This window comes from Pseudorasbora parva, chromosome 2 (assembly GCF_024679245.1).
Source record: "Pseudorasbora parva isolate DD20220531a chromosome 2, ASM2467924v1, whole genome shotgun sequence".
NCBI classification, from domain to species: domain Eukaryota; kingdom Metazoa; phylum Chordata; class Actinopteri; order Cypriniformes; family Gobionidae; genus Pseudorasbora; species Pseudorasbora parva.
Window position 1 is genome coordinate 42,859,141 of NC_090173.1, and position 72,089 is coordinate 42,931,229.

A 72,089-nucleotide genomic window follows, 5' to 3' on the forward strand; every position below is an offset into this window, starting at 1 on the left:
GTCTTTCCCAGGTGCATGCTTCATTAGTGTACGAATGGGCTAAAGTCTCATTTTTTGGCACTCTTGGAGTTATGCACTTTGGAAGGATAAAAAAACGAACGTGCAAACCTCGCTCTGAGACAGCTGCATGCAATCAGCAGCTCCGCAGAGCATGATATGAATAACAAATCATTTAATATCCAAGGACACATGGAGTCAGTGAAAAATCCGCATTCTTTTCCAGGAAGTTTATTCTTTAGTACCTGCATTGGAGAGACACGCCAGACATACCAGACACGCGCAATGTGTAAGACAAACACGCATCCTTGGTTTTGCGATACTGATCTCTCTTTCTCACCTATGTGGTGATGTTGGTCTCTCTCAGTCTCACACCTTCTTTTTACATGCGCATAAAACATATGACAGCTATTTGCAGCAAGTTCACAGACTTTCCTCCACTCCCGCTTTATATTTGTTTTGGAGACTCTCTACAATGCTGCCTTTTAGTTCTGTATTTTTACAACAAAGCCAGGCGTTTTAGACCTGCAGTCTGAGCATTGTGTTTAGTATTAAGTGTGTACACATATCAACCCACTTATGTGTACGTTTATGTATACATTAGGTAGATGCTTTTACTGTACAGTACATTCAGGCTGCACACAAGTGTAAAAACACACTCGCCTTGAATGCATTTAAATGGAGGCTCAAAGAGCTGATAATGTAAGTTTAGATCTTTCTTGTACTTTGAACTTGGATTTTAGATTGCATTAAGCCATTTGAGGCCTCTGTACGGCGTGTAATTGTATGACATTAATCAACTAAGCAAATGTTCAGTAGGAAGGATTTCAGCAGTGTCAGATGAAACAGTGTCAGATGGTTCACACACTGACCTTTTATTCAGGACATGGAGTTATGTCTCCCTGGCAACTCTCTTTCCGTTATATTCAATTCAGTTTGAAGACCTTTTATCTCAAAAGGAACAGGAAATTAAACAAATATAATGCGTTGAACATCCTTTCTCTTAAAGGTGACAAGTTTATTCTAGCAATTTTCGTTTGGTAGGTCAAAATGAATGATTATTTCCGCTTTCTGAAGCTTGTGCTTGCAGGGCTTGTATGCCATTCAGGTTCAAATTTAGAATGACTTTCAGATTCTGATGGGGATGGGGATGGGGATGGGGATGGGGATGGGGATTGAGATGGAGATGGAGATGGAGATGGAGATGGAGATGGAGATGGAGATGGAGATGGAGATGGAGATGGAGATGGAGATGGAGATTGGGATGGGATGGATGAATTAATGGAGATGAGTTAAATGGGATGGGATGGATGGATGAATGTGCAATCCTTATAATCCCTAATTATTATAATTATATACAATTATATATATATATATGTATTGAGTTCCATGTATATGTGTGTGTTTGTTTTTAATACAAAAAATGTCAACCTTCAAGTAATTATGTTCGGTTATACACGCAATACTTGGTCGGGAATCCTTTTGCAGAAATGACTGCTTCAATGCGGCGTGGCATGGAGGCGATCAGCCTGTGGCACTGCTGAGGTGTTACGGAGACCCAGGATGCTTCGATAGCGGCCTTAAGCTCATCCAGAGTGTTGGGTCTTGAGTCTCTCAACCTTCTTTTCATAATATCCCACAGATTCTCTATGGGATTCAGGTCAGGAGTGTTGGCAGGCCAATTGAGCACAGTAATACCATGGTCAATAAACCATTTACCAGTGGTTTTGGCACTGTGAGCAGGTGCCAGGTCGTGCTGAAAAACGAAATCTTCATCTCCATAAAGCTTTTCAGCAGATGGAAGCATGAAGTGCTCCAAAATCTCCTGATAGCTAGCTGCATTGACCCTGCCCTTGATAAAACACAGTGGATCAACCCCAGCAGCTGACATGGCACCCCAGACCATCACTGACTGTGGGTACTTGACACTGGACTTCAGGCATTTTGTCATTTCCTTCTCCTCAGTCTTCCTCCAGACTCTGGCACCTTGATTTCCGAATGACATGCAAAATTTGCTTTCATCCGAAAAAAGTACTTTGGACCACTGAGCAACAGTCCAGTGCTGCTTCTCTGTAGCCCAGGTCAGGCGCTTCTGCCGCTGTTTCTGGTTCAAAAGTGGCTTGACCTGAGGAATGCGGCACCTGTAGCTCTGGATGTTTCTACTCCAGACTCAGTCCACTGCTTCCGCAGGTCCCCCAAGGTCTGGAATCGGTCCTTCTCCACAATCTTCCTCAGGGTCCGGTCAGCTCTTCTCGTTGTGCAGGGTTTTTTGCCACACTTTTTCCTTCCCACAGACTTCCCACTGAGGTGCCTTGATACAGCACTCTGGGAACAGCCTATTTGTTCAGAAATTTCTTTCTGTGTCTTAACCTCTCGCTTGAGGGTGTCAATGATGGTCTTCTGGACAGCAGTCAGTTCGGCAGTCTTACCCATGATTGCGGTTTTGAGTAATGATCCAGGCTGGGAGTTTTTAAAAGCCTCAGGAATCTTTTGCAGATGTTTAGAGTTAATTAGTTGATTCAGATGATTAGGTTAAGAGCTTGTTTAGAGAACCTTTTCATGATATGCAATTTTTTTTTTTTAGATTTTTGGGTTTTCATGAGCAGTATGCTAAAATCATCAGTATTAAAACAATAAAAGACCTGAAAAATTTCATTTGGTGTGCAATGAATCTAATATATATGAAAGTTAAATTTGTATCATTACATTATGGAAAATAATGAACTTTTATCACAATATGCTAATTTTTTTAAAAGGACCTGTGTATATGTGTATATGTGTGTGTATATATATATATATATATATATATATATATATATATATATATATATATATATATATATATATATATATATATATATATATATATATATATATATATATATATATATATATATATATATATAATTATTTAATTATTAATAAATAATATAAAATAAATAATATAAATTATAATATATATTTTATATTATTAATTATTAATAATATAATAATTAATAATATAAAAATATATAATATAATTTATTATAATTAAATATAATTTATTAACCTGTAAATTAGTAAATATCTCTTTATGTGAATTTGATTTATATATCAACTTCTGATGGGGTATGGCCAGTTCAGTTCAAAATTACACCAATGTGCTTAGCTCAACTAAAGTCTTCTTTTTTCATATGTGCACAATGCATGTGTTTTAGGCCTTTTAGTAATTTCTTCATATTACACTGCGCTAGGATAAAATATATAAACATCAAAAAAACAAAAAAAAAACTTTAAAAAAAACAGTATTCACTATTATCATATCACAGTAAATAATACATGGTGATTTATAGTTAGTTGAAAGCAGCAAGTATAATGAACACAGCAGGAATCAGCAATACCAAAAGGGTTTTCCCTTATACAATAAAACAGCTTTAAACCCAATATTTTGTAAGTGGATTAGATGAGAGCGGATTATAGTGGTATGTGCTGGTCTAGCGGCTCTCACAAAAACTGCAAACGTTGACCAGCTGAAAGTGTTTTGAATGATTTATGTTAGATGATGATGATGATGATGGTGCAGGGAAAGGTTCACGCCGACCACTGCAGATCAGCAGACTGGGAGCGGACCAGGGAACAATGCGTTCCCGTCTGATGCTTTTATCAGACAGGAAGCGCTCTGACTGAGAGGTGGCCACAACAAAGGAGTGACAGGAATCCCTCGCACTTAAAAACAGGATGTTATTCTTAGACCACGGTGCTGGAACTCCACCTATTTTATGACGGAAGGGAATGTGCACTGGAAACCCTCATGGGGCAATATAGGAAAATATAATGTGGGCCATAAAAAACACAGTTAAAGAATGATGGCAGAAGGGGATGTTATTGAAATGGCTATATTACGGGGTTGATTTCAGGTCGGCCTTCTACACTCATACTCATAATACACGGCAGGCCTGAAAGGCTGTGACTCTGACAGGAAACAAGAACAGCAGATACACACAGCTGCCAAAATTTGTGTGAGGCTTAATTCTTCTGAGTCAAAGATACCGCAACCCCTGGATCTCAATTTGGTTACGCGTGCCAGGGTCAGTCAGGTTCACTAACATGAGGAATGTCTCTGAGCGTTGCAAGCCTCTACAGAACAAAGTAGTGTGACGCGCATGTGGAATTGTGCCATTTTTGCATATTTGTGTTTGTGTGTTTAAACAGTGTTGTATACGTGCTTCCACTCAAGTGTCTGTGTGAATACCCCTTGATGAATTACAAAATCCACATTTTGGCTAGGCTGCATGTTTTTTACACCAGAGTAATCCGGCAATTACAGCTTTTATCTTTGTGCTTGAGTTCCATCTGACAAACAGCGGCCGTTCTGTCCCTGCTAGTTTATTTAGATCTCAGAGCCAAGAAGACTGAATCAAGGATACACCCTCCAAGAGAGGAGATTATTAATTCAGCACGGGGAGGCACAGATGCTTATCAGGAGACTTCTGGCACGGATAAAAAAAATGTGTTGGTTTAACTTAAAAAAGCAAGTAATCTGGTTGCCTTAAAATGTTTAGTTTATTGAAATTAAACATTTGAGTTGATTTAATGAAGGAAATTGGTAATCTAAATATTATCGTATCTGAACCACATAAAAAATGGATAAATCATGAAAAAAAAGTTTCACTGCGTCATCTTAAATAAAACACACATAATTACTCAATATGCTTACAAAATATTTTAAAAATATTTGAATAAACGTTGTCGATTCTTAAAAAAAATGTTCAATGTATTAACTCAAATGTTTAATTTCAATGAACTCAAAACTTTGAGGTAACCAGCTAACTTATTTTTTAAATTATTTTTTACAGTGCATTTTACAGTGCATTTGAATTAAAATTTTGATTTCCACTCGCAAATAAACTAAAGAAATACCCATTTACTCACCCTTATAGCATTCCAAACGTGTATTACTTTTTTGCTTCCGTGGAACTCAAAAGGATACATTTTGAATAGTGGCTTCATGTTTCCATGCAATTTGAAATGTAGCTCACAAACTGTATTGAGTGTAGCTGAGAAACCATTGACCAGCACAGTCACTTAATAGTTTATTTTGTTCTTTTCTTTTGTTTTATTATAGTGCAGGCGGATCTCACGAAAATGCGTATTAATAGTACGAGTGTGCAATGTCGTGGAATGTAAACTCATTTTGGCGTGCATGCTACGCTGTTTTTCGCATGCATATGATACACACTTTATGGCATATTATACATACGAACCCCCCACCTCACCACCCTAATCCTACCCAAGAGCGTGTCATATACACGCCATAAAGTGTGTATCATATGCACGCGAAAAACAGCGTATCATATGCACGCCAAAATGAGTTTTGGCGTATACATTCCACGAGATTGCACACTCGTACTATTTATACGCATTGACATGTGATCGGGTTGTGATTACAGCAAGTAGAACATGTTCCTGGATTAACATCTTTGTTGTTCCTGGAACAACTTTCCAATCAACCAATCAGATTTGAGGGTTTACAGTTCATGTCAAGTTTAACTGTTATGCCAGGTTCACACTGCCCGATTTTTGACCCTACAGGTTTTGCGAAATCGCCAACAGATGCCCGAGATCATAGGCAAATCGGTGCTCATGCACGCAAGTGACAATCAGGCAGTGTGAATGATCAAAGACGCGATCAGAGAGAATCGCAGACGAGTCGCCGACACCTGCCAGATATTTCAAAATCCTGCTGTGTGAAATGAGTTCTGAACATAGACTGTAAAAAGTGACCGTTAAGAAGACATTTATAATGTTACAAATGATTGCTATTCGAAACAAATTCTATTCATTTAAACTTTCTATTCCCCAAATATATAAAATATTGGTTTCACAAATAAGCAGTCATATACAACCATTGTAATAAAGTTTGTAGATGGGAAGGAAGGAGGCGGGAACCGGCGAACATTCAACAAACTTTTATTAAATAAACAAAACGAAAGTAAACCGCGGGCAGCCCCTCACAGACGACTGCCTGCACACACATAACAAAACATAAACAAAACTTAACGTAACTTTATTCATTTTAATAAAGCCACAATAAAACAAAGTCTCATAAGTCTCATCCCATAACAGGAATTATTTCATAATATCAATTTTAAATAAGGTGTAAATGTGTTGCTCTAAATGAATTGTGAACAATTGTGTCTTTTAAATATGTGATATAGTATATTGTAGCCTTTTTACCCAAGACAAATGTCTGTGACTGGTTAATAGACAATACAGTTGTCTCAGGCACAGATAAAAATAGAAGCAGACACAGAGGATTAAGCCACACCTGCAGCCTGAGACAGGCAGACAGGACCTGCATCATGTGGGTCCCTCAGGCTGATGTTTCCCAGAATGATCTGACAGGATGATAGGCTTCGGCATGATGCCATTCTAAAATAACCACATAATGTCTCCACATGTGTCCTTTATTGTGCAACTCTCATTAGAGGTGTTTGCTACGGTAAGCGTCACTTTTACTGTCACTTATAATTAACGTTTGGGATCCGAACAAAAGCTTTCAGCACGTTTCAACCTATTCTGTTTGTGCTACAGACATAAATTATTCATAAAACATGCAGCTTGTTGCCATTATTTAAATGATAAGAGATCAAACTTTTTTCCCAATTAGAAAGAAACTCAAGTCATATTCGGGAAAGAGAAGTGTGGGCGGACTTTTGATTTGGGCATCAAACCTAAAATAGAAACGCGGGAAAAACACCTTGTGTATAGCAAATTCTGGGCAAGATCTTAGCCACTCATATTTCCTTCAGTAAATATGAAAATTGTACACAATAACTCTGTACGAAACCATTTAAGCATCCATATTTGTAGTATGCCATGACAGATACATCTCAGACTGACAGTGCACAGTATATCTGACTAAAGCTTAAAATCCAGAAGAGAGTGGGAAGGCGGTTCATCGTGTGTCAGGGGTGAAGTAGAGTCAAGCTGTCTGTGAACCTAATCTGCACCACAGCGTAATGGGTTTACAGAGGAATACACAGCCTAAGAGCTTAGAGGCATGTTAGGAGCGATCAGATGGTGTGTTGTTGCTGGGTGTTGACAGAAGTGTTTGTGGAGCAACAAGGGTAACTTCCATCCTAGATGAGGCATTGTAGAAGTTGAGTTTGATGCCTTTAACCTTCACTGTTTGTCACTTGCGTGCACAAATAAAGCTGAATACAAAGACCAGGGCAACTTCCCCCAAACAGGACGACAAGCAGACAGCATCAAAGGCCACATTATATTTGATCTCTCTCCTCAGGAAATACCAAGGAAACATCGGTTTTGCTTTGGGAGATGGCTGAACACTTTAGAGCTGCGTTCAGATCCACAGCGTCCTTACACAGTGTCCACTGCTCCATGTCAAGTTTGTCCGCCTTGCATGTCGTGAAGCATCATAATGAAAAAGGGGTTTGAATATGATGACAATGTAGTGTGAATAAATATAAATGTGATAAACACCACTGAAAAATTTTGGGCTCAGTAATATTTTTACTTTTAGCAAGGATGCCTTAAACTGATCAGATCAAAAGGACGGTACAATAATTGATAATGTTACAAAAGATGTATATTTCATATAAATTATGTTCTTTTTTTTTTTTTTACTTTTTGTTCAAATAATCCTGAAAAAAAGTTTCAGGAGAATGATTATATCTAGAGATAAAATCTTTGCAACTATATAAATTACATGCTCGAATACATTACATTTAGTACATTAAATATTACATAATTATATAGACCATTTGCCATACCTTGAAAACATGCATTTTATTATAAATGACTGTTGCAAAAAGGGAACATATTATGCAAAATGTAGTTTTATAAGGTGTTTGAACACAGATGTGTGTCCTTGATGTGTAAACCTGTAATGGTAAAAATCCACCCAATACTTTTTTTTTTATAATCCCCATCAATCATATCAATCTCTCATAAGACGCTGTTTCAGATTTCCCCTAATCCTGAGTAGGGAAACCCAGCCCATGATCTGCCCCTGTTCATGATCTGCCCTTTAGGCAGACACAAAAATGAACACATTTATTTATAGTCCAGCAAGTATGATAATTAGAGTTCTTTGGTATAGGCCCCATCCTTAGCTTCCATTTCGAGGGTAACGGACTCTAGATATCCTGCCTGAAGATGAAGGCAGGGGCGCAGCCGACCCCCAGGGACCATATATACAGCGGGGACCATCCTGGTGGTGGGGAGGTTGGAGGTAACTGTCAGCGTCAGCATCTGCAAACTCAGACATGTGTAAGTGACCATCTTTTATACTCCGTGGACTAGGATGTGATTGGTCAGGTCTGAAAGTGATGCGTGACATAACATTGAATATTCCAGGCAGAACTCTCATTTCTGTTTACTCGCTATATCAGCTAGCTAGAGTATTACAATGTCTGCGTCAAAAAAACATTACAAATGTTCTGTCGTTGGATGTATCAACGAACATACAAGTCTCCTTAAGCTCCCGGCATCCGAGCCAACGAGGAAATGTTCCAAAAATGTCTGTAAAATGTTATGTATTTGCGTAAATCATTTTACGCATTATGCAAGGGTCAGTACCATACGGAAAAAAATGTGAAAAAGTGGTTTCTAAAAGATGAGTTAATAAGAACGCTTTGTGCTCTAACTTCATATCCAGAATATTGTGTTTCATATTTTGTGAATGTTTGCAAATGTGCCTTCTGAATGAGCTTTCTAGAATGCTGTACAGCTAATATGGCTAAAGTTATAGTCGCTGACTGTCAAAGAGACTAGCGCCATGTTGTTATTTTTATCCCGAAAATGCTCACCGTCTGCGTAATTCATGAACACATTTATTATCCATTGTATAGTCAGTACAGGCTGTCGAGAGTTGAATCAACGTGACATCCACTTAACATTCAGAAGCGTCCAGGTGCAGTCTAAAAGTTGCAACCTCTTCCAGAGTCTCATGTAAGACTGCACTCCAATAAAAATAGGGTTATTTCTAACATTTTAGCTGAGTGAGATTTGTTTTGTTGTTGGCGTTGTATATGAAGCGTGTGTAAAGGAGCAGCTGGAAGGGGGGCGGGGAGCAGTAGCAGCTCATTTGCATTTAAAGGAACACACACAAAAACAGGGTGTTTTTGCTCACACCCAAATAGGGGCAAATTTGACAAGCTAAATATGTGTGTGTGTGTTTGTGTGTGTGTGTGTATGTGTGTGTGTGTGTGTGTGTGTGTGTGTGTGTGTGTGTGTGTGTGTGTGTGTGTGTGTGTGTGTGTGTGTGTGTGTGTGTGTGTGTGTGTGTGTGTGTGTGTGTGTGTGTGTGTGTGTGTGTGTGTGTGTGTGTGTCTTTTTTGTCTTAAGAGTCTTCCTTATCTCTAAAAAAGTCCCGTTCCCACCATTTGTTTAGCCAAACTTTCTGTAGCATTGAGGTTGTGTCCAATGAATGGTTAAATTGTACATAACACTTTATGTTAATGACTGTTAATCAATGTACATTTGATCTCTACACTACAAAATATCAAGCTTCACTGTCATGGATGGCAGTACCCTATAAGGAACAAAACTGAAAAAGGTATTAATATGTACCTTTAAGGTACTAACACGTGCACTTAAAGTACTGATATGTACCTTTTAAAGGGATAGTTCACTCAAAAATGGAAATGTTATGTTTATCCTGCATCCAATATGTAGGTGTGTTTGTTTATTCAATAGAACACAAATGAAGATTTTTAACCTCAACTGTTGTGCGTATCATGCATGTCAATGTCAATGTTTTTTTGTTTGTTTTTTCCACTATGAGAGTAAAAAACAGTCATACGAATCCATATTAAACCCTGTGGCACGTGGCGACACGTTGATGTCTTAAAACACGAAACAATCGGTTTACGAGAAACATAACAGTATTTATGTTTTGTTTTGTTTTTTACTCTGGGGGTATGCAAATAAACATAAAAACATTATTTTTGGGTGAACTATCCCTTTAAGGTACTAATATGTGCCATTTGGGGGTGAGTAAAGTTAAACTTTTGAACCTATAGTGACCCGCCCCAGTGACAGCGTTGTACTGGTACCTATACTCTAAAAACAAGATTTTACTTGAGAAGCAAAACTGTGTAAGATAGTATCTCTTTGCATGAGTATATCTTGAATTGTTTATTTTATCTTGCTTAACCCATATATATGCCACCAATAAGAAATGTAAGATATATTTTCTCTCTCTCTCTCTCTCTCTCTCTCTCTCTCTCTCTCTCTCTCACACACACACACACACACACACACACACACACACACACACACACACACACACACACACACACACACACACACACACACACACACACACACACACACACTGTTGCAGTGATAACAGGGACTTTCATTAATTAAACATATGTCCTGGTGAAGTCTAATTCCTTCAGAGGAAGGTGACAGCAGGTCAAAACTTCACTGCACTGTCCTGTGACTTCTAGGAAGAAGAGAGATTTGAGAGCTCGGGGATAAACAGTGTCTTGTCCCTGTTTTCCCTATATCCTTTTTCTCTCATTAGTGTCTCTCAAGTGGTATAAAAAAGATTTAGGTCTCAGGCAGCATTTAAGCCCTACCTACACAAAGAAGAACTCGACGATACAGCAGAGCATACGTGCACCGACTAACCTACATCTGACATCAGATGTGATTATCACTGATCTGTAATCAGTGAAAAACAAACACTGACCTCACCCTCTCAAACATACAGTCCACAGTAGGAAATATTTTAATGTTACTGAACTTTGGTATAATCCAATGAATCTACAGGACTTTTACAGGCCATAGTAAGAGCAAAATATTACGATAACTAAAGATAACTATATTATCGTCCACACCAGCGGAGGTTTATTCTAAGCTTTTTGTTGCTTTAAATACTCTCATTCTTAAAGCAGGATGAATTCATATTGGCAATGTTTTTATCGTTCATCCGCTAGACAAAATCCTTCTGAAACTGATTCCAACAATATTGTTTCTCTATATCGTTTTGCTGTGGTAGTCTTTAATATTGAGAATGATTTTTAGAACTATATTTTTATCATCCTAGGTGTAAACGGGTCTTAGGAACAGACATATCTGCAGCCTTATATGCTTCCTCAGTCATTTGCACCACATATACCTTACAAAACAGTTACTGTATTTTATTCTTGCTTATTATTATTATTATTATTATTATTATTATTATTATTATTATTATTATTATTATTATTATTATTATTATTATTATTGGTCATTCAAACTATAAAACTAATTATAATATGACAGGACATGTTTTTTGAGCATCAAATCAGCAATGATTTCTGGAGAATCATGTTACACCAGAGAACGGAGCAATGATGCTGAAAATTCAGCTTTGACATAAGGAATAAATTACATTTTAAAATATATTACAATAGAAAACTTTTTTTTTTAATTGCAATAATATTTCAGAATGTAATACAGCATTCACATTTGTTTAGTTTTTTCTGATCAGCCTTGATAAGCATAAAAGACCTATTTCATATATGAGTCGCTGACTCATGTAAAGATAAGGCTTTAGTCCATGCATTCAGTTATCCACACCCACCATTCCAGATCAGATCAGATCAAATCAAATCATGTCCTTTTAAGGTAAAGAAAAATGCAGTCAGTTTCCCATAAATGAACTGATGCTTGATGAAAAATTATTACTAGAAGAGTGAGCGTCAAGTGAAAACATGGTTTGGTTCATGGACATTAGAAAAACATATTTCTTTTCTGCAAGTCTCTTTATTTAAGTATTCAAAGGCACATTGTAAATAGAAGAGACTTGCAGTAAGGAATATGTTTTTCTAATGTCCATGAACTGAGCCACACTTGTCATGCTTTTCAATGCTACACAATGGCAGTTGAAATATTACTTAATAATTCAGCCATATACTCTATGTTTGAACCAGAAACGGATTCAAAAGAATACGTAATATGTATCGTTCTCTACAACTTGGGTACATAACACTAATTTATATAGCCTTTGGATTGACTATGTTATCAAACAGCTAATTAAAGTCAGTAAATTGATTGGTTACCGCTATGGTTACGTTTGTGGTGTAGGAAACATGGGTGGTTTCAAACAGTCTTTAGAAAAAAAGAAAAGAAAAAAAAAAAACCCTGAGGGGAAAATATTCAGCAATAGTCTGATGAATTTGCACACGGTTTGTCTCAAAGCATATTAAAAACTCCACATAGTAGAAAAAACATTAAAAACATGATTTTAACCACAGGGGGTCTTTAAAACAAGTTCTAAAGTTTAGGCATGTTTAGATATTTCTGATAAAAAAAAGTGATTTCTGCATTCAACAACATTGCTCATTTCAAAAACGTCCATTATAAGAAACGTGAATTGTGTTTATCATCATCCTCTCAACATAATGACCTACTGTAATGATGAATAATTCTCATCTCATCACACGTACTGCAGTCCCTGTCCTGCCGGTACGCATTCACTTATGATTAAACATAAAATACTAATTCTTTAATATCTCACAGGCAGCTTGAATGAAACTAAGGGTCGTGTCATCTATTACTTTGGATAAATGTGATTTCGGCACAGTTCAGCAAAGGCAGCCAGGATTACGACCCATGTGATTTGCAAATCACTATTATAAAAATCCACATCAAAATGTATTGAACCAAATTCAGGTCATTTTAAAAGAGATTAGGCCAATTGTTTGGAGAAAAGGGTGGCACTGACCTTTAATGTTTCTGCTGCACAAGGGTTTGAAGCAGAAGGTAAAGGCATGTAGGCATGTCTCTACACCTCTGCCTTTTTAAAACTGAATAAGATTAAACAGCCATGCTTCATTCTTTATCTGCATTCATTCATAGCGTTGCAGATACTACAATGATAGCAACAAGGGGAGGACCCAGAAGTCGGCGTGGTTTTGAGAAAAGGATAAAGTGGTCGCCATTAGTGGAAACAGACCTAGTTAACAGTGGTCATCGCATAACCACAAGACTCAGCCCGCAGGATAATCTCTTACCATAGGCTCCACAAGAGCTGCTGAGTCAAAGGATTGTCTGACTATAAAGAGGTTTCCTCCATACGACCCAAAGCAATAAAAATGCACTTATCCTGTAGATTTCTCCATACTGTGCCTTATCTTAGAACTGTAAAGAAAATTCTCACATTTAAAACTGGGCATTCCTAGGTGACGCTCAGTGTCGACAACATGCTAATGCATTAGCGGTGGACTGATCGATAAGTAAATATAAACATGGAAGTTTGTATTCTAAAAATAAAGTAGCTGTGTTTCAACTAGAACGAACATTAGGTAATTACAGGCTGTTATAAAACGTCTTTCTGGTTCTCTGTCGGTCAGGATTTCAAAATGTGGGTCATAAACAGGGATGTACTTAGAGTGGGTCTCACTCACTTCTCATAATCTTTAAGCTTCTTTGCAAACTAGACACAATATGAGAGAGAACCACGAAATGTTCAGGAAAGCAGAACAATAGACTTCCCTCCCATTCTTGAAAGTAAGGTGAAACAGGAAACAGATTTACTACATGATAATGAACACATAAATGAATAACTCTCAAATGTTGATTAGAGCGTGTATCGGTTGCCATTGTCAAAGGTTAAGACTTTAAATATTTTTTAAAGATAAGTTTTGTTTGTGTTCGTTCTCGATTTGTGTAATGAGAGCTGTGGGTCACCGTGTTTTATTCTAATAGTCTAATGCTTATTTGGACTGGTTGAACGGACACATGCTAATCCACTATCGCTCTGGATTATTGACTCGAGCTCTGTTGTTGTGTCTGAAAAAGTTAGACTGTGTTTATTTTTATATTGTGTGGTTGGTTGGTTTTCTTGTTTATAATATATAAAGTGGTTTGAGTACAATAAAGTAAACTTTGCCTTCAGATATAAATTTTGCAAAACACAAGTAAGCTATTTTCTTAGAATATGCAATATGCAAGACTTCCTAGAACTACAAAAAAGTGCAATAAACGGTTAAGCAATTTGCGCTACAAACCAGTTTGATTATGATAATTCATTAAAAGAGTATGATAGCAAATACCAGTTTTCAATATCGAGCAGCATAACAGTTACGTTAAAAATAAGGTTGATAACTGGCAAAAAAAAACTGTATGTGAAAAAAGTAGAATGCCGAACTCACATTCACAAAATGGTAGCCAAAAAATACAATAGATGACCTAAACTTCTGGTGGGATTCAGAAGTGTGCATACAATGGATTCTTTACTTTCCCATGATACCATGAGTGGCAGTGTCACATGACAAAGACAGTTCAGATTGAATTTATGCTATATTTGATGGAACATACTTTTTTAAACAATCATAAAGTTCCAACTCCAAGAGTATGCAATTTCAGACACAGCCATGGTATTATTATATCAGTAACTCAGTCAATTGCATGACACGACAAGGCAGACCCACATCAAATTAAATTCGCTGCCGCTAGAGTGTGTCTTTGGACCTGTCCCATATGGCACATTTCATGTGCCCTTGGCTTTTGGTCTTGTGGACTTACAATGGCCATTGCGTGCGCATGTCTGTTAAGTCCACAAGACCGTAGGGTGTCCAATTCGTCATTTAAGCTACGCAGAGGACTTCTACCCGGCAGTCAAAGCGGGATTACGTCGTGAAAGTGCGGACTCAGAGGAAGGTCGTGAGGGTTTGGGGTGCCATTTGGGACAGGGCCTTTATTTCTAGGCTAGGTCATGTGATCTCACCAGAGCAGAACTCCATGTAGAATAAAACCACTTCCTCTCATGAGTGTGTTTAAATTGACTTGACATTTTTTTTTTTTTTGCAAAACATTGCAGAGTGTACCTTTAAAACCCAGCTAATCTAAGCAATATTCTGAATATTAAGGTATTATAAAAACCTAACTTAAAGGATTAGTTCACTTCAAAATTAAAATGTTCCTGATAATTTACTAACCCCCATCTCATCCAAGATGTTCATGTCTTTATTTCTTCATTCAAGTTTTTTTCTGTGAAAATCATTACAGAATTTTTCTTCAAATAATGGACTTCAATGGCAACCAACGGTTGAAGGTCCAAATCAGTGCAATTTTTAAAGGGCTTGAGAGGCTACTTTTTAACCTCACATGCACGACTTTGGTGTTGTGCTTCTTCACGAAGTCAGAAAGGTCACACACATGGAGGGGGTGGAAGTACCAACCCCATCTTTAAAGGTGCACAAAAAATAAAATAAAATCCCCTTTAGAAAAATAAAGGATTAAACAACAATGTCAGGCAATTTTACAGTTGGAGAAGAACATGAGAGTTTCAGCACTGGGTCGGTAGTACTTCCACATACATCACATGCTTTTCCGATTTGATGACGTCATATGCAGTGAATAAGAAAAAAAAAATGCACATTTGAGGTTAAGAACTTGAAGAATATAATTGTTTTATTCTTTTTTTTTAATTACTGATTGTTTCACTGGATAAGACCCAGCTGGAATAGTTCAGTCTCTGAAGTAATGCGAAGCCCTTTGAAACTGCATTGATTTTGACCTTGGTAAATGGACTGCATTTATATAGCACTTTCAACAGACCCTATGGCCATCCAAAGCGCTTTACATATTGCCTCACATTCATACACGGACAGCGATGTCAGCCATGAAAGGCACCAGCTTGTCGGGAGCAGCTGGGGTTAGGTGTCTTGCTCATGGACACCTCGACACTTGGTCAGGTGGAACCGGGGATTGAACCGCCAACCTACATAAACCCCGACCCACTGCTGCCCAACCGTTGGTTGCCATTGAAAACCAGTAGGCCTATGTGAAGAAAAATCCTTGAATATTTTCCTCAAAAAACTTAATTTATTTTCGACTGAAGAAAGAAAGTTATGAACATCTTGGATGAGATAGGGGTGAGTAAATTATCAGGAAATTTTCATTTTGAAGTGAACTAATCCTTTAACTTAATACATTTAAAACCAAATGTTATACTTGTTTTCTTCAGGCATTTTTATCAAACTAAAAATACCTGAGTTTACTATCTATACACAACCACATCAAACGCAAGTAGGTTAGTTTCCTCATCCAGACTACCGGTGTAAAATGGTCTAATCCTCTGACCTGCATCAAAGCCTCTTCTGTGGCAGCCAGTTTTTGAACACCACAGTGAGTGACTGTGCTGTTGAAAGTTGCTGTGTGTCACCCCTCCCTCCACTACACTCGTCCAATGACTGCAAACCAAACGAAATTACAAATGCTACTATGGTACGGGCTATGCTAATGAATATTAAGAAGGTCGTGCTCACGTTGCCTGGTAACCATCCAATGGCAAAGGCAAGGTTCATGCATATGCATGATCTTACGCAGGCGTTGTTCTGTAACCTTCCAATTGCGAAACGCCTGTCTAATGAATATGAATTAGCTACGGGGGGCTTTGTTTTGTTACTGTCCAATAGCGGCTGTTTTGTGTTATGAATATTAACAACTAAAGTTTACCGTAGTAGGTTTCATAATTTTGCTTTCGGGCCTCTTGAAGAGGACTGTGGGGGAGGGTCACGTGACGTGTGTACACACTGTAGAGTTCAGCACCACTCGATTTTCGTAGTAAGATCATCAGCGTCCTCCCCTTTCCAGAACAAGCTTTGACGGACCAGAGACGAATATACCATTTGCAACTGTGTTTACGCCACATATTGGCGAATTGATCGATCGCATTTTTACTTGTTTCATTTTACACGAAGTCCTGGAAGTCTAGCTACCGATTTGGGAGCTTTTGTCAAAGTATCCGAGGAGAAATGTCAATGGAAATACAGCAGAACCCGATGCCTCCGTAGAGCTGTCTCAGTGCCAAGAACTGGTCCTCTGGTGAGTAGGTTAGCCAATACCTTCCCTATATTGAGTTAAAAGTTGTTTTTAAAGTAGCATACACCGGTGTATTTCGCCAGGAGTGATGGGAGAGCTCGCTAAATCAATCACAACCACGTGAGACACTTTATAACAGTTTACGAGTGGCATGTGTGACAGTTAAATTAAGTAAATCTGCAACATCAGACAGGTTCAAACCAAGCGTGTAATGCCCGGATGAAAAACAAACCAATGATAATCAATGTTCAGTCAAACATACGATTCTTTTTATTCAGTGTATGATTTTGTTCCCCGCTGTAACGTTATGTCTAGCCTACAGAATGAATATTACGGTTTGTTTTTGGGATTATGGCCAGGAGAAAAAATGTGTGTGTGTGTGTGTCTATAGGTATATATATATATATATATATATATATATATATATATATATATATATATATATATATATATATATATATATATATATATATATATTGTGTGTGTGTGTGTACATTTCGTAATGTTTCGTGATGCTTTGAACATCCTGAAAGCATCAGCACAGCCTGTAAGGAACACTCTGTACAAAGCTTCTCAATTTTAACTTTTATTTTGAATTAATATTATAAATATAAAACCAAACCAAGGGTATCAGCTAAATAACGCACTAACAAATTAAAAGTGGTAAATTGATTTTAAACTTGTGTAAGCTGATGTGAAAGTTGCTTTTTCTTATTGACTTATTAATGACCAGTGACCTTTGAGAAGAAACCTAAGAAACCTAAAACCTGTTTTGTTATTTAATTTACTTTTGTTTTAATATTTACTTTTAGTTTTGGTCTAGAAAGAGTAGCACATATTGTTTCAAACCACTAACCCCATTAATATTGTGTAAAAGAGAAAGAAAGAAAAAACAAGACCATGTTGTATTGTGTTTGCTGGAAATGTAGTCTCATATGACACATTTGTTTATTTAGCAATGTACGTTTGTAGAAATGATGTTGCTGGGAAGTGACATTGACTTCTCATTATTGCCTAAACAACCAAAAATGTAGAGGCTACGTTATGGTTGGATCAGGTCCATGTAGGACTTGTACTAGGATGGCAATGTGCCTTTGAGTTCTGTTGTAAATTGCAGACGCCATATGAGACAGCTGAGAGAAGCATGCCTCTTTGCCTACAGACATCGGCGAGCGCTTTACTCTCCAACATAGTCTGGACTGTCCAGCTGGACATGAGAGGATTACATAACCTGTTATCCAATTTTCTCACACAGTTGTCAACTTTGATCTCTCATATTATCTTCAGTTCATGTATTTCATATTTTCCTTCCACATATTTATCAGTCGGATGTAATATATGTGGAGATATTTGTATATAAAAAAGGGACACCGATGACCCACAATGCTAAGATATGATGTACGCACCAAAATATAATGTTCACCAGTAAAATGATGCAAACAAATTGTGCTATGCAAATCATACATGGATGACCGCTTTGTATAACCAGGAACGCTCCTGCAGTGAATTTGTTTTTCTCTGTTCGAGACTGCCTAGCGATTAGACCATGCATGAAGCAGCCAGAGTGATCTCTCCTGCTGATGACTTTACAAAGAAGTGCTGAGAGAAAATGTCGTCCCAGGGGTCAACACAGCTGAGGTGGTGTCAGGACGACTAACACTGAAGGTGCAGAAGGTTTAATTGAGACGTCATTTGTTGGTGTTTCGCAGCTTCATGAAAGTATTGCAGGCCTTAGACAAAAGTCCTGGTCATCAGTTGTCCTGCTGCTTGTATGTGATGAAAAGCATGGAAGAATGAATGGTGCTCTGGGAGGATGAGAGATTGAAATGGGTCAAGTCAGTGGTGAATAAAATTACTTGTAGATGCAAAACTCCAAAGATCCCTCTGCAACATACACACGTTCAAACCAGACACATTTTAACCATGAGCTCACACAGTTGTGTATCCACTTATTTATTTGACATTTTCAGCTTAATATTAAATATTTGTATTCGATATTTATGAGGCACACTTTGATCTCTATACCAAGATGACTACTACTACTATTTCTGCCTGTTGCAAGGGTAGGAAAATGGCTGTTGGCAACCCTCTATGGACACAATAAAGCTCCAGATTGCAATTGACTAGTCATTTTTTTATTTTACTCGGCTGACTTTTTTACATAAAATGCAAGAACAATGCAAATTTTTTAAATCTGCACAAATGTAATATTAAATCTAACTAACAAAATACAGACAATAGTACAAATAAACACAAAAAATAGATATAAAGGCCTGTTCACTCCAAGAATGATTGATAACTATATTGGCGCCCACAACAGCTTGTCTGCTGCTTTCTTGTTCCTAAAGCAGGATGAATTCTGATTGGCTGTCAATGTTTTTATCGTTCATCAGTTAGATAAAAATCGCTCTGAAAGTGATTCCAACGATATCGCTTCTCTGTGATGTTATCGTTATAGCTGTGGTAGTCTTTAATATTGAGAATGATTTTTAGAACTATATCCTTGGTGTGAATGGGCCTTTACAGTAGTTAGATATAGATTAAGTAGATTATGTACAGAAATTGAATATAGTAATCAAGTGTAAAATAACACTGCACAGTCTTCACTATATAAATTATATATAGAATTCTTATTAAAGTTTCAAAGGTTATTCAACCAAGAGCATTGAGTTACTTCTTTGCAGTGAGTCTGTTGTTTAACATTACAAACACAGACAGCAGCAGGAATAATAGGCTACTGTCACTTTAAGACATAATACACATTATGATACATTAAACATTATAATTATATTATATATTATATATATTATAATTATATATAATACATTATACTGATACTGTATGCATTTTATTTCTCGACTGTTTACGTTCACCTAACACATTGCTGACTATGTTTACTAGTATACCACCCAAGACAAGAATTTTAATATAATTTTGTGTGAAATTGTCTGTTCAAGCACAAGAAGACATGAAGCAGCGTAATTCAGTATTCACATGCTGTCAGATGGAGTTTTCTGGGCAATTGCTTTGGATGTGCAGTTTGCACACACAACGCACGCGAGTTTTCTTCTAATTTTTTTTTGTGCTTTAGTGTTTAAATTGGCAAGGCTTAAAAACTCATGCAAATTATAAACTTGCATGATGGCGCAGCACTGGTCCGATCAGGACAGTGCAGTTCTGTCAATGAGCCCAGCATGTGCTCTGTCTGTCTCTCATGGTGACTGTGTGTGTGTGGTAGTGATTTTAAAGTTGTAATTGTGTATAACGCATAACGATGACTGTAAAATATGTATTTTAGGTATGGAAGTTGTATTTTGGCTTGTTTTGGGCTATTTTTGCAAAATTTACTTGAAATATAAAACTAAACTTTACTGATAATGCACGCAGATACTTCTGAGAATGTTCTGACAATTGCACTTTCTTGAGTAGATATTTTGCAGTACTTTTTGCAAGTGCCAAAAAACGTATGCTCTATATATGATTGAATGAATGTAATCCGGTTTTAGACTAACACATTCGCCATGTTATCATTATTATGTGACATACCGGCGTCAGTTGCGTTACTTCACCGCCATTCTAAAATCCTCTCCCGTGGCCTCATGGGATAGTAAAGAGTTCAATTATACACATTTCAGAATCTCGCAGGAAGTAGTAGGTCATCAAAGTCACCATTCCCTGTTTGACTACTGTGAATCCGGACATACTTCTCTTTTCATATGCTGAATTATGCGATTTCGGATGCAGCTCAAGTGTGCTGCACGTCCTGAAAAGTGAAGTCGAAACATTTAGATCGCCCCCTGGTGGCTGGCTGCAGTATACGTCATAAATCCCACCCTCTCCATGTAATCTGGGGGAAAAAAGTACTTTCCAAAACTTTTTTTTTTTTTTACAAAGATGGTATATAAACTTAAATATATAAATATATATACGGTGGGTACTGAAAGTATTCAGACCCCATTACATTTTTCACTCTTTGTTATATTGAATTAAAGGGTTATTTCACCCAAAAATGAAATTGATGTAATTAATGACTCACCCTAATCCCTAGTCGTTCCACACCTGTAAGACATCCGTTCATCTTCAGAACACAGTTTAAGATATTTTATATTTAGTCCGACAGCGTATCTAAGTGTATGCACTCTATACTGTCCATGTCCAGAATGGAATAAAAACATCATCAAAGTGGTCCATATGTGACATCAGTTAGTTCATTAGAATCTCTTGAAGCATCGGAAATACATTTTGGTCCAAAAATAACAAAAACTACGACTTTATTCAGTATTGTCTTCTCTTCTGTGTTTGTTTCAATATCAATAAGATATTCAATATCAATGATTCATGAACGCATCTTTATTTGAGGTTTGAAAACAAACACAGAACTAACTGATGTCACATATGGACTACTTTGATGATGTTTTTATTCCCTTTCTGGACATGGACAGTATAGTGTGCATACACTTAGATACGCTCTCGGACTAAATTTAAAATATCTTAAACTGTGTTCCGAAGATGAACGGAGGTCTTACGGGTGTGTGGAACGATTATAGAGTCATTAATGACATAAATGTAATTTGTGGGTGAACTAACCCTTTAAGTTAATTGTTTTCTCATGAATGTACATACAGTACCCCATATTGACAGAAAAACACTGAATTGTTGACATTTTTGCAGATTTATTAAAAAAGAAAAACTGAAATATCACATGGTCCTAAGTATTTAGACCAGTATTAGAAGCACCCCTTTGATCTAATACAGCCATGAGTCTTTTTGTGAAAGATGCAACAAGTTTTTCACACCTTGATTTGGGGATCCTCTGCCATTCCTCCTTGCAGATCCTCTCCAGTTCTGTCAGGTTGGATGGTAAACTTTGGTGGACAGCCATTTTCAGATCTCTCCAGAGATGCTCAATTGGGTTTAAGTCAGGGCTCTGGTTGGGCCATTCAAGAATAATCACAGAGTTGTTTTGAAGCCACTCGTTCGTTATTTTAGCTGTGTGCTTAAGGTCATTGTCTTGTTGGAAGGAGAGCCTTCAACCCAGTCTGAGGTCTTGAGCACTCTGGAGAATGTTTTATATTAATGGATATCCCTGTACTTAGCCACATTCATCTTTCCCTCTATTGCAACCAGTTGTCCTGTCCCTGTAGCTGAAAAACACCCCACAGCATGATGCTGCCACCACCATGCTTCACTGTTGTGACTGTATTGGACAGGTGATGAGCAGTGCCTGGTTTTCTCCACACATACTGCTTAGAATTAAGGCTAAAAAGTTCTATATTGGTCTCATCAGACTAGAGAATCTTCAGATGTTTTTTTTTTAACAGACTTCATGCAGGTTTCTGTTGGAGAGAAGGAGAGGCTTCTGTTGGGCCACTCTGCCATAAAGCCCTGACTGGTGGAGGGCTGCAGTGATGGTTGACTTTCTACAACTTTCTCCCATCTCCTGACTGCATCTCTGGAGCTCAGCCACATTGATCTTTGTGTTCTTCTTTACTTCTCTCCCCAAGGCTCTTCTCCCCCGATAGCTCAGTTTGGTGAAGCTCTAGGAAGGGTTCTAATCATCCCAAATGTCTTTCATTTAAGGATTATGGAGGCAACTGTGCTCTTAGGAAACTTTAGTGCAATAGAATCGTTTTTGTAACCTTGGCCATATCTGTGCCTTGCCACAATTCTGTCTCTGAGCTCTGATTAAGGTGTAGAACCATCTCAAGGATGATCAGAAGAAATGGACAGCACCTGAGTGTCACAGCAAAGGGTCTGAATACTAAGGCCCATGTGATACTTCAGTTTTCCTTTTTTAATAAATCTGCAAAATTGTCAAAAAAGTATGTGTTTTTCTGTCAATATGGGTTGCTGTGTGAAAAGAAAATTAATTTAAATGATTTTATTAAATGGCTGCAATATAACAAGGCATGACATTTAAGGGGTCTGAATACTTTCTGTACCCACTATAAGACTTTATATATATATATATATATATATATATATATATATATATATATATATATATATATATATATATATATATATAGTGAAAGTGGAGACACGTCATCCATCTATTTTATAGTCAGTTATTCATTGTAAATTATATGGTAATTCATTTTTTTTTTATTTAAAAAATTATTTTGCAGTATTTTACTGTATTTTTAAAATTACATATAACATTTATTTTTTTAAATAAACTTTAAATAAATGCAGAACCTTGTATTTTTGACTGCAAATACCTCTTCTTCCTCTTAATCAGCTTTCTATTTCCTAAATCCTTGCAGGTGAAACACTGAAGGGAAAAATGCATTGTAGCATGGCAGGATTTGACTACAGAGTCCTCATCAGTCCTCATCTTCATTCACTATTAGTTACCTAAACCCTTGCAGCACACATGCACACACAAAGCTCAGAAAATGCAATCATGTGACATCACTCAGCTGATTCTGAGAATTTGCAGTACATTCCAGTGGGGATACTAGGGGTGTGGAGCAGCCCTCTTTTAATCAGCTGGGCGGTGGGTTAACTACTCTGAAAGTGTCAAGTGCGTTTAGTTTTACTCCCACAGTGCTCTTCATCCAGATGCATGGTCAGTCAAGATTTCTTGTTGTTTGTTTGAGGGAGGTACAGTTAATAACAGGGGTCATTGAGAGGTACACAGTGCGGCGGAGTGGATGGGCACTTAACCGGTGCAGGCGTGCTTGCTCATGTTAGAAGATCCATTTTCTAAATGACACGCTTTTATAGTAAGCTGTTAGCTATACCTTTTGAACCCGCTCAGGAATGCTTCTGTCTAACAGCCTAGACAGTGTTTTGTCATGGTCTCTTGTGGAAGACAAGATGCTGGTTGCAAGTTTAAAAAAACATGGATGTGGATGTGCAGGATGGTTAAATAGTCGTCTATCAACCAGCCAATGCTATACAATTATTATGGTTGACAAGTTGTATATAAAATGTACTTCTTTTTTTTTAATGCTTTTATTCAGCAAGAAATAAAAAAAGTTTTTATGGCATAAATGTATTAAATTCATCAAAAATGACAGTTAAGACATTTGTAATGTTGCTAAAGATTTCTGTTTTAAATAAATGGTGTTTCTTTTGAACTTTCTATTAATCAAAAAATGTATCCATGAAAAAATGTAACAAATGGGTCACGGTTTCCACAAAAATATTAAGCAGCATAACTGTTTTCAACATTGATAATAATAAGAAGCACAATCTTATTTCTTGAGCACAATCATCATATTAGAATGATTTCTGAAGGATCATGTGACACTGAAGGCTGCTGTCGGCCCTAAAAATACCGGACTGTTGTATTGTCCAGACAGCAATGAGTAGCTGATTTTGAAAAGATTTCTCAGATGTTACCGTGCCAGTGGATGTGTTAATACGGATGCTTTTAAGAGTTTTCTACTGGAACACAGCAGTATTGCCCTTATTTGCACTATTGGTTGCCATGGTCACAGGAAGAGGAAGAAGGGACAGGACAGGACGATGAGTGTTTTAAAGTGAGAGATAGGGAAACAGGTAGCGGCTTGGCTGCTCTATTGTGTTTTCTAGCAGCAAAGTTCTTTTGCAAGATATTTTGTTTCTTTGAAAGTAATTCATGTGGAAAAGTCGGCATGGCCTTGGAAACATTATGGAATCCGACTTTTACACCTGCCCTTTAGAAACCATGTCATCACGTATTGTTTTCCCACGGTAGTTCTTTTCTACTGTGGCCAACGGTGTTGCTTGCCAGTGAAGAAAACTATTTAGCCTTTAGTTTTACCTTTAGACGAGAGTTTAACCCCTTTTAAATGGATTGTTCACTCAAAAAATAATTTACTCTGCCTCATGTTGTTCCAAACCTGTATGACTTTCTTTCTTCTGTTGAACACAAAAGAAGATATTTTGAAGAATGTTTGTAACTAGACAGTTGACAGTAGCCATTGACTAGAGATGTTTAGATTGATGCTGAGGCTTTTAGGTCAGGTAGAATCTGCGATCTCTGACCCAGTTTGTTTGCTGGCTTTCATGGCAGCAATACGCTGTTTTCCACCAACTGGCAACCCTGTTGTTGAAATACTATTGGCTAAATTAGCAATGTGCATTATCACACAGACTAAAACAAAAAAAGACATTCTGCAGTGTTTAAAGTATCCCCCCCCCCCAAAAAAAAAAAAAAAAAAATGTGTTGATATCATGTTTGAGTTCATAAAGTTCACCTACCAAAGACAGTTTGAGAGGAACTTGCAGAGTCAGCTGGCATTGGGGTTGACGTCGCCAACGAGCACACACTTCCAACCAATCAGCGATCAGCAGGCAGACGCGCTCATTCATGACTGACAGGTTTTTATTGCGATAACTCATAGCTGTATATTCAAGTTATCGCTATGCAAAAGTGCTATAAATATACAGCGGGGACAGGAGTTACCAAATATGAGTTGGCAAGTATCTACAGTAAAGAGTTGGAAAGTGATCCAACATGGATTACACCTGTGGTGAGATATGTTGACAGGAAGACTCTTTATAAATATAAGCAACTCTAAGAGCACAGATTAATAGCTTGAATTGAAATCGAATGTGAACACTGAGCAGAACATCTGCAAGTTTTAAACGGTCTAGACTACACTCTTCTCGTCCCGGCAGCTGCTGAAAGAGGTTTGAATCAATGATTCATCCAATTTAACTGTGCTAAGTGCGTTATGTTCTAGGTACTTCACAACGTAACATTACTATAGTTCTGTCAAAGCGCAACACAAAGGTACGCATTCTGTGTTTTTTTTTTTGTTTGTTTTTTTGTCGCTGTATTATCGTACAGTATTTTGGCAGTGGTGTGTGTAAAATTTATTAAATGTACAAATGTGTGTAAAATGCCTGCTAATTATGTTGTTTTTTGCTGCTGCCTAGGCATTTTAGTCATATTTGCTAATGCTCTTTAAAGGGTAACTCAACCCCTGTTCAGAGCCTAACTCCACCCACTGGCAATATTTGAAAAATGCTCAAAGTTGGCAAAGCCCAGCGGAGACAGAGGGGCTGAAAGGGGGGACATGCACCTGAGACCCGCAGTGACGGATTTATTGACAGCTGTCTGACTCGCAAAGATGGAGAGTGACTGGAGCGGTCGTCTAAAGTAGAGGATTTTTCTTCCCCACCTTCACCTGAAGTAGAGGAGGTCTGTAGACACAGGGACAGAGCCTTATTAATCGAGCCGTTGGCTCAAACTGCGTTAACTCCCGATGCTGACGATGCTCATTCATTCATGCTAGCAAAGCAAGCAGCGCAAGAGAGAATGAGACTAACTAATATATGAACACTGAACAGTCAAATCCTTATATTGAATATATGGTGTAGAAAAATCTTAGTTTTGCCCTCTAAAGGTTGAGCGGCGGCTACTGCAGTCGAATTTTCCTATTGGACGTTGTAGGTCATCGTGACATATGATAGTACTTTCAACGGCTCACTACCACACCCTTGGCATGAGCTCACCCAGCCCACCCCCCCAAAAAAGGAAAGTTTTCCCATGATCACATGATGAGTACGGCTTCACTCCAGTATGAGCGCTCATGTTACATGAAATAGTAAACATTATGAATGAAACTTACTTGACAGTAGCCGCGTTTCCATTACCCTTCAAATTGCGCAAATTGAAATTGCGAATTGAAAATACGCCCAATGGAAACGCGGCAATTTCGCAAAAACTGCCATATATCGCAAAAAAGTTTTTACGCTCTCATGAGGTGATTTTTCAGGCAATTCGAAAAAGGACATTTTCGCAAAACTGCAATGGAAACGTTTTTTCGCATTTACATGTCACTTGCGTCTGTTGCGGTGACGCATTGCTGCAACATAGGGCCGATATATTATATTTTCCACTCAATTGTGTCGTAATAACAAGATAATGTAGTTAAAAGGACATATATGTTCTCCTAATAAGGACTACAGGCTATATATACTGTAATTAAGACATATATTCAAGAAATGTATTAAAACAGAAAGAGCCAGTCTGTATTTTCAGCCTTACTCAAAGGCCGAGGAAACAGGCCAGCTACGTCAATCCATTCCAGACGATCTAAGTCTGCTTCTTATCTAATAAACAGGCAATTAATTGATGAAACATCGATCAAAATAAAAATACAATTTATACAAAACTAAATATATTTTTTAAGAAAGACTTTCTAGAAAATAAAACTCGAAGTGATCAAAATCATGTGACTCCCCAGGTCTCAAACATATTACGATTCTTACTCATGCTGCTCACTTTTCATAACCAACATATAAATTAAAATAATAATATAACAGGCTAATGTTTAGGCCTAAACGTAGCCTATTTAGTTTCGTAGTTAGGCTGTTTCCTTTAACCCACGGCCGTTAAAAGCGCAGACGTTCTCAATTTTTCCTTCTTCCTTTAAGAAAGATGAAACAATTCACAATACTCTTGTCATTTTAAGCTATACAGATGAGTTCAAGACATAATTATAAACTATAAACTGTCTATTTTTATTTGTGGACTCAGGGAACTAATTATTTTTTCTTTTCCAAAGCATTTCTAAATTCAGTTCAAATGCCAATCAAACGAAATATCTAGCCAAAATAACGAAAGTGGTAAAAATAAAAAAAACATTTGAGTTAACAAGCAAATTCAAACATTTCGCTCTACTCTATATGCGTCAACCTGGCGCGCGTAAAAGTCGATCATTCTTTACAGATGACGGTTCGGTTTGGAGAGAAGACGAGACGGAGTTCTTTATTAAACTCATAAAAGACAATATAGGATTACAGTAATACTGGATTCTAAACACAGAAATGCTATATTATCATGAAGACCTTGAAGCAGATCTGACACACACACACACACACACACACACACACACACACACACACACACACACACACACACACACACACACACACACACACACACACCTCATATCCGTGCCGCTTAAGTAACCTAAGGGGCTTTCCTTGCCATTAATGCTTGGATAACACATATGTCTCCTTCCAATAAAAATAATGGCTAGTGTGATGGATGGGATATACAAACCTACCAAGTGCCATCATTTTGGAATGACATATCGTGAGAGGAAAGTGATATGTTTTAGTCGCATAACTGCAGCTATGGAAACGTGGAAACGCTGTCATTTCGCAACAGTTTTTTATCCACATTTAAGAAATATCGCAAAAGTTTTTCGCAAATCTGTAATGGAAACGCAGCTACTTTCTTTCAGCATTCTAAGATATTTTTGCTGCCTGTCATGTCTACAGATAATGTTCATACTTCAGACGATTTCAGGCAAACCCTGACAATTGTGGTTGCCGTGGTAAGAAACAACAATACCGTAATGTGCTGGCGTATACAGTCTTAACTTTTATTGGAGGAATTCTGTTTATAATATGCTGTTTGAACTTATTGGTCTTGCGCTGCTTATTGATTAAGTTCATTTGAATAAATACATTGCATGTATTTGATCTATTTTAGTGCTCTTTTATGTCCAGGTACAAGTCAATGCTTTTTCTCTTATCAATTTGCACAATAAACATGGGTTAAAGTTCTTCATTTTGAGCCCTCAAAGTGCACCAGATTGATGCATTTAACCTTAAACTGTAAAAAAAAAGATTCCCGGGTGCATCCCCCAAGAGAGACAGATGTCCACCCAACATGGCTTTACAAACTCCTGTGAGAAAAACTGATAATTGTATTACCTTTACTCCAGCCTAGTACAACAGTGTTCCTTTCAAGTCAGTAAAGCTGTTAAAGCTAAATTAAAATGTCATTGGACAAACTAGATTTGGGCTAACCTCCGAATATTTACAATGTCTGGCTCCGCACCTGGCAGATTGATTGGTTTAAAGGAAAATCTTTCATATACTGTTGTTTTTTTATTTAGTTTGTCTTCCCCTCAGTAAAAAAACTTCAGGTTGGAAGGTTGATTCTGACACGACACATTTCAAAGTGAAATAAATGGCTGTAGCATTGTTTTCCAGAGAAACTAATATGTGAAGCATGTTTCCTAAATATCTGCAAACATATGGTTGTATTATGCTTTAAGTGCTGCCATGAAGATATTTACTAGTAGTTATATACCGGTTAGACCACAACATAAAGTGCTGCACATACAGAACTGTTGAGGCAAAAACATGCGGGTTCACTATAGGTGTATGTCTACAAGGTGAAAAGGTTAAATGACTTTATCCACCCTCTAGTGAGAGCCACAGTGGAACAATTCGCGGCTGCCTGTCTCCAAGCCAAAACAGCCGATCTGTGACTGTTACGTAAGCAGACATAGGAACACTCACTCAACAGTCATTATATCTGCTCAGATGTGCTCAGCATTGTCTGGGAAGACTCCAGCTCTACTACCAAATACATGCTGACATGCACACAAAAGCCAGAAGCCTTGTATCAGAAAGCTTGATCTGCAAAATACGTCCTTAAGACACACACACACACACACACGCACGCACGCACGCACGCACACACACATATATAATATGACTATATATAATGACTTGGGCTGTCACAATTGTCATGCAGATAATTTCATTGATGTTGTTATTATGAATATATTGACTTAAAATATATTCTATATTCACTTCAAATTAATTTAGATTGGATGTGTGAATTGGAAGTACACACAATGATTTCGATTTATCTCAAATAAACAGTAGGGACAAATAGTTGTGGCTAGCACACATTTTCATCACATATAAAGAGCCAAGGTTCAAAATGTCATTTCAAAAGTGGCTTGTTTGCTCTCTTTCTTCCTCAACTTTCCTCTATTTACAAATTGTTTAAATACAAAAGACAAGGAAGCCAATGAAATGAAATAAAACAATAATGTAGCCTGTGTGTGTAATCATACAAAAGTGTTGTTCACATTGTGTTCAGGGAGAGCGTTGTGTTATTATCTTTTAATGAGTGAACTGCAGCGCAGCTCTCTGCTTGTGCCCGCGCTGTGACCTCACCCTGAACTCAAACCTCACACTGTGCATCCACTGCTCCCTTGACATGTCACATCTCATGCCATAAATCTGCACGCCTCACAGCATCAGAGCTGAATTATGCCATGCTTTGGTCACAGCACGTTCATAGTCACCGCCCAACGAGCCAAGGTGCTGAGCTGGAGAGGTGGATCGTATTGTCATGGAAATAAATGTTGGATGTCATAATGCTGCCCTTCCTCTTTTTCGTACAACATGAACCTCAATGGCACGTGGTGACTGGGATGAAATCCTTGTGTTTTGCTCTTCAGTGCAACATATTGTGCTGAGTTGTATTCAGTCTGTAAGATGCAGGGAAGTGGAAATAATGGTGTTTCTCCAAACCTATTGTTCGTGTCTTGTCTGTTCCGGTTGTGTATGATTGGTTTTCTTCTCTTTGTGATGGCATAAAACAGCAGCAAGAAGGTTTTTGCTAGCCATTGATCAGGAGACACATAGAACAATTCTAAAATGTAGCATTACATGTAATTAATACATAAGTAAATATAGTAAAGTTAAAACCTAAAGAAATGATCAGTGCGTCTGATCATGGGAGAGCATTCTTTGTCACCTGTCCATCATATTGTTCATTCCTGCTCTTGAAGTTTCAACTTCCTGCAGAGTTTAGCTTTATCCTGAATTAAACACTCCTGAACTAGATAACCAAAGTTTTCAGGATCACTGGAATCTCCCAGGCAGGTGTATTGGAGCTGAACTCTGCTGGAAAGTAGCCTTCAAATAGCTCCCCAGATCTTTTCGGTAATAAATGCATTTTGATTTATTTTTTAAACAAACCAATGCTTTAACATACTGCTCCTGTTTTTTTTCTTACAGCTGATTTAGAAAGACGGAGCAGACATCTTTGGAAGTCTAGCAATGTGGAGCTGCATGGTTTACAATGAGACGGACGACAGCGTGGACCTCCGGCTCTGCCAGGACTTCGGACTCATTCTGTCTGTCTTCTCTCTGGTGTACCTCATAGTCTGCTTTCCGGTGGGGCTTTGCTACAATACCCTGCTGGTGGTGGTCAACCTTTCCAACAAGGTTACCATGACCATGCCTGATGTCTACTTTGTGAACATAGCCATTGCTGGTCTGGTGCTCAACTTGGTGGCCCCAGTAGAGTTGCTAGGCCCCAGTTTTACACGCTGGCCCATGTGGGAATACAACAATGAGATCTACATCACCCTCCTCATTCTCTTCAACATCTCCTCTCTCGTCATCATGTACTCCACTACCTTGCTCAGTCTAGACTATTATATTGAGCGGGCTCTCCCGCGCACCTACATGTCCAGTGTCTACAACACCAAGCACGTTTGCGGCTTCATCTGGGGCGGTGCCGTACTCACTAGCTTCTCTTCGCTGCTCTTCTATGTGTGCAATCACGTCTCCACTAAGATCATCGAGTGCTCCAAGATGCAGAACAAAGAGGCGGCTGACGCCATCATGATGTTCATTGGGTACGTGGTGCCGGCAGTGGCCGTGCTTTACGCGTTCGTGTTGATCCTCCGCATCAGGAAAGAGTCCACGCCTTTGGACCAGGACTCTGGGAGGCTCGATCCCTCCATCCACAGGTTGCTGTTGGCCTCTGTGTGCATGCAGTTTCTTCTATGGACTCCATACTACATGACCTTACTGGTGCACACTGTGGCTGGAGCTCCTGGGAGCCATTCCAACAGGCAGCACCTCACCACATACTTCTTCCTGAGATGTTTATCCGAGCTGCTCGCCTTCTGCAGTAGCTTTGCCATTCCCCTCATGTACAGGCAAATGAACAAGAACTTTTCGTATAAACTCCAGCGCCTCCTAAAGAGGCTGCACTGCGGGGACCAATCGTGTCCTCACGAACACTCGACAGTACAGCAGGTTGTCACATGAGGGCTTGTGTCCAATCGGACCTCTGCTTCTCCATCACTAGCACTTACTCCGAATCCACAGAAGTAGAGCCAGCACATGAACCTGGATATATGTTGTGTGCGGAAAGGAAGTATTTTTCTCACCACAAGGAGTGGCATGCGTCTCTGTGAAATTGTGGAACCTCTGTAAAACTTAACTTTATTTGTCCATCTCTGTGGTGAATGGGCGACCAAGAAGAAACCACTAAGTGCTGTTTTCGTGTAAGCTATGTCTATTCTTTGGGTTCTTGGGCCTGGGGAAATCTCAACCCATCTGATGGCCCTTTCGGTGGAGGGGGAAAATGTTGAACGTGTGTAATCTGTTACAGAATATGTGGCATAGCCTTCTAATGTGATGCTTTTAGACCATTCCATTTTAGCTCAGGCCACACTTTGCCCCAGACTCTCTGTGTTGTGATGCACAACACCATAAGCTCTTCAGTCTATATTGAGTTTTCTGGTCACACTTTCTATAAAAGCTCTCTGGTAGACACAAGGAAACGCAATATAATTACCTCAATTTCACACACCAATGGGCATTACATTGGAACGGTCTAACCAACTTTTACAGCACCCAGAAATAACTCTGTGATATCAGGGAGCGGGAAAGATGTGTTTGTGTGTGTGTGCGTGTGTGTGTGGTTGTGCGTTCTCGAGTGCTTGCTGCTAAGGTGATGTGCATCATAACTGCACAGCTGCTCAGCCATATTAAATCCAGTCAACTGTGTATACCTTATTCAGTCGAAGCTATAGAAATTATCTACTATACAATGGATCACAGTTTTAAGGTCACTAGTTACTCAAAATTTAATCTTCTTTATTAAATACCTTTTCAGTCATTAGTCTGTTACTACTGTAATTATTTTCCATGCACCATGAGGAAGTGCTTAATTCACGTTTGAAATGTGAATACAAGCTCTATCGATACGATCAATTTGATTTCATTTAACAGATTTACGCTCAAGAAGAAACCTGCTCGGATTTGTTCTGGAACATGCAGTTAATGATTTTCAGACGTATTGATCTGACTAGCGCTTCTAAACGATGAATCACATCTGGATAGCTTTTCCTTTCTGATGTGTATATCCAAAAGAAATAGCTTTTATTGAGATTAGTTGCATGCATAACTGAATTGTACGCATATATAGAGAAATATGCGTCAGTGCTCTCAAACTGGGAGAAAATCGTAGACATTTTCAGAAAATAATACTGGCAGGATGAGAAATAGTACAGTTTAAGCTAGTAAATGGTATGTTATTATCGAAAATGTCTTTACTCTTTTTTTTTCTTGAGTCAGTGGATGCAAAATTAGTATATTTTGGAGAGAAAGCACTGTATGTGAATGGAAGAGTGGAGACATGTCATTTAAAATCCACTTGTGTATGCAAGGGAAAGAATGTATTTAAAGTCATGAAGGGGATTCAAATCAGTTAACCCTCAATCATTAACGATTAAACGGCATCAAAACGCAATGTTATGGCTGTTAGTTTGCTAATGCCAGTATGTATCATATTAGAGATGTGTATATATTGTACTTCAGAGATTTACTGAAAAAAAAAAAAAAAAAAAAGAAAACAGACATGCCATTTTAGAGTACAGTATTATTTTCTCAGAGATTTATTTAGATACTAAAGTGTCAGTCATCCTCTGTCCCATACTGAGTCAAAGACTTGTTCAATAAACTAACATGAATATAATCCTGCTTGGCTCTTCATTGACTCACAACATTTAAGAACATCACAGCTTTCCAAATGACGAATGATGAAGCGTGTTTTGGTTTGCATCAACAAAATGAGTATGGATGACACTCACACATACCAAATAAAATAAATATGGTTTATGTAAAAGATGCCAAAACATATTTTTCTTGCTTGGTGCGAGCCTCAGAAAAATACCAGGCCCCGGGAGCACAAACCACACTAAAATGTTTTTCTTTTTTCTTTTTTCGTTTAGTTGCCCATCTGCAGAGCAGCAACCATCGCAGCCAGTATGTTAAAAGACAGGTTCAGTTGGCAAATGAACTAAAAACATGTTTTGTGGCATATATTGAACACTTAGCAATTTCAGTTTAAAAGGTTAGTTCACCAAAAAAGGAAAAAATGAACACAAATAAAGATTTTTTTTTGAAAGCGGATGGCTGAGAAAGGCTTCATATAGGCCTCCATTAGCATTCAGTACATTCCCACTCACAAGACACATAAAGGCACTAAAAACATCGATACAAAGTCCATCTCACTACAGTGGCTGTACAATAATGTTACAATGCGACAAAAATAGTTATTGTGCGCACAAAAATCAAAATAACGACTTTATCCACCAAGTTATTGACGTGAACTCGACGCATGCGTGAGAATGACGCAGATCCTCCGTTCAGATACATGACCCAGAAGAGGAGGAGCGCCACTATCGCTCGAGTTCACGTCCGAGACCTACACGGAAGACAATAACTTGGCGGATAAAGTCATTATTTTGATTTTTTTTTTGTGCACAAAAACTATTCTCGTCGCTTCGTAAAATTATTGTACAGCCACTGTACTTTGTAACGACATCTTTAATGCCTTTTATGATGCCTTCATATGGGTCTTGTGAGTGGGAATGTATTAATGGCCAATGGAGGCATATCTGAAGCCTTTCTCAGCCATCAGCTTTCAACAAAAATATCTTCATTTGTGTTCCGAAAATGAATGAAGGTCTTACGGGTGTCCAACAACATGAGGGTGAGTAATTAACAAAATAATTTTCATTTTTGGGTGAACTAACCCTTTAAAATGAATGATTACCACAGAATAGCTTGTTAAAGTGGAAACTACAATGAATAAACAATAATTGTTTCCCAAACAATCTCCAACTGCCATTGATCGATAACCAGATAGCCCCTCCCCAAACTCATTTTTTTTTTTTTTTTTTTTAAATCAACGTTGCTGTTGTCAGGTTGCTTAGGAAGCACCAATAAACAGCACACTGTTTTGAAAGTGGGAATATACATTTGGGGAAATCTTTTAGTTTACTGAGATGGAAGCATTTTAACATCAAGAAAATGAGAGGTCATTGTTGCAATTTTGTATGAAAGTCGAATATCTTTTGTTTGCACTTTGAACAGGAATGCACACTTCCAAACCACATAAATGTTCAAGGGGTAAATTGAAGAGAGACTTAGTCTAGTGTCGACTATTTTCAATAAGCATTACTGAATGATTTTCGTAGCTGACCTAAGCTGTAGTGTTGACGCTCACAGAAAATGAATTCACCTGGGTTTCGTTATATACTGTTATATACTCTGTACTCGCAGTGGGGGAACCTCCAGTCAACAGAGTCAGCGGTATGTGTGTGTGAGTACGTCTGGAATCAAGCAAGCTCGGTCAGAGTGGGAGTAGACCGAGGGGCCCTGTTCAGGCCACAGCACTGTGTGCAGTCTCTCCGAAGTGCCTGTGGCGTCCCCAAACCAAGCCACAAAACCCCTGTGAAAGAGGAACATTCTAGACATTCTGAGAATTGTTTTGGCTTCTGAACACCCCCAGCGCAACATATCCGTCTGTCACAACACAAGAACAACATTGTCTGATATGGAACAATGGGTCCAGGCTGAGTTAGATTTTAGATAAGGAACCAATGAAGAAACAAGAGAAATTCCATGCTGTTTGGTGTAATATTTCCAAAATGTATTCTAATGGGCTTTTCGCATTGCGCTTAATCCCAGGTTATCATATGCGTTAGTGCAGTCAGTGGCACTGACCCCACAAACATTAACTGATAACCCCGGCTAAAGTATGAGCTGTGTGAAACGTGAAGCAAGATAACTCAGGAATCCGTTTACTAGGTTTAGAAGGACCCAGGGTTAACTATTTCAAGTATGAAAAGCCCTGAAAGGGTTATTTCACCCAATAATGAAAATTGTGTGATTAATGACTCACCCTAATGTCGTTCCACACCCGTAAGACCCTTCGGAACACAGTTTAAGATATTTTATATTTAGTCCAAGAGTGTATGGTAGTGTATGCACACTATACTGTCCATGTCCAGAAAGGGAATAAAAACATCATCAAAGTAGTCCATATGTGACATCAGTTAGTTCATTAGAATCTCTTGAAGCATCGAAAATACATTTTGGTCCAAAAATCACAAAAATTACGACTATTCAGCAATTTCCTTTCTTCCCTGTTTGTTTTTAATCCTCAAATACAAATTCAAATGGTTATGAATCAGCGGATTGATTCATGATTCGGATCGCGTGTCAAACTGCCAAACTGCTGAAATCACTTGACATTGGTGATCCGAATCATGAATCGATTCACTGATTCATAACCGTTTGAATCTTTATTTGAGGATTGAAAACAAACAAGGAAGAGAATATAATACTGAAGAAAGTCGTAGTTTTTGTGATTTTTTTTAGCTAATATACCTAAATTACTTAATACCTAAACTGGCATTGGCTTTAGCCAGATGAACAAATTGATCATTTTATTTCAAATCAAATTTCAAATAAGGTAATTTCCACCACATTATTAGTTATTTAAAATGACAACTAAAAGTATTGGTGAATTTTCCTGTGATGACCCAATGCTGTACATTAACTATGTCTGAAAAGTCATGCAGTTTTAAGAAATACATAAATGTGTAATAGCATAAAGCTTTCCAGACATATTTTGCAGTAGGGCTGTAACGATACACCAAACCCACGATTCGGTTCGTATCACGATTTTTGACCCACGGTACGATACAAACCTCGATCTGGGGGGGACAAAACAGTTTTATTCTGTACAGTATTCTGTAGCCTATTTTGCCCTCAATACCATATATCTGTATGGTCAATAGGCTACTGCCGACGTTTTCTTTGCGGTACCAATAGGCAATATATATTTAACATGAAGTATAGGGCCTCCTGTACATCAATACCAACAGAAGCGCCGCGTCAGACACGCTTCTGGTGTGCAAAGAAAGAGAAAACGCCACGCAGCCGCCCCGCGAATGACACGCAACAGAAACGCCACGCTCACACCACGTTGCCAGCCGGTTGGGGAAGCTTCTTGAAACATTTACGGCAAATTGTGTGGGTCAACTACACGATTGCCATCCTTGTTCTCCACCGGGTAGCTGAAATGTTGCCATACTGCTGACTTAAAAGTTGGACCTGGACAGGAAGGATAATTCTGGGAGTTGGAAGGGGTGTGTCGCGATTCTGCCTTCTCAGATCGCGATACAGGTTCGTGGACCTGCGTATTGCGATTTCGATTTCATATCGCATATCGTTACAGCCCTATTTTGCAGACATTTTATTTTCATTAGACCCGTCAATCTGTTTTTAACTGGCCATGTTTTTCATTACAGCTTAACTAAATGGAGGCAACACTGCATTAAGGACAGCCCTTTAATTGACCTGGAAGAGAACCATTTATATTTATTTCATGCCTCTGCATGCCTTTGGTTCACACATGCATGTTCAAACTCTATTTGCATTTTATTTTGCCAGAGCATGCAGAAATTGTTTTGTGTTATGTACACGCAACCTAAACAGAACACAGATATGTTGGGTCTGCCAAATACAGAACTGTCAAAGCACAAATCCGCTCAGATGTTTTTCTTTTTTACATCTGTATAGAATAAAGTACATATGGACTGAATAATATAATAGATGCCATACCCTGTTCTCCTTTAATATTTCATGAACGGCAGAACTTAAAGGGACAGTTCTCCCAAAAATGAAAATTAGCCCATGATTTACTCACCCTCAAGCCATCCTAGGTGAACATCACATTCTTCTTTCAGACAAATACAATCAGAGTTATATTAAAAATATCCTGGCTCTTCCAAGCTTTATAATATCAGTGATAGTTGCTCTGTTTTTGAAGCATCTGACCATCAAATAACATGCTCCACGTGACTCCGGGGGGGTTAATAAATGCCATCTGAAGTGAATAGATGTGTTTTTGTAAGAAATATATTCATAATTAAACTTTATAAAGTAACGTTTCGGCTGATCGCCTTCTGTGGAAAAAGTGTTGAAAGTGCCTCTCGCTGTTCAAAATGCTTACGCTACATCTGATGAGCGTAACTGGTGGCATAAGCATTTTGAACTGCAGAGGCACTTTCAACACTTTTTTCCATAAACTGAACACGGAAGGGGATCGGCCGTGACTTTACTTTGAAGAAAGTAAAAAAGTCTTGGGCCGACACTATTTTGCTTGTCTGGGAAATGACTGACGGTGGACAAAGTCAAGTTCAGCACTGCAGTTTTTCTTTTTTTGAGAAGCCATTTTCATTTCAGCTTTAATGCCTGGCTGACTGTATTATCAGAGTTAAACATTTTGAAGCATGCTTTTTAGAGACAGGTGTATGAGCATTTAAGCCACCACCCCCACTAAATGACTGGAGTATCACCCCACTCTCAGAAATCCACACCTGATAGTTTTACATCATGTTGGTATGTCCCACCTAAAGAAAAGGCAAGCAACAACGGCAGCTTATTTTTTATTTGTGATATTATAACACCCCATGTTTAATCTCCTAATGGCACCTCTGACCATTCCAACGGCCTCAAGAAATAATTTCACAGTCTCCTTAATCTGAGAGACTCCAAATAATTCCCTCGGAATCCAATGGAAAACAAGCAAGAGGTTTGCACGACAGGTTTTAAATCCCACATATTGGGTAACACATCCCGAATAATGCTCTAACTCCGGACATGAGCTCAATTTGACCCCCAAGAAGCCGGGGTCTCTAATGTTCTCTGGTCTTGTTTCAAAGTAAACTTGGGTTGAGCTTAAAAAGTAATTGTTTCGCAGAGACCCTCTTAAAACGGCCACACTAGACCACCAAGGTTGCACATTTGGTTTGTCTCTTTAAATTTTTGCTGTTTGACTTGGCGCACACCCAGGTCTCTCACAAAGCGCGACAATTCCTTTTAGAGATTCAGGGTCACAGCAGGCAATGCAACTGATTCAGTTAATCCACAATAAAAACAACAGTGTAAAATAATATATTTATACAAAGAAATACAATCACAGCCAGACTAAAAGTGAGCATTTTCCTATTCATTGGCTTGACCTGGTTTAAAACTGTCAAATATCTTAAGTTTGACCCCTTTTTCTATCTGTATATGTCATTATAAAAATGGGTCAGGAGCTTTGTATTTACATGTCTGGTTTACCCAACCCACCTCTATTCTAACCCCGATAAGCGCAGGGAAATGGGATGGGGCAATTCAGTCATGGGACCCAGATTTACCACTCTTTCGATAATGTTATCATTTTCCCCCCAGAAATATCTATGATTGGCACACTGAATGCCTTAGGCGATTACAGGCACCCTTCCTCTTTTTGCACCACCGGAATGATCTGCCATGAACTGAATGCTTTGATAAATCAGACCCGATGTGGAAAGACAGTCCAGCCTTGCTGGAGAGGCCCAGACTACAGCAGATGGCTGAAACCCAATCCTCTAAGATCCCACCAGACTGGCTCTGTGTTTTTCCTCTTTGCAAATGTACCAGAGATTTGCACAACAACAGCGAAAGCCTGATGTCAGCAGAACATCTGAGAATTGAACCAGGGATCCACACAAGAGTGAGTGACTAGGTTGGCCGTGTTTGAAGCTGTGGTTGTGTGGGTTGGAAGTCATGGGAGAGCGTGTCTATTAAAGCGAGAATAGCCCTCGTGTCTTTCTACTCACCGAGACAAGTGTGCCTCCATCAGACCACAGGCATGGAGCTCTATAAAACATCATCTTCACGTGTCGTTTCCAAAACTTTTTAGTGGTCTTCATTTAATCCCAAATCGCTGGTCAGGAAATTAGCAAGGAGTGCACCAGAAAACTTGCAGACAGCTTTTTACAGGAAGAAGAGTCTGTGTTGTTCCACTCAATGTTAACTGCCTCTAACAGTTCATGGGTAGATGAAAAATGTCTCCAAGTTGGGTTGATTTTAATGTGAGACCAAATTTTCACTATAGGGTTCAAATGTGGACTCTGACCAGGACAAAACATTAGCCTGATGGACTTGTTCTCAAGCTGCTTCTTGTTGGTTGTCTTTGCAGTTTGGGCAGGAACATTGTCTTTCCTCTTTGGTTAACAAAGAGCAATATCTGATCATTCCTCTTTAGTTAACAACTTTTAATTTTCGGAAAGCAACCCATTCTGCAATATTCTCCTGTGCTCTAAAGCATTAGATGCCTTTTCACTCATCTAACCAGCAGCTAAAAAGGCTTCCCACTCAACAACACTCTCCCTTCATGCTTTACTGTGGTAGAGATGCCTTTATTATATTTCTCCGAAAAATTAATGAAGACACCGCTCTGGAGCGTCATCACGCAATTTGTGTTTCATTGTGATTCATCACTCTACAACACAACTTCCCATTTTCTGCCCAAAACTTGAAAAAATATGTTTGTTTGTTTGTTTGTTTGTTTTTCTGAGAAAGCATTGACTTGCTAAGTATAGTGCATTCTTGACAAATAATTTGCGGTTAAATCAATTTAAAGCTTAGTGTTTAGCCATTTTGGCCTCTCTTTTTGGGGGGCATCCAGGAGTGTATTAAAGACAGAAGATATATTTATTTTATGGTTCCTGTTTTATTTATTATTCTGTTTTTTAATTAAAACTCAATCAATAAACAATGACCTGAATGTGTACATGTTTCATAATGGTTTTCCATTCATCCAACCCTGAAAATGGCCATATGACAGGCATACACATTGACAAACAGATATTTGTCAAAAGTTACATGGATGTAATAATGCATTAACACTCTCTGATTAGATTAACCACTTTCTCCTTTGTAAGAAACAATGTGACATACGGTGGGGACCAAAATCTAATTTCACAGTCAAAATCAGATTTTAACATGGCAGTTTTAGAAACATGTTATGAAGTAAAATGAATATGAAATATCTATGTTTCTGTATTAAGATTGATCATGTGACTCTTGTATAGACAGTCAGACGTTTGTCTTCCATTGAAGCACAAGAACATCATAATTTGGAGAATTAATAGCTTCAGGACAAACTAATATTAAGAAATTCTGAAATTAATATTATTCTTTCAGCTTTTCAAGTTGTACTTGATACAATGTTAAATGTTATTTGTTTGAAAAATTATTATTTTATTTAATAAAACCTTTTCTGTATTTTCTCTGGCGGTCTCAGAATTTTGGCACATTATCACACATTCCGTTTGGAACACATTAGACATTTTGTTGGACAGTGAGTCATTGATTTCTCTAAACCAAAGCATTCAAAGTGGATGCTGAGGGTAATGTGTTTCTCTATGCATACGCCTCTTGTGTTCTCTTTCTTCAGTCACGGGAGAAGCAGTGGATTCTCAAGCTACGTGGACAGCAGTGAACAGTGAGCTTTAGAAATGCCCAAAGTAAAATAAAACATAAAGCAATGTATCATCATAAACTGCAGCTTTCTCTTGAAAAGAGAAAAGCAAAAGAGGTCACAAAAAGGTGTTTACTTGTCACCCATATCCCAGGGGTGTTGCGGTCGGGTGAGGCTGCAGGGTGTCAGGCGTTGTGTTTTGCTGCTTGTTATTGAGGAGACAGCTGGAGCATAATGCTGTGCTCACCCCTCGGCTCTGTTCCCACAGGTGCAGGAATCTGTCACAACAATCTCTGCACTCACTCTCTCAAGGCCACTGACCTCTAACATGCCTGCCTTTGAGAAAGCTGCTGCTCGCTTGCCTTGACCACTGAAAATAACGGAAAGCGTTTGAACATGTGACGGTATAATGTTACATGGCTCACGCCTTTCCAGAGACTTGCTCTTTTAATTCCTTTAACCAACATAAAAAGCAAAACTAAAAAAAACATTTAGAAAACAGTAATCTTTTGTTAGAAAGAAACAAAATCCTTAACTTACACTTTGACTCCACCCTGTGTTCAAAAAGAATAGTGCAACAGGATGAACTCTTTTAAATGGACATTTAGGTGTAAAACGTTTATTTTCTAAATATAGAAGGGTCACAATGAACATTAAATCGCTGTGCACTTCCCATGCTGACTCGCATTTCCTGACTTAAATCGGACAGACTAAAATACATTAGCAGAGGCATTCACTGAAACCAAAACAAAATGCTTACAGTAAAATGCTTGTTCTGGACCAAGTCAATACAATTTTTTCATAACCTGTGATGATTTTTGTATAATACTCTGATGAATAAAATGTAAAAGAAAAAGAAGAAGAAGAAAAAAATATATTTTAAAAATAGAAATCTTTTGTAACAATATACACTACTGGTCAGTAATTTGGGGTCAGTCTTTTTATGTTTCTTTCTTTTTTTGAAATAAATCAATAATTTTATTCAGCAAGGATGTGTTAAATTGATTTAAAAAATTGATAGTAAAGGAGATTTATATTATTTGAACATATAATCTTATTTTGAATAAATGCAGTTCTTTTAAACCTTTTATTCATCAAATATATTAAGCAGCAGAACTGTTTCCAACACTCAGAATATAATAATAAATCAGAATATGAGAATGATTTCTGAAGGATCATGTGATAGACTGGATGTCACATGACACTGAAGAGTACCGATCCTGAAAATTCAGCTTTGCATCACAGAAATAAATAATCATTTAAAGTATAATAAATTGAAAACCAAACACTTTAAATTGTAATAATATATCGCAATATTTAAAAAAACAAAAACAAAAAAAAACTGTATTTTTGATCAAATAAATGCAGGCTTGATGAGAAGAGAAACTTCTTTCAAAAACATTACAAATAGTAATGTGTCCAAACTTTTGGCCTGTACTGTATATAAAACTTCCTGCACGCGCCCCTACATATAATGGCAGTAAATGCGACTAGGCTAACCTTTACAAAAATTATACAAAAGTATCACGCAATTAACACCCAACTGGATCCCATTACAATCCTGTAGAAATGATCCTTCAGTATATTTATGTATTGTCTTATAAGACAATTCCCACATAATCTTATGAATCAGAATCTTAGGACAGGACATAAATATCCTATAAGACTATTTCTAATGGAATCCTATTAGAACGGTTCCAAAATATGATAGAAATTTTAAATGTAACCCTGTATAGCCTGGACCCTAATCCTTAGCGGCAGCAAATCTAATCGTGAGTCAGGCTTGTCAGGCTTATCCTGTACAGGTTTCTTACTGGAATCCTTTAGGATTTTTTGACAAGGGCCTATATAGCTGAATCTGCCTTATAGCCAAACCAGCTATACAGACCTTTGTAGGCATGTTGATACATTTCTTCAATCTTTGTGTTAGCCATGTTTCCTGCGTTATGAAATCATTTCGTCCAGGGACTGGATACCATCACACAAGTGTATATGTTGCATTCATTGCATTATCCTGTTTGATCTGTTGAATCTGTTGATTACTGAATTTAATTATAGTTAATTGTAGGCTATATATCACTATTTGAGATAATGCTATACATTAATTTACAGGGACTCCTTGTGCATGTTACATTTTTGAGGAGTAAGTCATCAAATTATTTACTCAACCAAATGAGATGGTAAATCATTCAGGAACGAAACACCACAAATTGTTTGTTAATCAGAAATGCAGTGGTTGATTCTGCTTTAACTTTGTTTGGTTCTATTGCTATTCACTGGTGGGTCAAAAACAGACAAAGTAACTGGCAATACTGTGTATAAAATGCAAGTTAGCCTATATAGTGACTTCTTGTTTAGTGAACTGCTGTACAAGCAACAACACAGTGGTAACAGGGCTGTTGGTATTCATCTGTACATCTGTGCTCAGTTTAGTCTAAACCTATGGTGAATCTGACAACAATGTATAGCCTAATGTAGTGCAGGTATGACCAATTTGTAGGCCAAAACACAGAAATTAGTTAGCATTTTAACACTTCTGGTTCCATTGTCCTGAAGTTTATGTTTTGTTTTTTGTTTTTTTTTGTGGTTAAATAGCTGAAATAAAGCCTGTGGTGAACACAAGCTCAAGACACTTTTACGTTTCATTCTATGATATAAAATACATCAGTATTACCCGACTCTTGATTTTTTCATGTTTAGAAAAAGGCATTTGCTAACAAGTGGCTAAATGGGACTACTGAGGCTGTCGAGGAGACTAAACAAACCCACACCGAAAAGGTAAGGTCACCTGTATTTAAGTACAATGTCCCACAATTAACAGTGCATGTCAGAGCACAAACCAAGCCATGAAGTCCATGGAATTATTTCGAGGCACAGATCTGGGGAAGGGTGCAGACACATTTTCTGCAGTATTGAAGGTCCTAATGAGCACATTGGCCTCCATCATTAGTAAATGGAAGAAGTTTGAACCACCAGGACTCTTCCTAGAGCTAGCTGCCCGGCAAAATTCAGTGATCAGGGAGAAGGGTCTTAGTCATGCAGGTGAACAAGAACCCGATGGTCACTCTGACAGAGCTCCAGCATTTCTCTGTGGAGAGAGGAGAACCTTCCAGGAGAACAACCATCTCTGCAGCACTCCACTGATCAGGGCTGTAGGATAGAGTGGCCATGGAGCACTCTTGCCAAAAGACACCTGAAGCACTCTTAGACCATAAAATGATCTTGTCTGATGAAACAAATATTGAACTCTTTGGCCTAAATGGCAAGCATCATGTTTAAATGAAACAAGGCACAGCTCATCACCTGGCCAATATACCATCCCTACAGTGAAGCATGGTGGTGGCAGCATCATGATGTGGGGATGTTTTTTAGTGGCAGGAACTAGGAGACCAGGATAGAGAGAAAAATTAATGCAGCAATGTACATCATTGAGGAAGGTTTTTTTTTTCTTTTTTTTTAGGTAAAAAGTTAAAATGTGTAGGTAAAGATACTTTTCCAACGAGCATATATCTTGGTTTCAGATCTCCACTAAAAATGTAAAAAATGTCATACACAGTAGAGTAACTGTTACGTTTTACAGTCATGAATCCATCATCTTTTTAAATTACCGTTTCTGTGTTGCTATGGTGATTCTTATAAGACAGACCTGTTTAGCCCAAGAATTATGCAGTGCTCTTCTGGATTGTCTGTCACTAACTCACTCTTGTGAGAAACCAACCCCTGTAGACAGATTTTCGGTTCCTTTCAGTTAAAAAGTTAATTTTGTCATCAAACAATCCTTTCAGCCAATTGTGAGCATATAGAACTAATGGTCATGGACCAAATGACATTATCAATTTATTTAGAGCTCGGTCTCTGAAATAATGAGTGTATCACCTCATTTATTTATGTATCTTCAGAACTCACACTAGGACAGTGTTTTCAGAAAGAAAACAGTTCCTAGAACGTCACACCATGCCATTAAGACATAACCGTGACACTCGGTTTGCATTTAATGTTATACACAGGTTTTAGAGCATCAGGCTTCCACCACATGTTGTTACCCACCAAATATGATTACCTCCCTGCAGAGAGACACGGTCAGGCATGTCAAGTGAGAAAAGCAGTTTCATGCTGTCTGTAACTCATCAGTTGTTCCCGGCATCATAATTAATCGGTTCCCTCCAGATTATTCTTGGAGTCTGTGAAAACTGTATTGATAGAGTTTAATAGAGGGAGGCAAACAACAGCCTCCCTATGTAAGAGTAATACCTCTGGGAAAATGATACTTGGGAGTAGGTGGAGACTTTGGGACTATAATTAAAAGCACAAGCATAACTTTTTCATTCTGCAATATTGACAGGTGACACTTCCCACAAAAAAGCGTACAAATTGGTGTCATGCTTCTTTTTTAATTGGTAACACAAAACACAAATCCCATCTTCTATGTGTCAAGGGAGTTTGCAGGCAGACAGACAGGTAAATACAGTTCCCAAACGCAGTTTAATTCAAAGTACTCACAACGTAGGCAGAAAGTCAATAACACATATAACGATGACCAGACAAGGAGTGCAGGAGAAGGAACTTAACTTAAATGAGATGTTTAAACACACATCTGAACTAAATTAACTCATAATGATGGTAACCAGGGAGACGGCGAGTGGCGGGAAACTGAACAAAGAAACATGTGAGATGAAAACAAACTGAAAGTCATTGAACAAAACAGAATGGTGACACTATGAGGTCTATCAGATCTGTTAACATTTTATTGTACAGCCACTGTAGTGATGGACGTTGTATCGATGTTTTTAGTGCCTTTATGGGTCTTGTGAGTGGGAATGTATTAATGACCAATGGAGGCCTATCTGAAGCCTTTCTCAGCCATCAGCTTTCAACAAAAATATCTTCATTTGTGTTCCGAAGATGAACGAAGGTCTTGCAGGTGTCCAACCACATGGGGGTGAGTATTTAATGAAATAATTTTTAACTAACCCTATAAGAAATTAGAAGCAAGCAATGGCAGGCATGAAGAGAACAGAAACACAAGTAAAACAAACTCAGAAACTCAAACAGGATCAGAACATCAGAAGAACTGAACAAAAACAAACTAACTTAACTCATTAAGTAAACTAACACATTACAGTCACTGTAACACATACAGTTTTTCTCATTTTCTGTCAACTGAAATTCTCAAAACTACTTGTTCAACCTCCATATCAAGTCATTGTGCACATCATAAAAGCAATTTCTCATTGTTTTGAACAAATTGCAAATGCTTTGGTACAGTCATGCAGTTGATTATGTGCAACTGTCTGCCTACATGTCATGCTTATCAAATGTATTATACTGGTTCTCATTGAATAGTCTTACCCCTCTAAACATATAGACATTGCTTCCGTATGACTAAGTCATGCTCTATAAATTTCTGTGTGTGTGTGTGTCCTGAATTTATGAATTGCGGAGGAGGATATTTTGAATTTCAGTAATGAAGGTAATGTAAAGGGCTGGATCAACCTTACAATTTTTTATAATGGAAGAACAAAAAACAAAACAAAAAACAGCAGGGAAGACGAGTAAGAGTATGTGGTGGAAGAGATAGAGGGGGCCAAGATTGTAGACATGTTTCTGATGAATAAAGGCCCACTTGTGAACCATGTTCTCTGTCATGACCTTATGGCTGAGGCGGTTGGAAAGGTACAGAATGTTGGGACTACAACCGTGTCCTCAATCATTCAAATGTCTTTGTAGAACAGAATAGGTAGAACAGAATCAGGCAATGTTCACTGTTTTGTCCCTTGTCTCAAGAATAGCCAAAGTTTACATCTGGAACTAATGACATGGTACATTGTTATACCGACAACAAGACTAAATCATTTGAATGTTTTTTTATTTATTTATTTATTTTGTGAACAATGACACAAGGACTTGTCATTCTGATGGCACTGACATTTGAGAAATGACCTAATGATTTTGAGCAAGTTATATGACTTTGCAAGTAATCTATTGTGTGGTGCTGTTTTTACTAATCGATTGTGTGGGAAAAACTTTAAAAAGTCCATTCAAGAATAAATTACATTCATAAAGATAATGAACTCTGACAAGATGCAAAAATCCTTTCAGACTAAACTCTAGTTCTGGGTAATTTCTTCGATAGGCCGATGGATGGATGGATGAATGGACGGAAAGGCAGATAGATGGATGCACTGAAATAACAATAAGTATGATTTACTTAACTTTTATTTGGCACAGTTTTGCACACACATTTTCAAGTAAATTTCACATATGGAATTAAAAATGAACAAAGAAAATAAGTAACTTTAACTTGGCCAGTAAAAGCAATTTCTACTTACTTGAGTAAAGTTTCCTTTTCAATACATTTTACTCAAAAAATATAACACTGCATTATGCACACTTTTAACAAGTATGTTTTACTTAGAAATGTTTAAGGGGTCACAAACTGAGAAGTCAACTTGAGCTTTTGATATATAAAAGTGGTAATATAAGAATATCCTTTAAGTTTCAGAGCTGAATACATTCTTGTTTCACGAGTTTGTGTGCCCATATAATCTTAGTGAAAGTGGTAAACAGATTTGGCTTGCTGTCTGCTATAGAGGGGCTCGGAGAGGATATTCTACCCGAGCTCCGATTGCCCCCCTATAACAGGCAAATTGAATGAATAAAATAATGAATGAATGAGTCATTTATATAGCGCTTTCATATGTACTACTGTACACACAAAGCGCTTTACACTCATGTCAGGGATCTCTCCTCAACCACCACCAATGTGGTGTACAAAAGGAGGAGCAGGGGATGCTTCAGGAACCAAAAAGGGGAAGAGGTAAGCTGCTGGTTTTATACCTTGGTATTAATTGAAAGATTAGATGGGCGTACTCCTCCCGAAATTACCTTTATTAACTTCACTTGTCAAAGAAAAGCTTTTATTGACACCAGGCCCAGCAAATGATCATTTCAGAATATGCCTCACCTTGACGTCATCTTGTGGTGAAACGCTAGCCTGACAAGCCAGACCCACATCAAGATGTTTGGTCTGGAAACTCAACATTGACAGAGCTCAATCCGAGGGGCGGGATAAACGGTTGTCTTTCAAACTCCCTCTGCACGCGATAGGATAGCGCTACACCAACCAGAGCAACAAAGGTGAAACAGAGCTCGTTGATAGACTAAACATTCACCGTATCCGGTCAGCAAAACTCAGAACACATCTTCCCTTTTTAAGAATGACTTCAGTGCCGTTCTTTTCTCAGAGAAAAGCTTAACTCCAAGTCTTCCAGAGTTGAGGTCAAAGCTGATTCGAAAGACCGCCGCCGTTTGCCAGTTTGTGTGTTTACTAGAAGGACGCAAACGCAACTCGGCCGTCGTCATTATGGCCCCGCCCACCGACTCTATACACGATGTGATTGGCCCGTCCAGAGGGGAATACAGCTCAGAAGGGTATTGAGAGTTCCTAGACGACACTCGCGGGCAGATTAAATTTGCTGCCGCTAGGGTGCATCTAGATTTCTAGGCTAGTGAAACGCCACCTCAGCATAAGAAGAACGATGCCTGATTCTGTAGCCCCGCCCACCGACTCGTGCCGCTGACATGACAAGGCCTACATAGAGCTAAACCAGATCCAGCTTCTAAGCAATAAACATACCGCGTAAGATTCATTCGGATTTGAATATTATGAATGCATAATAAACTTTATTTTTAATGAATATCCAGTTCACTTGGGGAAAACATTACATGTTTGTTCCTTCCTTTGTCCTATCTAAAATGGTGAAATAACATTCCTTTTTTTCCTTTTTTTATGTGCAAGATAAATCATTGTGTTTGTTTGATAAAGACGTTTTCCCACATTCATTCCCCACACGCTTTCAAAGCAAGTCCCACATATACTGACATGGGAGCTGGCGCTCATTAAATATGCAAATCAGCTGTGTGCATTTACTTTAAGTCGTCAATGCGCCACGCCCATAAAAACCAAGCGTTGCAGGAGAGAGCCACAAAACCAGTGTGGAAAATAGCCTATTACTTATTCATTATGATGTTTTCGAATGTAAAAAAACACACAAACATCATAAGTTGACCTCAGACAACAGTTTAAAAAAATAGCCAGTTCATGACATCTTTGAGTAACTAACACAATAGATATTGTGTAGACACCATATCACATCATAGAAAAAAAAACGTGGTACATGAACACAAAGATCTCTGGTACAAAATACACAGTGACGGTAACATTTAATGGATCACTTTTGAGTATGATTGTCACAAATTTCACAAAATGTCAAGTTACTAAATCTAACAACAAAAGCAATGATAAAACAGTGTGTAAATACAGCGAATAATCATTACTTATTCAAACCCCAGTGCGTGATGGAAACACCAGTATCAGAAAAGTTGAGTAGGTTTAATTCATTTTATAATGTTGATATTTACGCTTTAATTTCTGCAAACTTGAATTGAGTACTAATATGGAATTGAATGCGTTTTTTTATTATTATGTTTGCCTGAAATTACTTTTTTGTGTGGAAATTATATATATATTTTTGTATTTACAGTATGTATTACACAAAAACATCAGTGTATATAGACAGATTGAGAGTAACCATTATAAGCAGTTCTGTATCTCTCAGTCAATCACTTTTATACATTTCTAGTTCTTTTTTGTTTCTAGTCTGAAATGTTATTTCTGTGGTAGCAAAGAAGATGCATCACAGACAGTCTGACAGGGATTCTCGCCGAACCATTGACTTCAGGATGTTCTACACAAACCTCTTTGAAGACGTAGTTGACGGCACATAAAAGAGCCCTCCAGCTTTCTGTAAACCGTCTTGACACAGGGACTGATAAGGTGAACAGAATCCATTCGTGTTCAGAAAATCGAATTACAAGCATAATAGTTTGTGGCTCAGTAATCCTGTGGCCGACAAAAGCTTTGCTACCCCTCATTCTAATAAAGGGTCATATTGAATCTCCGTTCAAAATTGTACTGCACCGCTAAATGATGAACATCTCACTTATGCACATTTTGCTGTTATACGGATTATTCCAGCTAATGGGACTTTTACAATACAAGCACTTGTTTATTTACCATGACCATTATTTGAACAAGTGTTTTGTTGAAGTAATGAACATTTATTTGCATCTCACTCGAATACGAGTACTTTACACCATGTTTAAATGTGTATATATACTTGATTATTCATCATCAGAGTCCTGGATGAAGTCATCCATCAGGGACGTTTTGCCCCTGGTCTGCAGCATTTAAAACAACCCCGCCTGGTTGTTCTTTGAACTAAAATTAGACTAATGAGCGCTAGTGTCATGGATGTCCCAACGGTTGGAACTGAGATGAAATGAGCCACAACAGCAGCCATATGTCCTGTGCAAAGTAACTGTCATTAGTGGGTTTCCTGCTATTGATGCTGTCCACGTTCATGTGGCCATGCTGGGGGAAGTCAGAGGAGAGAGAAAGAGAGAGAGGAGGAGGAGGTAGAGGGGTGGCTAGTGAACAAGTGGCCAGAAAGGAAGGAAGGGAGGAAGCTGTAGTGATATTCTTCTTTGGACCGTCTCCCTGACAGCAGCGAGTTGTCTAATGACAGTAGGTGGCGCAGATGGTGGATCTTGTCCTTATAAAGGGATTACAAAACTGAGGCAACTCTACACCAACTGCAACGCATGCCCTTGTAAATAAAGTAAGTGACTTTCTGACTCTTATTTTCACTGAGGCTCACGAATTTCATTCATTTTTAATACATTTTTTTTGTCTTTTAATATTAGAATATGTTTCAATGAAAACTTAGCCTGTCTGTTCGCTTAAAAGGGTAGTCATGCAGAAAAATGTCAAATTATATATAACACCTTTGTTTCTGTTTGAGGCAGTTTGACCGCTTAAAAAACACAGAAAAAGACAATAAAATAAAATAGGAATGTACCGCTACTGTGTGTCAAAACTAAACTGAATAAAAGGATTTTCATTCATTGAAATGAAGTAAATACAATAACATAAATATTAGATGATAAGCACACATGAAAGAATAAATGAAGAAAAAAAAAGAAATGCTGCGATCAAAGTATATTGAGTTGTAAATTCTAAAATTACTTAAACTAAAACTGAAATAAAAATAAAGAATGACATTTAAATAAAAAAATGACAAACACACAACAAAATGACAAAAAATGTAAGTAAAATTAAATCTAAAAATATAAACCTAAAATGACACACGTACATAATTAAAATAATATTTAAAGGAAATTTCTAATAAAAACTCAAAATATTAATAAATACTATGTCTTAGCATGTGAAATTCGCTGCACTTGTTTTATATGGGTCTAATGAGTAATGTAAAAAAATTATATACTATATATTAATTATATATATATATTAATTATATAATATAGTATAAATATATATACAGTATATATTTACAGTGTATATATATATATATATATATATATATATACACTGTGAAAAATATTTTACAAATAGGTTGCCTTAAAATTTTGAGTTCATTGAAATAAAAAGTTTGAGCTAATACGATGAACATTTTTAAGAATGGACAACCTTTATTCAAATATTATTAAAAGTTTTTGTGAGCATTTTGGGTAATTGTGTGTTTTATTTCTGATGATACAGTGAAACATGACAAAAATGTGGCAACGTGCCACATTTTTTATGTAGTTCAAATACAATAATATTTTGAGTTTCTATGTATTAAACTAATTTCCTTCATTGTATCAACTCAAATATTTAATTTCAATAAACTCAAAATTTTAAGGCAACCAGGTTACTTACTTTTTTAAGTTAACCCAACAATATTTTTTTACAGTCTATCTATTAGTTAGCTCACCAGTCCTTACTTTAAGTGTTGTATGTTTATATGTTTGTTTTGTTTATTTGTTGTCAATACATTTGATCTTTTTACTCCCCTTTGCGATTTTGGTTTTGCTATCTTTCTGAATGACTCTTATGTTGGTCCGTATTTTGGGTCCTATACAACCAGCAATACTATTTTGGTTAACCAGCTTCCATAGCTTTACCTGTGTAAGTTTTGTTGGAGATCGGCTTTGATTTTGCGCAGAAGCATTGTGAACCTTCATAAACCAGCCTAGATCATCATGGAAATTCATGCTAGTGTATTATGGTCGTTTCAACAGCTAGGGCAAAATCTGAAGAGTCATATTCCAGCTTAATTTCACAGCTCCACAGAGATTTCAAATAGTCGAGAACACCTGATGGAGCAGCTCAATTATTCTTCTCTCTGTCTCTCCAAATGAGCCTTTCAATTATCTGAGTGGTTGATGTGACTACTCCATCACTAATATTCTGATAAATTGTTCATGTCATCTCGCATCTGTGTGTAAATGCCTAGATTACATTTGGGAAAGAATATTGTCTCTCTGGGTCTTTTGAAGAGGATGTAATTTTAGGCAGTAGCAAATGTTCCTTTATCTAATATGCAGTGAGTCTGAATGTGTCTGCAGTTGAGAATGAATTACAATTATAGGATCAGACTCAGACTCTCACAGTTGTGTTTGTTATGATAATTCTGAAATGGAAGCAAACCTTACATAATGTTATTAGTTTATAGTAGATTAGTGTGCATTGGCCACTTAATGTGCACTGTGTTTATATATCCAAGATAATATTATTAGCAGAAACTTTAAAGTTACTTATTTTTCCAAATACATATTTGTCTCTATTTTTAATTGAGACAGACGTTACAAACTGTCAAAGTAAAGACTGGATTAGATTTTACTGTGCATGGGATCGCCGAACCACCATTGTCCAAATTTCCAAACCTTTATGCTCTTAAAAAGCCATCTGTATAAGGCCAAAAATAAGTGGTCTAATTTTGGAATGTGTACTTTGTAGACTTTTCTGCTGCATGTCGACCCATTTGGAATTCAATCCGGACTGATTCTTTTAAAGGTTGAAATATTTTGAGTCCAGACCAGTCACATAGGCCTTGCTAAAATCCCTGCTCTGTTTTTTCATTACACAAATGATGTAGCATTCATTGCCATTAAAACTATGCACATTTATATTTGGCTCTATTTGATAAAGCATTATCTACGTAGGAATTGACATGCCCTGATTAGTCACTGAAGGTCAGTGTTTTCTGCCATACCCAATTTTAGTTCTCATTAAGATGCTTCTTGCATATGATTTGTTTGCCACATTTATTTGAATTAATACAGATCCTATGTTTAAATATACATATTCGTTTAATATACATGATAATTGTTGCTTAATGGGTATTTTAAATAGCATTGAATATTATATTTATCTTTACACATAATATACTATGGCATGTAATCTAAAATTACGGTAACACTTTAGTATGGGGAACACACATTCACTATTAACTACAACTTTTGCCTCAATAAACTCCTAATTTACTGCTTATAGTTAGTAAGGTAGTTTTTGTAGCATTTAAGTTAAGGTATTGGGTAGAATTAAGAGGTTTAGAATAAAGTCATGAAGAATAAGGCATTAATATGTGCTTTATAAGTACTAATAAACAGCCAATATCCTAGTAATATGCAAGCTAATAAGCAACAAGTTGATAGTTAATAACTGATCCTTAAAATAAAGTGTTACAAAAATTACTAATATAGTGAGATTCTATTTTCATTTGGCATCCGTTAACTCTATGTCAGTGAAAAAAAAATGATCAGTTACAGATTATCTCTCTAAAATTACAATACAGTCAAAATTACTTATGATCATTATGTTATAGTCCAGTTAACCTCATGTGAAGAAAAACTTCTTAGATAATATCGATTATCATGAAGCAGTTGTTCAGCTCGTCTCTTAGCTGTTTAATAATTGTGAGTTTTGCACATGGGTCTGACAGTTCAGGGTGCTTCAATGCATCTGTTTAAGACATTGCTTTGCATTTTAATAAGCTTGTAGGCACTCAATCCTTAAGGTGAATCGATTAAAAACTGTTATGAGAGCTGCCAAAAGTGCAAAAGCAGATATTTAACATAATATTTTCAATAAAGGGATGGTTCACCCAAAAATGTTAATTCCATTATCATTTACTCACCCTCATGCTGTTCCATAATCATATATATATATATATAAAAATAAAAATAAAACTCTTTTTTTGTATTCAGTGCTTTTAGTGTTTTGACCCAATTGACCTTCAGTGTATGCAAAAAATAATAATATTTTTTAAAAGATATAAAAAATTATATATATATATATATATATATATATAATATAAGAAAGAAATAATATATATATATATATATATATATATATATATATATATATATATATATATATATATATATATATATATATATATATATATATATATATATATATATATATATATATATATTATTTCTTTCTTATATTTTATATATTTTGTAAGTAAATGACAGGGTTTTTTATTTTGTGGGGTTGAACTATCTATTTGATTGTTCAAATAATGATATCAATGATGTCAATGGCACACACACACACACACACACACACACACACACAACAAATAATAACAATTCTTCAGATATTATTTTCCTTCTTTCTCTCTCTCGATCAGGTGTCAAAGTGGTGGTGTCATTGGTGGACCAAAAAAATCATGCTTACGGACTGGAGGAGAGCAGACTGCACTGGATCAAACACGTGTAAAGAGCAAAGTGTGCAAAAGAAAAAAAAGAAGCACAATCCCTAAGGAGAGACTACTGGTGTTGGTGCAATGGATCACACAAGTCCAGGCAGCCTCCATAGCTGAGAGACTGTCCTGAAAATGGACGTCCTCTACGCCGGCTGCATCTCTTTCTGGATGGCATCTACCAAACCTTGAGCGTCCACGTGTAAAGGGTGTCATCAGAATGCAAATGCAGTCTAGATGAAGGATCCCCTCTACAAACTGAACTGGGCACTGACACAAATGAAGTATGTAGCACTATTCACATCATCTGAAACGGAGACTTGGCCAGTATGGAAGAACAGACTACCACTGTGATTACGATTTACGTGAATGGCACTGAGCAATTCAATTCTTCGTATGAATTCAACCTAACCGATGTGAAAGAAAGCATAGACACCTATGAGTTTTATGCCATTGGCTTGTTTCTTTCCTGCCTTTACACCATATTCCTGTTCCCCATTGGCTTCATTGGGAACATCCTCATTTTGGTGGTCAACCTCAACCACAGGGACAAGATGACCATCCCTGATCTGTACTTCGTCAACCTGGCCTTGGCGGACCTTATTCTAGTGGCGGATTCGCTCATTGAGGTCTTCAATCTCAACGAGAAGTACTACGACTATGCCGTCCTCTGTACCTTCATGTCGCTTTTCCTGCAGGTGAACATGTACAGCAGCATTTTCTTCCTGACATGGATGAGTTTTGACCGCTATGTCGCTCTTGCCAGCTCCGTTAGCAGCAGTCCGCTGCGAACGATGCAGCACGCCAAACTCAGCTGCAGCCTCATCTGGATGGCCTCCATCCTGGCGACTCTGCTCCCCTTCACCATCGTGCAGACGCAACACACCGGCGAGGTGCACTTCTGCTTCGCCAACGTCTTCGAGATCCAGTGGCTCGAGGTGACGATTGGATTTCTGGTGCCCTTCTCAGTCATTGGCCTGTGCTACTCCCTAATCGTCCGCATCCTCATGCGTGCCCAGAAGCACAGGGGACTGTGGCCGCGCAGGCAGAAGGCACTGCGCATGATCGTGGTGGTGGTGCTGGTGTTCTTTATTTGCTGGCTGCCCGAGAACGTCTTCATTAGCATCCAGCTGCTCCAGGGCACGGCCGACCCATCGAAACGCAGCGACACCACGCTGTGGCACGACTACCCGTTGACCGGGCACATCGTCAACCTGGCTGCGTTCTCCAACAGCTGCCTGAACCCGATCATTTACAGCTTCCTCGGGGAGACTTTCAGGGACAAACTGCGGCTCTTCATCAAGCGGAAGGCCAACTGGTCAGTGGTCTACCGCTTCTGTAATCACACTCTGGACTTGCACATCCCTGTCAGGGGCGAGTCCGAAGTGTAGCGCACGTCCTGAAGCTGTCATTCGCCTCGTCTTGCTTTTAGGAACTTGATCAAGAAGTGACATGGGTGGACGTAATGAACACTTCTTAATGTTTAAGACAGCTGCATGGGTGAAACAAGGATTATTTAGGGCAAATCGCCCGCAGGTGAAGTGGATTACAAGATGAATTCAGAGCTTGGTCTTTACAGATAAATAGAGATGGCATGTCTAAGCAAAGACTTTTAAAGGACAATATTCTCTGGGAGTCCATTATAAAGTAACAGTCATTAAAGTGCCTGTGACCCATTTCCTGTCTGAATCATTGTGATATATAATCTCCTGTTCATATTGTTGAAACTGACGCAATCAACGACTTGGCATGTTCTGCTTCAAGACTGAATAAATGCATATTTTGTAGGATTTTTTTATTCCAGAGTTCTTCATTAGGGGGGTGCAAAAAATGTGAGAAAATGTAGACAATTCCAAGTGTAAGATTTACTTCGAGTCACTTTTAGGGATTCCGTAAACAGTAATGATGTTTGACAACGTGAAGTGCAAGGTTTACATGAAAAACATCATTAGGGAAACATTAAAGTAAATTCATTCCAATGCAAACATATTTAGTGGATTACTGCTCGTTTGGACACTAAACCCAGGTGTTAACTCCTGTTACCCTGAAGATGGAGTTAGTGGGCAGGTGGTGTGCAGAGCGGGATATAAACACATTATTCAAGACTTCAGAAGTGCGGCGTACAGCGCTGACGTTTATTGGATCCAGAGTTATCTGTTGCATTCCCATTCCTTAAGCTTGCTGCATGCACTCAATCAGCAAAAACAAGCATTGAATCTGAACTGTGGAAAGAAATTCCACAAAGATCGAATTAATTTAGAATCAAACAGTTCATTGTTGAGACTGTACGGATACATAGCAAAATGTGAAATTATTTACTTTCAGTCTTTGTCAAGAATGTGTGATGATTTGAGTATCAGTTGAATTTACACTATATTTTTCTTATACAGAAATAATTACGATATGGTAACAAGAAGAGCGTCGGTCTTGATAACAGGAAGCTGATATTCTCCCCTAGAGAGAGAGCCCTCTCATGCCCAGGGCTAAAACAATACATGACTTGAATTATTCATAAACACAGTGGCAGTCTGAGGGCTCTTTCCCAAGTAAAACAGAACAAAGATAAACAAATAATAGGAAAATGAGGATTTCAAAAATAATCTCAAGGTTGGACTCTTGGGATTTTTATCAGTCCAGTTGAGCAGTACATCACACAGAATGATGCTTAATAACGGTCTGGGTAAAGCGTGGTGTAATGCATTTAAGCCTGAAAGAGCTGGTTTCATGAATGGTTGAATATTCCAATTTTCACATTAGCTGCCTGCTAAAGACAAGGCAATATTGATGCGTACGTGATTTATTCCCTTTTAGGTTAAATTTACAGTACAATAAAATACTGGTTTGCTCCATTGGTAAATCGCTTACTGTTTATTACCTATTGCAAATGCCACAGGAAATTAGCTGGCCTGCACAAATGGCTAATCCAGATCATACTTTAAAGGGTTAGTTCACCCAAAAATGAAATTGATGTCATTAATGACTGTTTTTATTTCGGATCGCCAATGTCACGTGATTTCAGCAGTTTAGATCACGTGTCAAACTGGCAAACTGCTGAAATCACGTGACATTGGCGATTTGAATCATTGATCGATTCACTGATTCATGGCCGTTTGAATCTTTTTTTGAGGAACATGGAAGAGAAGACAATGCTGAATAAAGTTGTAGTTTTTCATATTTTTGGACCAAAATGTATTTTCGATGCTTCAAGAGATTCTAATCAACCAACTGATGTCACATATGGACTACTTTGAAGATGTTTTTATTAGCTTTCTGGACATGGACAGTATAGTGTGCATTGACTGCATATGCTCTGGGACTAAATATAAAATATCAAACTGTGTCTGAAGATGAACGGAGGTCTTACGGGTGTGGAACGACATTAGGGTGAGGAGTTAATGACATCAATTTCATTTTTGGGTGAACTAACCCTTTAGGGCACATTTTAGTGCCAGTCATAGAAAAAGTAGAGGTCCTTCATAATTAGAAATATTTTGGCCAATTCTTGTTGGCCATGAAAGACTCCTGTATGGAGACATGCTGCTGTTCTTTTTTTAAATTTATTTTTTATTATTATTATTCTAATTTACTTATATGAATCTAATTAAAAGCATGAGACCAATGGGAATTATTTTTGAAAAAAACTCCAAAGTAACATGCCTGGACTAGTAATGGCAATGAATTTCAGAGATTTTTGGTCATGAAAATAATGTCACTATCTACAAAGAAAAAAGAGGATGTTCCTGAAGACATTTTAATTTAAGAAAAATTTATTTTTTCTCATTTTAATTCAGGGGTGAGATTAGCTTTAAAAATATCGGTGTCCCGAGGACTCCATTTATATAATTCTCTACTAGTCAGATATTATTCTGTACAAGTAAAAGATGTAAAGACTAAGATGTAAAGACTTTTACCTAAATAAAAGTACAGACATACTTGCTTTTAAAAGTACTCAAATATCAAATGTAAACTTCCTTTTTAATGTCAACACATTGTTATATTATTGTATGAATGCACGCTGTGCCAGTCAAGGATGCTCCATCTGAACACATTGAGCTCAGTTAAATACTAGTTTAAAAGTTAAAAAAAGCTCTCTTCAAAATAGAATTTTTTTTAAAATTATGCTAAAACATATTTCTAAAAGGACTTCAGTTATTGTTATTAGCCCAACTTTGTTTTGCATGCCAACTAAAGTCATTGTCAACTCTTACCTATTTGTTAGCGGTGTATCCACAAGGCTATGGGGAAAATAATTTCAATTTCCATTTCATTTTTTTTTTTTACCAAAAATTTGAATTTTACATACAGTGGCGCAAAAAAAGTGTTTAGTCAGCCACCAATTGTGCAAGTTCTCCCACTTAACAAAGATGAGAGAGGCCTATAATTTTCATCATAGGTACACTTCAACTATGAGAGACAGAATGAGGGAAAAGACTATTTCCAGAACATTACATTACATTTCAAAATCTAAAAACAAAGCGGTTTTTATAATAACAGGGCCATGTAAGACGACAATACTAATTAAATTCATATTATCTTGTGATAGTGAAAATGCCATGTTATATCTAACGACAAGTAATTTTGCAACTAAATGACAACTACCGAAATAAAGTGTTACCTAATTGTTAAAAGATGCATTTTGATCCTAGGTTTTTGACATTTAGTTGAAGAAATGCATTGTTCTGCAATACAACCATCAGTCAGAATAACGACTGCATATTTCCAGCATGTTTCAGTATGGCGTGTTTGTTCAGTACTGATACAGATTGATCGGTTCAAATTATGGAGACAGTGCAACAGAACATGCAGTCCTGGCGTAGTCAGCTAGAAAAAAGGATACAGCCTGGCAAAACCAAGAAATGTTTTTCCAGCTGTGACATCTCAGTCAGTGGTTGTCTCATAAAAACCAATGCACACAATAAAACAAAAACTAAAAAGTAACTTGGGAAACTTGTCTCGGACAGACCTATAGGGCATGGGTAGGGTTGTGCGCCTCTAACAGAGATTTGAGAATCTGTGGTGAGAACAGCCGTAGGATTTGAGCATCACAGAAAGGCACAGACAAGTGAAATAACGACAGGCAGCTCATTAGACAACAGAGCTGAAACCCGGACCCCCACAGTCGATCCCCTGGGTAAGACCCAAAGCGAGACATGTTCATTTCGTATCTGTATAGCCTATAAATATAAATAAATAGAAATGGGACGACTCTGAGAAAGACAAAGAGCAAGAGGTGATGGACAGAGACTGTGAGAAGAGTGTGTGTCTGCAGCTGGGACTGGAGCAGGGCTCAGGGTTGAAGGATCTGACGTCATTGCGTTCTATTTGTCTCTGAGATTTCTCTTTTGATGCGGTTAAATGAATCTGTTTATCAAACTCACGCTGTCTTATGGTTTTCAATGCTTACTGTCTGTATTCACACATAAACAAACAACTTAAACCTCTATATATTTGAGCACACACACACTCAAAAAGTGTTCTTCCTATTTTAATTGGTCCAAATGATTAATAAAAAATGTCACAGAATGAGAATGATAAGCTGAAAGCTTATAAAACACAAGACTTACAGCATCCAACACCGAAGTGCGACTGCCTTTTGTCAGGTAATTAAAGTAGTGAGAATTAATGCATATGTTTAGGGACCATGAGTTTGAATAAAAGATCTGTTTCACAATTACATTTACATATTATAATCTTCTTTGGGGGAAAAGGAAGAACTTAGGTAACATCAAGAGGGTATTAAAGCATTGCACAAGTGTTTCAATTTAGAAGTAGCTCTTATAATAGCTCAAAAGTAAATACCACAAGTAAAACCTAGGCTGCATAACATGATATAGCCCCGGTTTCACAGACAGGGCTTAGATCAAGCCAGGATTGGGCATAAATTCAACGAGGCCATTTATAGCGGATATAAATGCTGTGCATCTTGAGACAAAACAAGGTGCTGCCTTAATTTAATACGTCAGCCTATAGGCTATTAGTTAATCAAGTTGCTTTCAATTAAAATAGCTTTAAAACATGCATTTTAGTCTGGGACTATCTTAAACCTTGGCCGTGAAACCGGGGATAGGCCTAACACAAAAAAAAATCAGTGTCGCAAATTCACCACTGACCAAGAGATGGCGCCAACAACGAGCACGTTCAGTATGATAAGAATCCACAATCCAGTCAATGGCAAGGTCGGCAACTGAGATTAATGAGAACTTTTAATAAGTTTGCCGGTGCAGAGTAATGGCAGTTTGTTATGACGTAAAAGAGAGAAAAAAATGTATCCAGTATTGTCGAGTAACAGCCTATTACTTCATCAGCTTCGTTCATGTAACGGAAACCTGATGTTCCCAAAGAATACAGCAACCAGTATTAACAAAACTAAGCATGCAGTACAACATATTTCCAGTAAAACTAGCATATTATAATAGAGTGGGGGCCCGCTCTTCGTAGGCTACGTCGCTAGGGTCTTGCGGTCATCGCAACAGGTTAGGTAACATTTAATAAAATAGTCAATCCTAAATCTATATTAAATTGTTCATAAATATTGTCACGTGCTACCTTGCATTACTGCTTCAAATTGTCTTACCATTACTTCTACACGTCGCATTTAAATGTAAAACTTGACATTCCTATAAAATAAATTCCTTTTTGCTAAAAGTAAACAGGTTCAGCAAGCACAGAAATAAAATTAAATTTAGGATACTGGATTTCTCTTAACTTTCTGAAAAGTAAAATGTATCTCAATTTAGAAAACCACTCAAATATAATCTGTCATTGCTAACAAATATGGTAGATGCATAACAGAGTGCAAGCTTTCCCTGCTAAACACATGATTTGATGAGAGCTTGGATGAAAAGGATGCAAACTCCAGCAAATGAAACGATCCTGCCCTCTTGTGGTGGAAAGCAAGCCTTAATGAGAAACCAGTGAGCTTTACAGCAGTAAAACATGACCCACTTTCAAAAAAACCCAAACATAAATGGCACTGAAGTGTAATGTTCTCATTTAAAGCCTTAATTAAAATACAGAATTAAAGCATATTCAAAAAACAACAAAGTTGAGGTAGAGTAATTTTATTTACAACCCAATGATCAATGTAAAAGATGCGTGATAAATATTTTAAGCATGCAACTAAAGCGGCTTCACAATGAGCTCTACAATGGTTAATCTAGACACTCACTTTAAAAACCTGAGTCTGTAAGGAATGCTTTACAAAATGACTCCAATGTACAAATCCATTGCTTTTACTTTGAGTGTTTCTCATTAAAAGTAAGAAAGAAAAATAAAAAATAAAAAGTTAGGCCCTCTCTCCTCTGATTCGCCTTGCAAGCTGGATATCCTTGGGCATGATTGTGACCCTCTTGGCATGAATGGCACACAAGTTAGTGTCCTCAAACAGACCGACAAGGTAGGCCTCACTTGCTTCCTGTAAAGACAAGCAAAAGTTAATAATCAAGCAATTCAAGTACATAAATAAATAAATAAATAAAATACACACCTGAAGTGCACCAATGGCTGCACTTTGGAACCTCAGGTCAGTTTTGAAGTCCTGTGCAATCTCCCTGACCAGACGCTGAAATGGCAATTTGCGGATGAGCAACTCTGTTGACTTTTGATAGCGACGAATCTCTCTCAAAGCAACAGTTCCGGGCCTAAAGTGGAGGGGAAAAACTTTTTTTTTTACCCGGCATCATCAACTATTAATAGGAGTTAAAAAACAGCAGTGTCAAGCAGACCCACCTGTATCTGTGGGGCTTCTTGACGCCACCGGTAGAGGGCGCGCTCTTCCTAGCGGCTTTAGTCGCCAGCTGTTTTCTTGGCGCCTTTCCTCCAGTGGATTTACGCGCGGTCTGCTTGGTACGAGCCATTGTTTCTCAAGTCTCTAAAATGGATTAAAAAAAAATTAATTAAACGTGAACGAACAATTAAATACTGAATTCCAGTTTTTAAAATTAAATTCAAACGGTAACTTAAAATGGCGGCATCATCCGGGTCCTGCGGTTTATCTTTACCACTTCCGCTCAAGAGCTGCAGCTACTTTATATAAAATTTCTTATTTTATAAAGATGTACAAGGTTATGGGCACACACTATGGGAACTTAAACTTAAACTCGTGCGTAAGTGGTATTGAACAACCAAACGAGCATAGCAGGTGTACATTTGCATCAGACGACAGGAGCTGCTGTAACAGTTATCTATAACAGCCGCTCCGGTATCAGCCTCCATCTGCAGCAGAACCCGGGTCACCCCTCTATGCAGCAAATTAAACACCCCACCACGAAACACTTTGACTTTCTAACCAGGAATATAGCACGTGCATAATGTAGAAATAGCGGGAAAGTGTGCAGAGGCACAGGGGGAGGTTAATTGAATACAGCATTCCGAATAACCGGCAACTCTGCTCGACCTCTTCAGGAACAAGCTGAACAGACCATTGTCCAAAATGGCGGGCAAAACCATACATTACGTTAACAAACCAACACAGCATTATCAGATACCGCTTATACATCAACTAAAATCCCGCCCGTTTCTTAGCGAATCTAAAAAAAACGCCACGATGTTTAAATGAATCATTTTCAAAAGAAAGTGTTATAAATAATTATTCAAACCGACAAATTAGCCAACAAATGACCCATCGTCAATAAGCATGAGAAACTGATCAACTCTGAAAATGGCTTTGTTTTAAACTAGCTCTGATAGAACTAACATACTCAGTACAACTGTCTAAAGTGGAAATATCTTCTAAACAAATTAAAGTTTACTCACATAACCTGGTTGAACCACGATCTTTCTCCCACGACGGACCTCGTATTTGAAAATGGGAGGGTTATGCTTCTATTTATATATTTCTGGCGCTTGCCGCGTATACACGCCCATATATGACGTTTTCATTTATCATTGGTTTAACCTCAAACAAACTCCTCCTCTAAGCCGTTTCGCTTTCTTTACGGTTCATTGTTTACCTTTTAGAATCAATGTTTGTCTCACAGCTGAGAAAGTTTAAATATTGGGAATATATATATATATATATATATATATATATATATATATATATATATATATATATATATATATATATTCCCAATATTTAATACGGGAACTGGAGTATTATTTACTTAAAAAGTAAGCTATTTATGACGTTTCCAATCTCACATTTAGGAATTTGTAGTTTTTCACATAACTTCCCAGACATAAATTTGAATTGCAGTCAAGCACTTGCAAAACCAGTTAATATTATAAGCATCAGCACTGCACTCAAATTAAAAATATATAAAAATGCCAACAGAAGAATAAGCACCGATTTTTTATTATGTGATGTTTTGTTATATTTCTGATTGATTTTGTCGAACAACACATTGCAGTGTAAATAAACACTAGGTTTGCATTATGGCACTGCTGCTATGCAGCATGGTCATTGTCTCTTATTTGTTTGTCCCGCCAGTTGCTCATATTGGCCTTGCAGCGGCGCGCGAGAGCATGAGTAGACGAGAGGGTCCCCGCGCACGCGCTATTATTGTTTTGACTGAAAATGCCGTCGGTTTCGAAAACGGCGGCGAGCGCTTCTCCTCAAACCGAGAAACCAACCCACTATACGTAAGTAAAGTAAACATTAAACGGACGAAAATACATTTTTGTGGAGCGTGATGACTATTCGACAGTCGACTGTCGGATTTATGTTTGTAATGCGTGCTGTTTCCTCTCCCTCTGTGCGTTTTAAAATGGTGCTTTTCCTTTTGTAAATTCCTCCGAATGCACGCGCCTCTCAAATCTCAATGGTGATCAAATCAACAATCTCATCTCCGCTAAAACAATGCGTTGTTTTTTGTATTAACGCGTTGGTCGCACCGTGTGCTATTTAAAACTTAAGAAAGTGCTCATCGCTTATTTGCTCAAAGCCTGTTTGTGTAAAATATAAGAGCTTGAAGACATGTACACTGCACAGCAGCGACGCGAGCGAGTCGAGACGCTCGCTAGATGTAGCTAGCAGGCTGGTTTGTTAGCTGCATCCGCCTCCTTCCTTCCTCGGCCCGTGTTTCTAACTCTACGTTCTTTTCCCTCCGTACGCACCATTGGTTTGAATGGAACGTACGTCGAAGATTATACGTAACTCTGAACGCTAATCGCGGAGTACTTGGCGTAAGCTTCTAATGTTGTAGTAGAGAGCCTTGATAAATGGCTCACAGTGGCTACAGTTGATGCAGTGGGGTTTTAACGCTATAAAACACATTCCGTCCCCATTTAGATGTTTATAAACAATTAAAATGAACACTATATGTTTTTAGTTGCTGAAAATGTGGTTTATCATGTCAAATATTTATCTAGGGCTAGTTTTGTTGTGGAATGATAGCGTCTAAGAAACTACGCAGTGTAACAGCCACCGCAGATCCCAACTTTGAATGTAGTTTGACATTACTGTTTGTTTACATCAGTCAAGCGTAGTGTTTGGTGCGGAGGTGGTTGATTCATGAAGCTTTTGACCGTGCCTTTTCCATTTTAATTATAGATATTTGAAGGAGTTCAGGACCGAGCAGTGCCCACTGTTTTTGCAGCACAAATGCACACAGCATAGACCCTTTACCTGTTTCCACTGGCATTTTCTAAACCAGCGAAGACGGAGACCCATACGGAGAAGAGACGGGACTTTTAATTACAGCCCAGATGTATATTGCACGAAGTATGATGAAACAACAGGGATATGCCCCGATGGAGACGAGTAAGTAACGTTACCTTCTTTTTATTATTATTATTATTATTTAGGCATATGCTGCAGTTCATTTTGCAGATAGTAAAACTGCACGTTGTAGTCATGTTTATTTTACATAGTGTTTGTGGCTGGGTTTCTCAAAACGAGGACGTTTTTGTTTAAATATGTGTAATAACCGACGTCTTTGGTGGAATCAATTTGTCGATTTATTTAACTACGAGCATTGTTTTGTGTAGCACACGAACTCTTCATAAAACGATACGTTGAGCAGATCGTTGTCATGTCAATTCACTATAATGTTTACTTTATGTTAATGTTTCACTCTCCCGTAAGTTATATCGGATATTGCCTAATACCTTTCTCCTGCAACTTTTTTAGTAGTTTTTGCCGTTTGCTCGATATGTGTGTGTGTGTGTGTGTGTGTGTGTTTATCTCTAGTTACTTCCACTTTTGACTGATGACTCGCCTCTCAGTTCTCAGTTTGCCCTGTATGTAATATATATATATATATATATATATATATATATATATATATATATATATATATATATATATATATATATATATATATATTCAGTTGGGAAATGAATGTCAGCGGATGTGTTTTTTGCCATCCTTGTGTGTGTGTTGCGCTTAGGGAACCCAAAGACACGCCCACTTTTCTCTGGCTTGTAATTAGCACTCCTGTGCACGTACTTCTTTTCATAAAACCTCGTTATAGTTATTTAGTATAGATATTTAAACTCGTCACCCTCATCCTGTCTAAACTTACTCCAGTTATATATTTTTCTCTCAGTTCATTTGTTTGAAAATTAACTGAAAATATTGTCCACAAAAAAAAAAAAAAAAAAAAAAAAAGATTGATCCTTTGTGGGGAATTATGTTTTTTGCTTATATTTGACCCTGGAACACAAAACCAGTCATAGATTGAGATTTATACATTATCTGAAAGCTTTCCATTGATGAATATTTTGTTAGGATAGGTTTATAAATGTAAAAAATCTAAATATTGAGAAAATCATCACCTTTGAAGTTGTCCAAATGAAGTCATTAGCAATCACATTACGATAATACATGCATACATGCATATATGTGAATATTGGGCTGTTTAAATCCCAATGTGCTGTTTGTTTGTGGTTTATCTTCTGTTAGTTTCTTATTTACCCCTTGAAACTGTATATTTAACTTTGCTGAGGTAGTACTAAAGTAGAGTTCAAAGGCCCAATCAAAGATGAGATCATTAAAATAGTGTCCACGTGACACTACTACTAGTCAGGTGTCACGCGGATTCTTGTCAAGTGTTTTTGTAAATAACTTTGTATTGTAATAGCAATGGCATGGTTACACAATACCAAGGACCCATAAAGGTTATCTGCCAATATTAAGTCTTAATAAAATATTGTTGTTGTTCAATATTTAAATGTGGATGCTTGTTTCTGCATATATATTTAATTTTCCCCCAAAAATGAAAATTCAGTAATTTAATTCCTCATTGTTAAAATAGTCCATGTGACTCCAGTGGTTCAACCTTAATGTTATGAAGCGATGAGAATACTTTTTGTGTGCAAAAAACTAACAAAAATATGACTTTGTTCAACAATTTTGTTCTGGCCTGTGCCTTCTCCTACACATTTTTCGCTGTAATCCCGCACATGCATCGTGGTGCTCACATAAACAGCATCGGCTGCCACAGAATTCGAAAGCACTGCACTGCTTACAACGGAAATTACGTAGGAGACAGACACAGGCTAGAATTAAATTGTTGAGATGATACACTTTCCTGCATCGTTTTTGCTTTACTATAGCAACCCATGTAGATAGGTTAGTTATGTATGGAGTCTGACTCTGAACACACAAATCTTATAGTGAGTGGACAGTCCACCAAAAAATATCTGTTTTGAAAGAAAAAAAATCTGATGTGCCTGATTTGTTTCAACCCGAAGACACATTTCTTAATAGAGGAGTCACATTTAATATAGGAATCTCATTCATTTCAAAATTATTATTTATCCATATATCTCATACCTTACGTAGCAATGCTGTGATGCCTGCAACATGTACACTACAACAATTATTTGATATTTACAACAACAACAAAACACTATTTAGGTGTTTATTTTAATTTATTGTTTGTTTTGGCCATTTAATAGTTTTACCACAACTTGAAAATAAGTATAACCACTGGTGCTTAAGTATTTAATTTAACAGTATTTAATTCACTGTATTTTCCTTTTCTTTACCTAGACCTGAACTAAATGTAATTGGATTACTATTTTTAATTATTTATATTTTAACACACTTTAGGCGCTGAAGCTCTAATTTAAATAGTTAAATAATTACAAAACTATTTGTACTGCGTTTCTGTTGAATTGAAATGTATGTCACATAGTTTTTTTTAGTGTAGGCATAAATCACATATTCATTCATCCAGTAGCAGCCGTCCTATAGTGACATCATTGCTGTTGCCATAGTTACTGTTGCTACCTGAACAAGATGCAGTTGCTATATTTGAGAAGATTATTGGGTATGTAGCATTTTTTTCAGTATAAAGCTGCTCTCCTCCAGGCTGTTTGCATTGTCACAGCCCCATTTTCTCTGTGCCTTAAATCCTGTCTTAAAAATGAAACGCATATTTCTTATAAATACCTGGTTCTCCTAACCGAATGTTTGCTTTGTGATGCCATGTTTCAGCAATATGCTTTACTCAGTAAATTTGAATGCATTTTAAAGCTATAAAGTGCAGTTATCTGTGAACAGCACCAAGAAAACACATATATTTCATAATGTACACCCACTGTATACCAACATATCTTGCAAAACAACTTCCAGTTCGGAAATGTATTTCACAAGCGTTTGACTGTTTTAAAAGTTGTGAAGAGATTTGCACTTTTCAGTGACATTGGTGCCTGTTGCTCTTAAGGGTTAGTTCACCCAAAAATGAAATCATTAATGACTCACCCTAATGTCGTTCCACACCCATAAGATCTCCGCTCATCTTCAGACACAGTTTAAGATATTTTATATTTTAGTCCAAGAGCATATGCAGTCAATGCACACTATACTGTCCATGTCCAGAAAGTGAATAAAAACATCATCAAAGTAGTCCATATGTGACTTCAGTTAATTAGAGTCTCTTGAAGCATCGAAAATACATTTTGGTCCAAAAATAACAAAAACTATTTTATTCAGCATTGTCTTCTCTTCAGCATTTGTTTTCAAACCTCAAATAAAGATTCAGACATCCACGAATCATTGATTCGGATCGCCAGTGTCACGTGATTTCAGCAGTTTGGCAGTTTGACACGTGATCCGAACTGCTGAAATCACGTGACGTTAGTGATCCGAATATGCATCCACATGGACTACTTTGATGATGTTTTTATTAGCTTTCTGGACATGGACAGTGCAGTGTGCATAGACTGCATATGCTCTGGGACTAAAATATAAAATATCTTAAACTGTGAACGGAGGTCTTACGGGTGTGGAAGGACATTAATGACATCAATTTAATTTTTGGGTGAACTAACCCACTTGAACTCTGTGGACCCTGTACAGGGACGGGAATGACATCGTCATGTATATACTTTCCATTTTAAATGTCTGTGGAGGAGCTATGATATCATGTGTGGTACCATTTCCGCCTGTATTTGGCCTACCCGAATTGAAAAGCCTCCCATACACACATGCAGTGGTCTAAGTTCAAAATCTTGGTGTCATTTTACAGGAAACCATTTGAAGTTACATAAAACACTGCTAAAAGTGATATATGTAAGTATATGTTGTGTATGCCCCCCCCCCCCCCCCCAAATAAAAGGAAGGGAGTCATCCCTTCAGACTCATTTGAATAAATCTTGCAACAACATGACACAGACAAACTTCTTTTTTCCACTATTTTCTGGAATTTAGAGGAATTAGCCCAAACTGTCTGCAGGTTCCTAGAGCACACAGGGCATGAGTTACACACTTTCAAAAATGAATTCATGGGGGAGAAAATTAAAAAGTGCCTACTTTTTGGGGGTTATTACAGCTTAGACAACATATACTTACATGTTTATCACTTTTAGCAGTGTTTTATGTAACTTCAAAGGGTTTCCTGGTGTCATTTTACAAGATTTTGAACCTAGACCACTGTATGTGTGTATGGGAAGCTTTTCAATTTGGGTAGGCCAAATCCAGGCGGAAATCACAAAAAAATGGCCCTAGAGTGTAAGAGGTTAATGTCTCTTTGTATTGCATGATTTGTTTAAGTGGCAAAAAAATATATATTTGTTGATGAATTTTAAATTAATTTGAATATAGTTATAATTATTGATAATGTAGTTAGTTACCATAATTATTTTAAAACGTATGTTCCCATGTGGAAACAAGAAGCAACCTTATTAAAACAAGCAGTAATTTAACTACATATTTCAACATTGACAGCAAGTGTACTTCCTCTACTCTAATCAAACTCATTTTGCCTCTGGAAATGGCAGATTCAGTACTATTTATAATGTAGTTGGCAGTTGCTGTGCTGGGAATAAAGGGAGTTCCCGCACGTGCTTCCACACATTTTTCCTACCCTTTTGGGATTTTTTAGGAAGTTTTGTTTATATCTCACTCTGTTGCTCTGGCACATTGTGGTATGTTTGAAATATTTGTAGGGCAGCTAAGTGCAGTTACAACACAATCATATAGTTATTTTGTAACAACAAACTTCAGTAGTAGAGAATGTATTACTTTCATTTGCATTTCTACTGTGCTTTTCTCCTCACAGTTGCCCTTACTTACACCGGACCACCGGTGACACAGAGCGCAAGTACCATTTACGCTATTACAAGACTGGCACCTGCATCCATGAGACAGATGCCCGTGGACATTGTGTAAAGAACGGCCTTCACTGCGCCTTCGCTCATGGACCACATGACCTGCGGCCACCAGTTTATGACATCAGGTAGCAATTTTTCCCCTTTGTGTCTTTGGCATAGGTGCACGATTGAAAAAAATGTATGCACAGGAGCATGTCCCATGACTTGTGCGTACATTTTACTACAGATAAATTAATGTAAAATTTACAGCAGAGCAGAAATATCACAGCAACTCTGGTACACAAAAGCGCTACGCAGCTTTATGCTTTGGATAACCACATGTCAAAAGTGGAAGTCCAAGAGTATTGACGTGACAGATAGACAGATTATTCTTCTGATTTTCATTGTCTCTTAGCAAACTAATCTATTCATGAATGCGACCAAGTCATAGTTTTATGCAACATCAGTAGATATTAGGACTGCACTATATTTGAAAGAAATTATATTTAGTTTTTCCGTGGTGTGAAAAAAAAAAAAGACCAGGTGACTTTAATAGCTAAATTTTTTTAAAAGAATGAATAATTCTAGAACTATTACAGTGAATTTCTAGGCGAGTGAATCTGCATTGAAAATAATAAACAAATTGCAAGCATGGATAAATACAACAGAAAAAAAGATACAAATTAAATAATCATCTCTTTATTTATTTTTTTCAGGTAAATCTAACAGTGTTCAGGTACAGAAATTGAAGAATTAAATGTAAAATAACATTGTATAGTGTTTACTGTAAAAAAATAAATAAAAATAAATATAATGATTATTTTTAATATTTAATACAAAAGGTATTTTCTGTTTGTATTTTGTTGTTTGATTAGGCCATCCTTAAAAATATTCTTGTTTGCCGTAACCCGACCGACCCTGTCAATTTAAGACCGACCAATTTCTTTTTTTACTCTTCAAACAATTAATACAAAAGTAATAAAATAATATGAAATATATTTTAGTAAGTATTATAAATAAATAAATTGCCTGGGTCTACATACAAACGAATGCTACGTTCTTTCTTTTATAGAAAAACCTGTGACGTCATCTATGTTTACACTAAGGTTAACGGATGTCACACTATGGCCTGCAAGTGCGTTCGTTTCAGCTCATTCTCTCATTCACTGTAACGTTAGACTATTAAAGCCCTGTCGGAGATTTCGCCGCATTTTGTGACAGGAGTCAGGACCATGGACACGTTACACACACCAGGCAAGTGCACTGCAGAGGGGAGGGCTTTGTGGGTTTGAGCCCCTGCCCTTTTTGAAAATTAATCAAAAGTGCCCCTCTCAACATTCATCATTACTATATTGTGGCCAATAAAACAGAATTTGAATTATAATTAATATAACAACGTGTACAAAACAGTAACAAATGGCGGAAAAGCCATGTTTATCTTGTATCTGTCAGTCTGAAATATCGTTGTCATAACGCGTTGCTATGGGTAGCGTGTGTTTTGCTCGACCGCAGCGCGTGGTGGGAGCGGCGGCACTGGTTGTAACTTGAAAATGAATGCTTTATGTATGGTTCTGTTGATGGATACGTGCTGGCTCCTCATAGATAGGCTACACTTCAACAGCGATAATAAAAGAAAAACGTGGGCAAAGCGGTCTGTCTTTGTAAACTGTGTTCAATGCACGCGAGTGCTGCCGTATGACCAGTCATTTCGCCGTCATCACCCAGTATATTCGCCAGAAGATGCGAATGAGAACTCTGCAGTGTGAGAAGCTGTCTCTCTGCGCTCGTCCAAAAGCGTGCGCACGTCTCACAGCGCGCAAATATTGAGTTCTTCAAGTATTGCGCTTCAACGGACAAACTCACAGAAAAAGTATGTCAACATGTCGATCTTGATGAGTATCCAAGCAGACATAGTCTGATGCCTTAAGTGAACTGTATACAGTCGAGAAAGACGAGCATATCTCTGTATTAGGTCTTAAAGGGGCAGTAGCCTTTACTGCTGTCTGTCAAACAAAAGATAA

General features: G+C 37.6%; 4 protein-coding genes across 7 annotated transcripts in view; 3 read left to right on the forward strand and 1 right to left on the reverse strand.

Moving 5' to 3' along the window:
• The first annotated feature begins 16,525 nt into the window (after nucleotides 1-16,525).
• On the forward strand, nucleotides 16,526-33,361 carry gpr146 (G protein-coupled receptor 146). Its single transcript, XM_067420586.1, has 2 exons — nucleotides 16,526-16,827; nucleotides 30,604-33,361. Exon 2 carries the CDS (start codon nucleotides 30,646-30,648, stop codon nucleotides 31,645-31,647), a length of 1,002 nt encoding a protein of 333 aa, XP_067276687.1. The 5' UTR covers nucleotides 16,526-16,827; nucleotides 30,604-30,645; the 3' UTR covers nucleotides 31,648-33,361.
• Nucleotides 33,362-45,700: 12,339 nt separating this feature from the next.
• On the forward strand, nucleotides 45,701-56,331 carry gper1 (G protein-coupled estrogen receptor 1). 2 transcript variants are annotated; one of them, XM_067429000.1, is made up of 2 exons: nucleotides 45,701-45,914; nucleotides 54,517-56,331. In XM_067429000.1, the coding sequence occupies exon 2, from the start codon at nucleotides 54,918-54,920 to the stop codon at nucleotides 55,977-55,979; it is 1,062 nt and encodes a 353-aa protein (XP_067285101.1). In that variant the 5' UTR covers nucleotides 45,701-45,914; nucleotides 54,517-54,917; the 3' UTR covers nucleotides 55,980-56,331. The 2 variants fall into 2 exon arrangements, with proteins under 2 accessions (XP_067285101.1, XP_067285100.1); XM_067428999.1 differs by lacking the exon at nucleotides 45,701-45,914 and adding an exon at nucleotides 50,507-50,655.
• A 5,302-nt stretch (nucleotides 56,332-61,633) lies between these two features.
• h3f3a (H3 histone, family 3A) lies at nucleotides 61,634-63,486 on the reverse strand. The gene is made up of 4 exons (XM_067429001.1): nucleotides 63,343-63,486; nucleotides 62,317-62,458; nucleotides 62,075-62,228; nucleotides 61,634-62,002 (listed from the first exon to the last, which is right to left on the reverse strand). Exons 2-4 carry the CDS (start codon nucleotides 62,442-62,444, stop codon nucleotides 61,874-61,876), a joined length of 411 nt encoding a protein of 136 aa, XP_067285102.1. The 5' UTR covers nucleotides 62,445-62,458; nucleotides 63,343-63,486; the 3' UTR covers nucleotides 61,634-61,873.
• Nucleotides 63,487-64,017: 531 nt separating this feature from the next.
• The window catches only part of unkl (unk like zinc finger), a 30,865-nt gene continuing 22,793 nt past the window's right edge, over nucleotides 64,018-72,089 (forward strand). For all 3 annotated transcript variants that reach the window (XM_067420594.1, XM_067420593.1, XM_067420595.1), the window contains exons 1-3: nucleotides 64,018-64,170; nucleotides 65,081-65,290; nucleotides 70,038-70,214. In XM_067420594.1, coding sequence (XP_067276695.1) covers nucleotides 64,106-64,170; nucleotides 65,081-65,290; nucleotides 70,038-70,214 — 452 coding nt within the window. In that variant the 5' untranslated portion in view covers nucleotides 64,018-64,105. The remainder of the gene's footprint in view (nucleotides 64,171-65,080; nucleotides 65,291-70,037; nucleotides 70,215-72,089) is intronic.

Excerpts from the sequence above, each read along its gene's own strand:
- gpr146 (XM_067420586.1), top strand. The coding sequence starts at position 30,646 with ATGTGGAGCTGCATGGTTTACAATGAGACGGACGACAGCGTGGACCTC.
- gper1 (XM_067429000.1), top strand. The coding sequence starts at position 54,918 with ATGGAAGAACAGACTACCACTGTGATTACGATTTACGTGAATGGCACT.
- h3f3a (XM_067429001.1), bottom strand. The coding sequence starts at position 62,444 with ATGGCTCGTACCAAGCAGACCGCGCGTAAATCCACTGGAGGAAAGGCG. Across the intron at positions 62,229-62,316 it reads AAGAAGCCCCACAGATACAG|GCCCGGAACTGTTGCTTTGA; the intron begins GTGGGTCTGCTT and ends CCTCCACTTTAG. Across the intron at positions 62,003-62,074 it reads CAGCCATTGGTGCACTTCAG|GAAGCAAGTGAGGCCTACCT; the intron begins GTGTGTATTTTA and ends TTGTCTTTACAG.